Genomic DNA, 56,197 nt, shown 5'->3' on the forward strand with positions numbered 1-56,197 from the left:
TTAATGAAAATAGTTACATACAAAAATTTAAACCATTTCGTAGAAGGTGCACGACTTATTTGGTCCTTTGTAAATATGTACATACATACAAACTATTGAAAATTGAGCCCAGATGTTGACATTTTAGTTTATGACAAGTTATGGTTTATGAGATGAGCAGCATTTTGTACTTCTTATCGAATGTAGTGGTATAAACCACCCATACCGCACCAATTTTTTCAACAGTACGGCCACACCGAACTTGACCGAACACATTCCGGACCATGGTGCGGTACGGATTCTTTTCGCACCATTGTTGTACCGTACCACAAACTAGCAAGAGTGCCCAAGTTTTTGAACTAAGCTAGTACTAAACTCTGTTTCATTTCTGGCGATATCAGCGGGAAAGTCACGTGCCCATGTTAAGTAAATGTGCACATGACTTTCCCGCTGATATCACCAGAAATGAAACAGAGTTTAGTATGTGTATACTTCACTAGATAAATATTAGTTTAGTTGAAACTCAATATGTATGTCTGGATCATCAATTATTCACCAACGAAACAATGAATTCTGGCACCTGTGTCAGTTTATGTGTGTATAAATACATACATATCTATGCATACATGCAAATAATTTGAACAGATGGTTTGATTCATTTTCATATTTTGCAATTTCATATCATTTAACTTTCTTATGCATTGTAGACAAATATTGTCGCAAAAATCTCAATGTCCAAAAGGTAAAACTATCTGTAGTTAAACAACTTGTGCATATGTAACTGTACACATTCATTCACAATTAAATATTAAAAAAACATTCAAAAATTAATGGTGTGATAGTCTACAGTTCTGTGTTCATAACTGAATTATCTTATAACACGGAATTATGCATATTCCCTCTAAGAATTCGCAATACGGTGGTATTATTGCAGGGATATTAATTCTATCAAAAGTTATACACGGGGCAAGGATCATGTTCTATTTTGCGTAAGTAAATAATTTACGAAGAATATTTATATATATATATTTTGGGGGAAATTTAAAATGACCCTGTTTCAGACTAACTTCGTACTCTCATCGAATCAGTGTATGGCCCCTCGTTGAAAATTTAGCAGCAAGAAATCATTCAATCACATTCGTGTCGCCATATCGGTCAAAAACTGGTCTCCCTGCCGGAGTTGAAGACTACGTGCCAATGGCCCTGCACAATTTTATTTCAGAAATTTCAAAACTATCAAATCCTTACAAAACCAGAGTGGAGGGAACATCAACTATGCAAACGTTCAAAGTTCCGTTCATGGGCTTCGTCCTGTGCGAGTTTCTTTTGAACGATGCAGAATTTCTGGAGTACGTCAAAACGAACAAGTTTGACCTGGTGGTGGTGGATTCGTTTGGAAATGAGTGTGCTTATGGGTGGACATTTTTGCATGGTGCGAAACTCATTTTGTATTCGAGCGGGAATCCGAGAGAGTGGTGAAGAGAATTAATTACATATCGTAGAATTATTCCGACATGTCACGAATGCGAATACTGAGATTTATGTATGCAAATGAAATGACCGATTACTTTGGACAGGAAGTACATAATTTGATATTTCTCCAATAGGCACGTCGATACGGTGGGTTATCACGATGAGGGGTCTTGGATTCCGGATAAAATATTCCATCCCGACCCTCCACTAACTTTTTGGGACAGATCCATAGGATTGTTCGTACCACTTGTGTATCACTTCGTTCGGGAATACCTCCTCTTCCCTAATCTGGAAGATATCATTCGAGCCAAACTTTGCCCGAATTTCCTTTCGGGATCGGATTTTGAGAGGAATAATACCAACTTGGTTTTAGTAAATGGTCATTATGGAGAAGATTTTGGGAGACCACTTCCCCCAAATGTGGTTTCCGTGGGGGGCATGCAGTGCAATAGGAGTAGGAACGAGCGTTTGCCAAGGGTGACAAGTTTATCTGAATATCTATTACTGAATAATGAGGCATTTAAATTCATACAGTCCTTGGTACAGAACATTGTAAAATTCCGTAGTTTCACAAATTTTTAGAAATATTTTGGAGAAAAATTAGCTTACAAATTTCTGTAAACCTACTCAAGTCAAGAGCATCTTTGTATTTTGTAATTGTTTGTAAAATTACCTATTTTCCACAAGACTTGCGGATTTTACAGAGTTACCAAGGTCTATGTGGATTGCCTCACGAAGTAAAATCTAATGCATTTGTACTTTATTTAGGAGATCGCCGAGTTTTTGGAAGGAGCCAATAACGGTTTTATTTACACGAGCTTCGGAAGTTTCCTTCAAGTCGACAGTTTACCAAAGGAACGAGTTGAAATGATTATGAGAACACTGAAAAGAGTGAATAATTCAAAGATTTTGTTGAAAATGGAGAAATCTCAAGCAAGGCGCTATAACTTACCAAATAGTAACATTTATACAATGGATTGGACGCCGCAGAGAGAAATTTTGGGTATAATTATGAGATATTAATTCATTGGACATACTCATGCATGACAACCTTCTGACAAGTTTTGTAAACTGAGTATTAGGCATTATTTAATTTTGCAATGATGTTTACCAAAATATTCGCAAAATATTTTTGACGCAATGCGCATGCAATTTAATGCAATGCCGTGAGTATGCCCAATGCATATATGTAGTTAAATAATTGTGATTACCCTAATAATTCTGGAGTAACGAATCTTTCAGCTCATCCCAAAATCCGAGCGTTTATTTCACACGCTGGATTACTCGGAATCCATGAAGCCATTTGCTATGCCGTCCCTTTACTGACATTTCCCATGTTTGGAGACCAGGATTCCAATGCGGATAAGGTTGCTGGCAGGAAAATTGGGCTAAAGTTGGAAATCACTACAATTACGGGAAACCAATTTATGGCAGCTATAAAAGAAGTTTTAACGAATAAATTGTAAGAAAAATATCGCCACGGAGATTAAAGCTCAAAGGAATTAAATCTTAATTCTAAGAACCTTTATTAATGCCTCATTCCAATTTTTTGCAGATATGCAGAAAACATGGCGCGACAATCCGCAATTTTCCGAGACCGCCCTTCCCACCCTGTCGACACGGCTGTTTGGTGGACTGAATACGTCTTACGACACAGTGACACTTCACACCTTCGCCCACTCTCTGTACATCAGCCGTGGTGGATGAAGCGACACGTGGATGTTTGGTTTTGCATCTTTTCTTCAATATCAATCAGCCTAACGGTGTCCGTTTTGATTTTTAAAATAATTATGAAAGCTTTATACATTAGATACACGCGGAGGAGAGATATCAAAGAATCTCCTAAATTGAAGGAATCATAATAATAAATCCATGAACGTACTCACGCCAATCTTCGCATAATTATTTGGCATATCTCGAAAATTGAACTACTACTTGTGAAGTTTTGAGAAATTTGTGACATTTCGCAAAACTTTTGCTGGAAAGTTTTCACTAGTTTACTTAGTAAATAGGTATGTTTTTATTTCGCAAAGTTATTTCGTAACCTCTTCCTCACGATCATCAGCAAGAGAAACTATAGAACTTCATGGAAACAATCTTAAAATAGGTGTTCTAACAATTAGTAGATTTTTGAGATTTGCGAACTCATATTTTGAGAATTCCCTCACAACACAAATTTCGTGAGCTTCGCAAGTTTGCTAAATAAGTTATGATGCGAAATAAGACATTGTTGTGAGTACGATCAATATTAAATCGTGTTTATGGATACTAGGTGGCCCACTGAAACTGTAAGTGAAATGAAACCCTGTGGCTTCAACAGTTTTTATGTTACGAATTTCGAGTTAATTTTAACCGAAAGCCAGTTAATTTCTGAGTAGAAAACAATTTTTAGTTTTCGAAATTTCCTCCCCTGCCATTAATGCAGCGCTGAGGAAACCGCCTACAGTTCTCCGCTGAAGCACGCACTAATTCCTGGGCAAAGTGTTCCATTCCGTGGTCAAAAATTTTTTTCCGATCTCTACACTTCTACGAGGCTTAGAACACACATTTGCCCCTAACTTTGACCATTTTTCATAATCCGGAGATTCAAATCCAGAAAGTAGAATTACCATTTCCGAGAGGAGGAAAAGTTCGGAATTTTGTTTTTTACTCACGCTTGGGTCATTTTTTGCACTATAAGCTGATTCCTAGTCCTACTGCAAGGTCCAGTCGACTTCAATGAATTGGATCTCACTTAGGGGATGTACCGCGGACTCGAAAACGTATTTTAAGAAATTTGATCCCCCCACCTTCCCCCCATTTTCAACAAAATGTAGAGAAATTGCCCCAATTAGCTCCCACCTGCCAAAATCATCACAAAGCTTGGATAATGTGGCTTTCTGACCTTTTGTCTATATTGGGGGATGTCTCTGACAGATTTGGCGTAGATAAGGCCAACTCGCTTGTTAAAATATTTTTCCTATGTGAAAATCTCCTCATCTGTAAATAGAATCCTCGTCACTTTTTCTGAGCGTACCGCTTGAAGTCACTCCTGGGTTTCTTTAATCTGGTTTCCCTTTGGGGGATGGTCAGCATGTGGCAAGTACCACATTTCAAAGTCCTAAGTCTAAGGTTCAATTTAAGCACTCATTGAATAATCTGCTTCTACACTGGCAGCTGTGAGGTTGGTTTCCGTTGGAATTTCGTGAATTTCTTCGGATTCCATCCTTCAGCGCCTTCATGATGGGTGTGGTCCTTGTAGGATTTCAAAAATTTTTTCTTCGACTGTTCTTAGTCCACCCCGTCCCCATGAACGTCTTTATAGTCTGTTGGGCTAAATTATACGGCTCGTTCGATTCCTGCCACACTTTTAAAATTCGCCATTTCTCTCCCCATTTTTGTAATGAAAAATTTTCGCCGCCCGCTTCCATTCAACATTTTCCATGCGAATTTGCATTGCAAATAGTAAAAAACTGATTTATGGTACTTATGCAAAATCGCACGGGGAATCCAATGCAATCATCAGATTTTCATTATCTCTGTCGGTTTCGAAGAAAACAGCCACTTACAGTTACAGTGGGCCCAGTATGTATAATGTTTGATATAATGACACAGATACAGACAGATTGGTTTTTCGGTATTCAAGTTGCTACTGCCTGGTATTAAAATTACAATATGCATATAGAAATTTCCTACCGATATGGGAAAACTTTAATACCGACCTACATATTACTCTACGGTATTACTCCCACTTTGGTAGAATTACATATGGACACCGCTAACACCGCTTTGTAGTATTTTAATACTGTACTACTGAAAGATGTTTGTATTGTAAGTTTGGAATAAAAACAAACCGAAGGAATTAAATAACGGGGATTTATTCCTATTCTAGTTTATGTGGTACGAACAACCATTGGACTATTTTCTGACCGTTATGCCTCTTTCTAAATTGGTCTGCTCATAGATAATTGGACAAAGCTGCTGCATGATTTAGCTTGATTATTAGTTTCAAATGATGTAACCACAAATAAAATATTACTGTCATATTTATTAATATCGCGGCACAATTATGCAAGTGATTCCATCATAGACATACAAATTACCGAAAACAATTACACAATTAATTATTAGACCATTCATGCATTACGAGAACTGTGCGAGTTAAGGGGTTGCTGAGTGTAGTGTAATGTTAAAATTTACCAAAAGTAAATATTAAAATTTTTTAAGAAGGGTACGATTTGCACATTTATTTTATAAATTCATGCGTAAAAATGATTAAGGAATGAATAGATTAAACTCCAATAAAAGTAGGACTAGTATATAATTGATTATTCACGTTGAAATACATAAATGCGACTGCTTAACATATATCTACAAGTGCAGTTCTAAATTAATGCATTAAGTGCAAAAATAAAAAATTCTGATTTATATTTACTCTTCAAAATGGTAACATCATTTATTAGAGTGTGGCACAGAAGCCCATGGAATATGCTATGGGTTTAAGTTTTAATCATGCATGTAATAACTCCCTAATTACATGGGCGGGCATGGACATAAAAAAAGAACTATAACCAAAAATACGCCTAATTTGCAACATAACATGTGCATACGCCAATGTACGATTTGGCTGTGAATATATATAAATATAAATGATATAATGGCTGTGAATATATAAATTTGACACACCGATGTGTATATAAGTAAACAGACCAAGAGCTAATTACGTAACTCCTCACACAATTTTCTGACACCGTATATTCCACACACTGCAGCATTTTCTCCCAATTTTAACATGTTCAGTCCAAAAGTTCTCCGAATTATCCGATCCGTCATTAAATTTTTGGAGAAAACCCGTCTATTCCCGTTTGCTTGGGATGACGCTAGAAATAAAATGACCGTTATACGGTCAAAGGCTACCATTATCTACTCGACAATTTATTGTTGGCATTACCCATTCTACATTTGTTTTACGCTGGTCCAGTTATTGCATTCGATTCAGTCAAGCACCCAGAAGGGCATAACAGACACGTACTGGCTTATCATGATGACGGTTGGGTTTAGACTTATCAGCGTAACGATGTACGGACCACTGTTAAAGAGAAATTTGCAAGTGGCTTACTTCAACCAAATTGTCGGCTTGGACGAAATGATAACTAGTAAGTAAATCAATTTTAGTGGAAAATTTCGCATTTATAAAAACCTACAGTGCAGACTCCATATAGCCCGAGTCAGGGACAGAGTCAGTGACTCGATAAGTCCGATTCCTCTTCTAAATTCTTGTCCGAATCGACCAACTTACTAAAGCTGCATATAGTCCAGAAGTGGTTTTTGGTCTTCAGACCAAATTTCAGACGAAAATAACAAATTTTTAAAACGGTATGGGTCCCCCAGGGTCACTCTGGTTGCATTTGGCAAACTTTGAACTTCATATTATTTCATGAGAAGCCATTAAGTATCGTTGTGCCGGATTTCATCTTTTTAAACCAATTTCTAAAAATCGGTCACCCCATATGGTCGCTCCAGATAAAAATTTTACCAATTTCATTTCATATTCTTCCATTAAGCCCCACACACAACCCGTGTACCAAATTTCAGCTCGATATGACGATTTTTAAAAATCAGCATAGGTCACCCCATAGGGTCTCTCAAGATGAAATTTTTTTCAACTTGAATCTATTTTTATCTATTAGGAGCCATTAGCAACCTCTGTACCAAATTTCAGCTCTCTACAACAATTTTGAAATTTTGGTGCATAATACCCCACCCACTCCGATGACCCCCACCGGTCATCCACTGTACCGATTTCGCCTATTTTCGAACTCCTTTCCTAACTTTGTCCAATACTGATCTGGTAAAAATTTCAAGTCAGTCGGTTCAGCCGTTTTGGCTCTATTGTGCCGGACAGACGGACAGAAGCCCTGACTCGGTCGGGCTAAAAATTGTAGTGTGTTTATACATATTTAGCACAGGGTTCGCCACCCCGGGTTTTTGAGGGTTGGGGTTTTTGTGGGTTTTTGGGGTATCAAATCTCCGGAAAAACCCTAATGCTTAATGGGGTTTTTGCGGGTTTTTGTGGGTTTTTGTGGGTTTTTCCGGGGTTTTTGTAGGATTTTGAGGCAGATTGAAACAAAATCCCTTAAACTACAACTTAGATCAATGCTAAATAATTAAATTTTCTCATTCATCATGAAGTTTTGAGAATTTTCTTGTGCGACTTGAATTTCCAAATATTATGGCATATTTCCAGGTTTACATGTTAAACATGAATTTTCGATGTAACAGTCCAAGTCAATGATAACGGTTAAAATTGCATGCTGAATTCGTATATTAGATTAGTTTTTCTCTAATATATAATTTTACTCAATCTACCCCAAAATCTACAAAAACCCACAAAAACCCAAAAACCCACAAAAACCCCAAAAACCCCGGAAAAACTCATGGGGTTGGGTTTTTCTACAAAAACCCCGGGGTTTTCCGAACCCTGATTTAGCACACTGTTTTGTGCCACCTCTAAAAAAATGCAGGCTTAAGTTCGAATCTTGTCAGATTGCAATTATTGAAAATTTTCTGGGAATATTTTTAATTTGTAGAAATTTTCAAGTGTGTTCATGGGGCACTGTTTTGTGCTACCCCTGCAAAAATGCAGGCGTGAGTTCGAATTTTATTATATTTCATTTTTTTTACATTGATTCGATGAACAGCGCATACTTAATATCTATGATTCCTTATTTTACAGAACTTTCCATCCCAGGAAGCTCTCGGATTATGCAAAAGTCAGCAAAATGGGTGGAACTTGTCATTAAGACAAATGTTCTCGCAGCGCTGACATCTTCAATTTTCATGAATGGCATATTCCTACTCAAACCCAGCGCGCCCCAATACATTTACAGCGTCTGGCCGTACAAAACTTCAACCTGTGCTTTCCTGATATTTACTGGATTTGAATTCTACACCAAAACTATCAACCTGATTGCTACCATGTTATTTCAAGCGTGGTTCCTTTGTGCGATTATGTTCGAGTACACGGCCCTCTGCATCATAAGGTACGTACGTACACTTCATCCATGAAAATTTGAGCCATTGCTAAATCTAGCTCCATATGAAACCCCCGTTTTTAACATTGCTCAGTATTTAGCCACGGCTCAAGGTGCATGGATACCTGCATGTATACACCTTTAGAAATTCAGTGCTAAAATAATATGTATCAAGCGGTATTCATTGATGAAGATACCAAAGTGGTATTGGTACATAAGTAATACGTTGTATTCTGTAATAGTTCGGTATTAAACTTTTATCATATCGGTAGCAAATTTTCATGGATTGCCATAATTTTGATACGTACCAAGCGGTAGCAACTTTAATATACAGAGAAATCAATACATGTGTGCTACACCAAATTTTTAACAATTAATCTTTCTAATTACTAATCTAACAACTAACTACTCTACTTACTAAATATTTTTAATTTACAGGAAATCAAAAGATCCCGTGTCCACCAGGATCACATACTACAAATGCGTTAACCTCGTCAACACCTTGCATAATGAATCTTATCCGACTCACATGCTGCCAGAACGGATCGCATTTTTCGGCTTTTTGGCTGTTACCTCTGCGTTCGTCGTTGTCCGGCTGCTTCACAATTTTCAAATCGTGGAACAGGTCCTTGTCCTACAATTCCTCGCAACAATGTTGATAATTCCCTCCGTTATTCTTAGCTTATCGGGACAAATAGTGAAGTTAAGTGGAAATCTGAAAAAGGAACTTGAGCAGAGCATCGTTAACGGGAAAAATTTTAAATTACATGCAAAAATGGTGAAATCCTTAAGACCTTTCGGCGTACGAATTGCACCAATTCAAACCGTGCACAGTTACGGATTTCCAGTATATTTGGGATACGTGGTTAGTAATTTTACCACAGTATTGGTGAATTATGCACATTTGGAGTAAGATGTGTATTGCTATTTAGACGGGTTGACAAATAAATATGCAAAGACAAATATATAACCGGCAATCATGTACTTATATTGTGTTGGAATTTTTATTTTTTCCTGAGATTTTCACTGTTTGAATAAACCGTTTTGAAAATACGATTGACTAATCCGAAATATATTGACGAAATCCTATTCGTTGCATATTTATTGGTCGCTTACATATTCGTTGGGTTACACATTTGTTGGGTAGCATAGATGTAGTTTACATAAATGTCGGTTACATATTTGTCGTATCACCTTTAAATTAAATTAATATAATTAAATGTGCATGTACCATGAAATGAATAGATTACAATTTAAACCTGCTAAATTGTTATTAATCGTAATCCATATAATATTTAGAACATGACATCAAAAGCACATCAAAAGGTTTCAATTGAAAAAAAATATATTTAGTTTTGTTTTATATACCTGTCGCCGAAACGCAAATTCTTTGCAACTACATATATGTCTATTATCTCTACAGAAATGTGTACATTTAATTGCGGAGTAATATCTGAAATGGGAAAACAAATTATGAAGTTCCAATAATTTCGTATGTAAATAAGTAAATTTAACACGTTATAAGATTATTTATAAATGGAACTACCCTATCCTTCCTGCTGAAATGGCGTCCTCCCCCCAGCGCCCAGCGGTACTCCACCTCTTCCAACTCGATTTTGTCACTAGGGAGGAATGAAAAAAAATCAGGAAAACATTTTATGGCAACAAGTCCAAATTAAATTTCAGCAATGTTCAATATTCTAATGGATAAACGATTTAATTATGTATGTAGGTGGGTCTAAAATCGATCTTCATTAATCGAGAATTCAATGCTCCGAAACCGAAGGGACATCGAGTACAATGAAAGCGTAGCATTTTCTGCAGTTAGGAAATTATTAAAATTTCTCCACTTTCATGTGTTTCAATGCTGCATAATTAGGCAATTCAGGCAGTCATTGGTACCTTGTAAAGTCAGCAAGTTTTGTAAAATAACTTTACAAACTATACATTAATATCATTTAATTACACATCTCGAAATCGAGAAAAACATACACCTATCTATGTTGCTTATGTATTCATACATTCTGCTGTAATTTATATTAAACAAAATAATGAATCACTTTGTCTCCATCATATTTGAGCAATTGTTTTAACGAGGTGCTATTACACACATATTTATAACATTCATGGGTAATAAATTGATTATTCATCTGCCCTTAAATATAATTACATATGCCCCAAACAACAATTACAGATGCATATGTACATAAACCGAAAAAAACGATGCATAAGTTTTTAAATAATTGATTGGGCCAACTCTCTGAGCATGCATTATTCTAGGGAACGTTTGATGTGTACGCAGAAAATAACTATTGTTTCATTATATGTACATATCGTCGTAGATACTAATTCTAAAAGCAGCTAAGTGTAGTCGATGCTTAATTTTAGGTGCAGCTAAGTGCAGTCAATGAACATGTCGTAAAAACAGCTACATAAGCGCATGATAAAAATTCGTAAAACGACTGCAATTCTAAATTATAGAGAGTTAAACAATTTATGGAAAATCGCACTCTAAACTGAAATATGAGTATTTTGGCCGGATGAGGCTAGTCCTCGAAATTTCGAATTCACGCCCACGGTGGGTGTGGTTCTCGGTGCCCATACGCAAATCATGGCATACGAGATGTAACTTTTCTCGGCCCGCTAAGGCAATCCCCGCAAAATATTCGAAATAAAAAAAATCCTGAGGGGTATGACCTCATCCGGCCAAAATACTCATATTTCAGTTTTGAGTACAATTTTCCATATATTGTTTAACTCTCTATAATTTTAGAGTTGCAGTTAGCTCTTTTTACGAGTTTTTATCATGCACTTAGCTATTCTTAAAACGAAACATTGACTGCACTTAGCTGCATTGGCATAAAATTAAGCATCGACTGCAGTTATGTAGCTGCTTTTAGAGTTAGTACGAGAATATGCAAACTTGAATAATAATGTGCATTTGTACTATTCTAAAAACATGACAATAAATTCCCAGCATTTTGTGTGCGCACTCATGAAAATAATGTTACCGTATTGATAAGGAAATGCAGTCTCAATTCTATATTAAGTAAACTTTACTAAATCCAGAGAAACGTTAAGCCTGGTACTCAGGACGGATTTAGTGTCTGAATTTATTCCGTGTTTTCGCTAAACTTTTTTACAAATTTGCCACATGTAAGTACTAGACATAAGTTTGATAAGGAGTAAAGTTTACTGCCTAAGCTAAGTATTCACCAACAGAGTTGTAAATAAACCTATTCACCTCATGTTTTTCTCGTGAAAAGACACTTTTCGAGCGAAAAATTTCGCCCCCATTTCAACTCACGGTATTCACCTCGGAAGATATTTCGGGTGAAAACTTGGGACGGTTTTTCGCCCGACCGAAATTTAGTTGATTTTTTCGGCTGAAGTGAGCCGAAACAGTTTTCGCCTGGAAACCTGTTTCGGCTGAAAATTGAAGAGTCAAGTTCAAATTTGTACACCATTTATCTTTTGTAGATTCAGATTACGCATTTTGTAACTCTTATTTCTTTAAAAAATCTTAAACTTTAATTAAACGTTTTAATTAACCCTTTAAAAAGGGAACTTAGTAACCATAATTTGCATTAAAACGGACGACATTCGAAAGCTTTAGCGTCATGGCGCGGGGGAAAAATAATGCTTTTGTCTTTCATTGAGGGAGAAGAATTTAGTCGACTACGCCCCCAATGCGGGAAGGGTTTTTTATGATTATATGAACAAAAACGATTTTAAACCAACTCATTGATAACAAAACTGCATGTTTTTACTGAAAATTTCAATTTTAACGCTCATAATCAGACATTTTAGACCATATTACACAACTCCCAACTAGCAATACAAAAATTTTGAGCTTGCACATAATAATGAAACAAATATAACTATACAACTCAGACTAAACCCAATAACTAATCTCAAGCATGAATGGATGATTTTACGTCCTAGAAATTTTTTAGAGTGTGATAAATTCGAAAGCATGGGACAATACACAACGCAACTTTGCATATGTCACACTGATATCTTGTTTCTTTACATTTTCCGTTATTCTTTGACTTATTTTGGGAACAAACATGACATATTCTTGATCCGTGTGGTTTTCCCTTAGTTGGGGGGTTGTGGGCAGGGAAATGACGAGCGACTAATCGTTCAAGATCACGGGATGGAGCTGGAATGGTGGTTTCCTTTAATCCATACAAAGCAACTACTTGTCGAATAAAATTCAATTGAAAGTCAAGAAATTTTGCGTGGGGATGAAGAGATTTGTACATTTTGAAGGCGTTGAAGAAGCACATGTCAATGAGCTGGAAGAATAACTTCTTATACCACTTCCTTGTTTTTCTTTTCACGGAGTTGAAATGCATTTGCATATCGCTTTGGTCTATTCCTCGAGCAGAATTGTTGTAGTCCACTAAACTTTTAGGCTTCTTCACAATAGTTCCATCCCTCTTCCGAACATCTACCATTTCATGTGAGTGGGTTGTGGAAATCATCCGGACGATCTTCTTGTCTCGCCAGAATTCATTCATGACTGAATTAGACGAGAACACCTCAACATCTCCTCTTCTCATTCGACTAGGTGGAATTGCAGCATTTTTTCTTCCTTTTCTCAAAGTTCCACATAAATAGGTTTTTTGTTGTAGCAAATAAATTGCCAAATTAGGGGAAGTGAAGAAGTTGTCGCAATAGATATGATGAAAATTATTCAGATAAGGGCGTGCCAATTCTAAAACTATCGCCCCACCATAACCATATTCTTTTGTTGAATACTGAAGATCTTGATTTTTTTCCGAATAAATTATTGAATTCAGAATAAATCCCGTTTCTTCATCAACAATAGAGAAAGTCTTGATGCCAAACCGGGATCTTTTATTGGGGATAAATTGATGAAAGTATAATCTCCCTTTGTGTAGAATTAGGGACTCATCAATGCTGATTTTCTTGTGAGGATTTAAAAGGGATGAAAAGTTGGCAGTGCACGTCTCCCAAAGAGTTCGGGTCTTGAAGACCCTGTCTCCTTGAACATAGTCATTGTTGTCAGAAAAATGAAGATATTTCTGAATCTCAAAGAATCGATCCTGGGGCAAGATTTTGCTAATGATTGGGAAATGAAACATGGCATCTCTTGACCAATACTTCGTCATGTCTGGTTTCTTATTAATTCCCATCAACATTCGAATAGCTAAAAACTTCGTTAGATCTTGGTGGTTGAGATCCATCCATTTACTCCATCGCTTGGTTGTACAGTCCCCTGTCTGGTCAGCGTACTTGTTTGTTTCGGTGATGCAAATATTTCTGCAATCCTCGCTGAAGAGAAGGAGAAACATTTCAAGTTCGGTCTCTTGAGATGATAAGTGACGCGTCCATCCAGAAGTTAAGTTATTGAACGGTTCGACGGGGGCATTGTGGTTAGGAGATGAAATCCAATCCCAGTCAACGTTGGAGGAAGCCTGGGTGGGGGTGGGAGCTGGAGCGGATGCAACTATGCACATTTTCATAAAATTATATATGAATACATTCATTGAGTTATTATTTAAATAAATTGGCTCACTAAAACTGGCCAAATCAAGAGCATCATCAGGTGAGGGACCATCCTCTTCTGGTTCTGAGTCTGAGTCTGAACTAGAGTCGGTCTCAATATCGGATCCATTCAAATCATCCTAAAGTATTGCGTAATATATAATTGTATGCCCCCAATTCAGCCAACTTATGATGTAACTCACAAAATTCACTTCCTCCCCAAAGATAAACTCCTCAAAGTCTTCAGACTCCATCTCAATCCGTAGGAGAGGTTCGTGTGAAATCCGCAGGAAATTGGGTGGAATTTTAGTGCAGATAATATTTATTTACTCGAGAATTACAAATTTTGCGTGAAATAAGGTGGGACTATGCTCAGAAAAAAATAAAGCTAGGTGATGATGCGAGTGAAAATGACCCGGAGAAAAAAAAAGACTTTTGTCCTCTTCCCGGATTGTGGCAAAGGTCATTGACAAAGACAAAAGTCTTCTTCCCGAGTTATGGAAATGAAAACGACACGACAAAAGTCTTACTCCCGTGCCATGGCAAATATTTTTCGAAAGACAATAGTCGTTCTCCCGCATTATAGCTTTTTTACGAAAAGGACTATTGTCTTATTTACATTTTAAAGGGTTAATATTTTTATAATTAAAATATCTCAGTGGTTTAATTCCCAGCTGAGATCGTGTCTGCCGAAAATTTCTGACAGGTGAATACCGTGGCCTTTTCAGGCAGAAATTATTCAGGAAAATGTTTTGGTTTTCGCACAAATCTTAATTCTGTGGCCGAATTATTCCGGTTGAAATTTTCGCCTAGAATTTTTTCGGCCGAACAAAAACAAGGTGAGTACTAAGCTCTACAGGTTCGTAAGATAAGGATCGTAAAATCGATCGATCGATAGGATCGTAAAATAATTTAAAAAGAAAAAGAAACAAGGGGCAAGGCTTCGTAAAAAGCGTAAAAACGCGATGTTTGACGATAAAATCTTATGACAAAATGTCGTAACTGTCGGAACTTATTTTACGATACGAAGAATACTACAGATACGAATAAATAATGAATAACCTCTTTATGAGCTTGACACATGCAAATTTAAGAAGTGATGTTAACCATAAATAGAGCTGCACAATTCTCAAAGCATCATAATAAATAAGTGCCCCAATTTGTCTGTAGTGTAAATATCTAAATGCCCTGGGAATATACTTCATACAGTTAGCATTGGCCTTATGCGGGCTTAAATTTGAATCAGACATGGAATAACTCCCTAAATGCCCTGGGCATCGACTCTGACTACAAATACTAATTTGTAGCATAATGCATGCTTAGGCCAATACACAACTTCAAGGTAAAGATATCTAAATTTGACTCACTAATATGTATATAAAAAGACGACGAGCTAATTAACTGCTCACACAATAGTTTCACGGCTTATATTCCGCACACTGCAACATTTCCTCTCAATTTTAAGATGTTCTGTTCAAAAGTTCTCCGAATTATCCGATCCGTCATTAAATTTTTGGAAAAAACCCGTCTATTCCCGTTTTCTTGGGATGACACTAGAAATAAAATGACCGTTACAGGGTCAAAGGCTACCATTATTTACTCTACAATTTATTGTTTTCATTACCCATTATACATTTGTTTTACGCTGGTCCAGTTATTGAGTTCGATCCGGTCAAGTACCCAAAAGGGCATAACAGACACTTACTGGCTTATCATGATGACGGTTGGGTTTAGACTTATCAGCGTGACCATGTACGGACCCCTGTTAAAGAGAAATTTGCAAGTGGCTTACTTCAACCAAATTGTCGGCTTGGACGAAATGATAACTAGTAAGTAAATACATAAATTTTAGCAGGAAACTAAAAAATGCACACTTGAGTTTGAATCTTCTATATTAATTCAGACCAGAGTTAAGTCGATAATTTGACTTTCGAGAAAAAAAATATTTATCTGAATCATTCGGGCCGGAAATGTTTACATCCGAAAAATTCGGATTCGGCTCGGATAGACAAGGGAACTTAAATTGAGACTTCTATTTTCCTAATACAGATAATGAACAATAGATAATCTAATATTTCTCATTCTTTGTTATGTAGAGATTCCTATCCCAGGAAGCTCTCGGATTATCCAAATGTCAGAAAAGTGGGCGGAACTCGTCATTAAGATTAATATACTCGCGGCGCTGACTTCGTCAATCTTTATGAATGGCATGTTCCTTCTAAAACCCAGCGCGCCCCAATACATTTACAGCATCTGGCCGTACAAAACTTCAACCTGTGCTTTCCTGCTGTTTCTTGGGTTTGAATTCTACACCAAAACTATCGACCTGATTGCTTCCATGTTATTTCATGCGTGGTTCCTTTGCGCGATTATGTTCGAACATACGGCCCTCTGCATTATAAGGTACATATTTGGAAGCTCTCTGAACTTACAAAAATGCATTGAATTTATGAAATTCCATGCAAAATTTTATCAGCTTCTACTCTTTCTCATTTACAGAAAATCCAAGGATCCAGTCCGCACAAGGATGTCGTACTACAGATGTGTTAACCTCGTCAACACCTTGCATAATGAATCCTATCCGACTCACATGCTGCCAGAACGGATCGCGTTTTTTGGCTTTTTGGCCGTCACCTCTGCATTCGTCATCGTCCGGCTGCGTCACAATTTTCAAATCGTGGAACAGGTCCTTGTTCTACAATTCCTCGCAACAATGTTAATCATTCCCTCCGTTATTCTTGGCTTATCGGGACAAATAGTGAAGGGAAGTGCGAAACTGAAAAAGGAACTTGAGCTGAACATCAGTAGCAAAAAGAATTTTAAATTCAAGTTACATGCAAAAATGTTGAAATCCTTGAGACCTTTCGGCGTACGAATTGCACCAATCCAAACCGTGCACAGCTACGGATTTCCAGTATATTTGGGACACGTGGTTAGTAATTTTACCACAGTTTTGGTGAATTATTCACACTTGGAGTAAGATTATATAGGTTTGTTGGTTAAATCGTGTTTATTAAATATTCTTTGAGTAAAGTATGCAGAGGTTAACACAAATTATGGGAAATCTCGGAGAGCAAACGCTGGGAGACCACCACTGTTGATCGATAAGAAGAGTCTTACAATCCGAAGTCATACCCTTATCTAAAGACAGGACTTAATTTAACAATGTTTAAATTAACTTACTATTCTAATTACATAAAATGTAAACATATACATACGTACATATGCCATGAATTGAATAGATTATAATTTAGACCACCAAAATTGTTGTTAATGGAAATCCATAAAATATTTAGAACATACTCCTAACATCAAAAGCACATCCAAAATTTTCAGCTCAAAAACAATATTTAGTTTAGTTTTATATACCAGTCGCCGAAACACAATTTGTAGATATGTATATAGATATTGTTTTCAACTGTATATACTTTACAGAAATTAGTAATTTAATTGAGGAGCAAAATCTGAAATGGGAAAAAATCTATGAAGTTACAATAATTTCCTATGTAAATACGTAAATTTAACATGTTCGAATATGAATGACCTATGAACCTTGTCAATCCTTCCTGTTGAAATGGTGTCATTCCCCCATACTTTGTGAGATTTCCCCCAGCAGTATTTGTGAGATTTGCGGAGTCGTATTTTGCGAACCTTCTCTCGACACAAATTGTTTGGCCTTAGCAAATTTGCTAAATGAGTTATCTTTGAATCGAGATGCGAAATAAGACATATGTAGGCTTAATATTAAATCTTGCATAATATGGCGTATGTAATACTAATTTGTACAGGGTTGGAAATCAGGTATAGGTACTCAGGTATTGATTTCTCGGTACATGTATGTATTAGAGTTGCTACCGCTTGGAGTATACTGCCGAAATGGTAATACTTTAGTACCGTCCTACATGATATCTATTTCTGCACGGTCTTACTTCTCTGTCCCACTTTGATAGAGTCACATACATATTTATGAATACCGCATGCGGTATTTTAATACTGTAAATTTCAAAAAATGTTTGTTAAGAATAAAATAAATTGTAGGAATCGAATTTTACGTGGTAAATAAAGATATTTCACTCCGTCGTATTCGTATGTACCTACATATCACATATGTAGTATAAAAATACCAATGTTTCAAATGTTACATATGTTGGTTTTTGGAACAAAATTAGTCTCTCCATAATTGGTGGACAAAGCCGCTGTATGCTTTAGCTAAATTATTAGTTTCAAATAAATGATGTAACCACAAATAAAATATTACTGGCATATTTATTACGTAACATCGCGACACAAATTGAGTAATTTCATCGTATTTAGACATATGTACAAATTACTGTTAAACAATTATTGTAACATAATTATTGGGTCATTCATGCATTACTGTGTGAACAAAGTAGTTACCTATGGTTTACTGATCTTAATGTTAAAATTTAACAAAATTCAATTTTACAATTTTTAAAGAAGGATAAGGTTTACACATTTATTTTCAAATTCATGCCCAAAAATTAGCAAGTAATAAATAAATCAAACAACAAGGTAGGACTATGTAATACCTACTTAGCACGTTTATTCACATCGAAATTAATAAATTCTACCGTTCAATAAATATACATACAGCGCTTAATTAGCATATTAAGTAAGCGCAAAAATAAAAAAAACTCTGGCTTTGAATCCACCTCACAAATAGTAAATATGATTATGATTTCGTCAATCCAGTTTTGACATAATGCTTGAATGACCAAATATGTGATGTTAATTACTCATTCGAAAGAATTAGCGAAAGTCTGGGGAAGTGAAAATTGTACACCTTCGCTTCTATACAATGTCAAAGTGTTTAATTTCTCATAAATTATGCTGCTTGTAAAACACATAAATATGTACTAATCCATATGTATACTTATAGATAATTGGATCATTATTAAGTCTGTAACGGAAAGATTGTTAGTTCGACATATGTACATACATATGTACATATGTATGCAAACTTGAATAATGATGGGTACCATGAATAAATTTGTACTATTTTCAAATTGAGAATTCCCGATATTTTGTGTAACCACTCTTAAAAATAATGTGCCCATTTTAAAAAGTAAATGCAGTCTCAATTTTATAGTAAGTAAATTTTACTAAATCCAGAGGAATGTTAAGCCCAGGACGGATTCTTCACGCGAAACGGCAGGTACTTTGCTTTGTACTAAATTACTCCTTCACTGGAATTACTTGAATTTCACTACAAAGTTCATCAGATGGGGGCGTCTCTTAAAATCATTTGCAAAATATTGCTTAAGTATTTTTCCATCTTGTTGCTAAACTTTTTCAGACGAAAAATTTGCCCAAAGTACTACGTTTTAGTAAAGTTTACTGTTTACAGGTTACAGAGACGTACTTTTCAAAAGTCTAACATTAATTTTGAGTGTGGTGTAGAACCCTGGGAATATAATATCATATGGCGTAAGCTTCATGGGGTTTTAAATTTTAATCAAGCATGTAATAACCCCCTAATGCCATGGTTATTTAACCACAAAAGCTTTTAATTTGTAGCATAATGCCTGCTTAGGCCAATATCCAAATTAATTATGTCTAAATTTGACACACTGATATATATAAAAAGCCCATGAGCTAATTAACTTCTAGCACAATAGTTTCACGGCGTATATTCCACACACTGCAGCATTTATTCTCAATTTTACCATGTTCAGTCCAAAAGTTCTCCGAATTATCAGATCCGTCATTAAATTTCTGGAGAAAACCCGTCTGTTCCCGTTTGCTTGGGATGACACTAGAAATAAAATGATCGTTACACGGTCAAAAGCTACCATTATCTACTCAACAATTTATTGTTTTCAACATCCCTTCTACATTGGTTTTACGCTTCTCCAATTATTTAATTCGATCCGGTCAAGTGCCCAAAAGGGTGTAACAGATACGTACTGGCTGATCATGATGACGGTTGGGCTTCGCCTTGTCAGCGTGACTATGTGCGGACCGCTGTTAAAGAGAGATTTTCAAGTGGCTTATTTCAACCAAATTGTCGGCTTGGACGTCATGATAACTAGTAAGCAAATACATTCTAGCAGGAAATTCGAATTTATAAAAATTGTAGTGTGTTTATAGCGCACTGTTTTGTGTCAACGCTAAAAAAAAGTGCCGGCTTAAGTTCGAATCTTCACAGATTGATTTTTTTGGACGTTAATAAGACCATTTTCCCTTAATGATGAACAATGCGCATTGTAATATGTACTGTATCTTTGATTCCTTACAGAGCTTTCAATCCCATGGAGATCTCGGATTATCCAGAAGTCCGAAAAGTGGGCGGAACTTGTCATCAAGATCAATGTACTCGCGGCGCTGACGTCGTCAATCTTTATGAATGGCATATTTCTACTAAAACCCAGCGCACCCCAATACATCTACAGCGTCTGGCCCTACGAGCGTTCAACCTGCACTTTCCTGTTGTTTCTTGGGTTTGAACTCTACACCAAAACCATCGACCTGATTTCTACAATGTTGTTTCAAGCGTGGTTCCTTTGCGCGATTATGTTCGAATATACGGCTCTCTGTATTATAAGGTGCATACATTTTTACATGCATATGATCTGCACTTCCGAAAGGCGTTGAATTTATGAAATTCTACAATTAAAAATGTGAAACTAATAATTTTTCGACTATGTGCACCTATTAGATTTTTTTAAATCCTTAACAAGATAGGAAAGTGAAAGAGTCCTTCCTTGCGGGTTTGCTGCATTTCTTGAAAAGCAAGGAGCACCAGGCCCATGCAAAAAACAGAAAGAAAGTGAAACAAACATGCACGATCTAGCCGCGTGCCGTATGAACTATAGCGGCGGGAACTAGTTTCATACACCTTGCATTTCTTGCAGGCATGAAACCTTTCAGTTATGTATTCCTTGCAAGTGGTTACTTGCACCTGAAATACTGCACCGATGGTTACTGTTGATTATGTATAATGTTCAATTATCTAGCTTTCCACTATTTAACTTACAATGCGGATCTGCGCAAGTCCCGAACTAAATATTGCTTCTAAAGAGTTAGTCGGTCAAACTGAGATGGTTAAAAAATAATCTGGGTTGCACATCGTTTGTTCCCCCATTGTTAGATAATTTTTGGGCGTGAAAATTAAAATATTTATGTTTTCCTCAAAATTCCCTTCGAAATATTAGTTTCCTTGAAATTATGGAGTAATAAAACCTGACATAGTAACTACTATCAATCAGCTTTTACTCTTTCTAATTTATAGGAAATCCAAGGATCCAGTCCGCACCAGGATGACATACTACAGATGCGTTAACCTAGTCAATACCTTGCATAACGAATCCTATCCGACTCACTTGCTGCCAGAACGGATCGCATTTTTCGGGTTTTTGGCCGTCACCTCTGCATTCGTCATTGTCCGGCTGCGTCACAATTTTCAAATCGTGGAACAGGCCCTTGTCCTACAATTCCTCGCAACAATGTTAATAATTCCCTCCGTTATTCTTAGCCTATCGGGACAAATAGTGAAGGGAAGTGCGAAACTGAAAAAGGAACTTGAGCTGAGCATCAGTAACAAAAAGAGTTTCAAATTCAAATTACATGCAAAAATGTTGAAATCCTTGAGACCTTTTGGCGTTCGAATCGCACCAATTCAAACCGTGCACAGCCACGGATTTCCAGTGTATTTGGAACACGTGGTTAGTAACTTTACAACAGTTTTGGTAAATTATTCGCACCTGGGGTAGGATTGTGTTTGCTGATTAAATTCTTTTTTCAATATTCTTTGACTAAGGTAACGCAGCAAAGAGGCAAAGAGGTTGAGGTTGACACTAATCAGAGATAAATATCATTAAAACTTAGTCCACATAATTCGAAGCTTATAAAAAATAACACTTAATTTAATAGCGTATAAATAAAAATAATAAGGGTACTCATTATACCTTCGTATCCTTAGTATTTTTTGTATAGTAAAATAAACCGTTGCAAACGAAATGTAGCAAAGGGGTGAAGCAACACGGGCACGCGGTCATCTAACACAAAAACCATTGTGATTTTTGAAATCTTCACCCCAAACCACGTGTATAAAAAGTTATAATACAAAAAAATCAACATTTTCGACTTAGGCGGCGTCTATGCTGTCACGCAGTATTGGCACGTCAAAAGTATGTATGTCGATTTTTAAACCCCCGTCCAAAACTGTGTCTAAATCGGTCGAAACAAAAAATCCGACATCTTTGACCGTTTATCTCATCACCGTGGCGCATTGACCTTATGACCTACAACGTCCATCTTCGAACTCATCCGTCAAAAATTTGAAACACGTTGGCGAAAGTCGCATTTCGAAATTTGAATCTGTTATCGTGGATACAGACGGACGGATGGATAAGGCATTTCCATAAAGGGATTTCGCTTCGCTTTACCCCTTAATAAATTATGACAGTTAAGAGATTGTCTTAGATCCGTAAGATTTCTTTACTAAAATCGCGATTTTTATGGAGCTTGATCTGACATAAGCTAACCTCGTAAACTATTCGCTGCACTGAAAAAAGGATATTTTAAGGATATGAAGACAATTATGAATACCCTGATTCTAATTTTATGATACAATTTGTATCTATTTACGCCTTGAATTGAATAGATTAAGATTTAGACCTACACAATGGACATGTATGTATAAAATGTCTAAAAAAGGACATGCACAGCAAGAATTTTCAAGCTAAAATAGTTAGTTTTTTGAAATTTGTAGACTTAGGTGAGTAGTAAAATCTGAAATGGAGAAAAATATAAGCTACAATAATTTCATAAGTATGTATGCTCATACAATACAAGTAAATTTAACCGAATAATAATTAATTAAACTACCCTGTCAATCCTTCCTGCCGAAATGGTGTCATCCCCCCAGCAGTACTCCACCTCTTCCAACTCGATTTCGTCACTTGTGAGAAATAAAAAAATCAGTTACTGTTCATGTGAAAATGTGTGGCAATTTTAAAAGGTTGCCTAGGGGGATTAGTTAAATAGTTATTTTTATTATTTTATCCCTTACAGAAATTTATTTAAGTGCCAAAATTCAAAGTTGCTATGTAGTACATACATATATTCGTCAAAGTTAAAATAGCTGCCAGGTAACCTTTTAGAGAAATTTGGCTGGGCGAAAGCTACACTTGTTTCACATGGAAAATGCATAGCTAAAAACTCTATTGGGACGTCTAAATTAAATTTTAGGAACGTTATTCTAACGGCAACGTGATGTACAATGTATACATTGTACATATGTACATATATGTACATATGTACTTGTACATAAGTGGCTCTAAAATCGCTCCCACTTATTTATGTAAAGTGCCTTAGGATACTTTATTATGTATATTACTGTTCATCCAAGAAAAAAATTGGCCCTGTAAATTCTAAAAAGTTACCTGGCGGAGTTTGCTTATTTTTAAAATTATTTTATCCCCTGCAGAAATTTATTTCGATGCTAGAATTCAAAGTTGCTAAGATATTCCTTAAAATTAATTATAGCTGCCACGTAACCTTTTAGAAAAAATTGGCTCGGGAAGGCCACATTTTGTTCGGTTGAACAGTAAGGTTGACTGCAATCTAACATAATCGTTCTATAGTTTGAATAAACTTTCTCCACTTCTACGTCTTTCAACCCCACGTTATTAGGCAATTCTCGCAGTCCTTGGTAACTTGTAAAGTCTGCAAGTTTTGTAAAATAATTTTCTAAATTTTTATAAAATCCTAGGACGCACTTGATCAAAGAAAAGTTACAAAAATTTGTGTGATAATTTTGCTTAGAAATATTTCTTTCTGAAATTTTGTAAAGGTTTGCAAGGTTACGGATTTTAAAAAGGTAATGCGTGAATTGCCTGATTGTTCCCACGCAATTATCATTGGTTTACGGTGTATGCATACCTAAATTACTAGAAAAACTTACCAAACTCTATTCCGCTTCAAGAGGAAGAATAGAACGCTGAGTTGCAAAATGATAAATAGCATGCAAAATCCTATGATGATTATCATCGTGAGAATGATGCTATGATCTAATACAAAGATTTTCAACTTTTTGTCCATAATTTTTGTCACGGGAAAACAAATTCAATTAAGGCTATCTTTGTAAATTTACGTATGTATGTATATTGAGTTAACCCTTAGAAGATACAAATTTGGTTAATGGAAAATTTACGTATCTAGTTTTTGGTAGAATATGTACGTATTTTTGCCTTTGGTTTAGAGAGACCATTATTTAATAGATTGTTGAAAATTGGCAGTAATTTGCGGGGTATACAATTTTGTGTCCAGGTTTAAACTTTATAGTTTATGACTACAAATTACACTGACTTAACTGTAGGTTTTAATTAAAATGATGCAAACCTGTATCTACAATACTATGTAATTACACTTCTCGAAATCGAATAGGATGTAGATTTTGCTATGAACATTAATTGATATTTAAGCAAATTATAAGCCACTTTGTTATCATTTGATTTGAGCAATTGTTTTAACGAGGTGCTGTTAAATATTCAGTTTGGCGTACATGGATAATTGATTATTGATCAGCTTCGAAATATAATTATGTCCAAAACACCAATTATTTAAATACATAAACCGAGAAAAATATATGTTTTTTTAAATAATTGATTAAACCAACTCTCGGAGCATTGATTGTTTTGGTGACCATTTAATGAAGGGTATATATAAATAATTCACTGTACATGACTCACTAAATATTTTCTGCATGTATATAAGCTATAATTAGTAAAGATGTAAGACATTATTCATTGTAGAAAGGATATACATTTTTCAGCATATACTAAACGATGCAAAATAAGTAATAAGTGGGATAAAAACTGGCAATTTGTATTAAAGGGATGATCAGGACTACATAATTCAGGAGATTTGGTTGAAAGATATGATTAAGTATGTAATATTATGCATCTTCTTATATGATTCTCGTGTGCATGTGTAAATACATGTATATGTGCATACATACATATATACAACCTGAAATAAATATGCATTAGAGATTAAATTGTCAAACATCTTGCACTGCTGTACATTTCTGCTGATATATAGTTAAGCAATAACTCCAAAAGTCCAAATGCATTGTAAACACATAAATGCATACTTATTCACATACTTGAAGCTCTAAATTATTATTTGTTCTTCTCGCCTTCTGTGAGTCATTTAAGTAAGTGCATGAGAAATTGGTATGAATTGTGAAGCAGCGTGATTTTGCATGATTGAAATGATGAAGGACAGACCCGTGTATTTTTTATACCAACATTCAAAGTGGAACTTGATATAATCAACATTTTTTATGCTCCCATCTGCCCGAGATGTACATAGATACGTGTTGCATGCATACTTTATGAAATTCAAACCCAAGGTCGATTTAATACAGTCGGGTTGTTTCTATGCCAATTTATTGCATGTTAACAGGAGGTAAAATTAATCTTGCTTGATGTGATTTTGGGCAGTTGGTTATTGAAACAAATAAAAATTTATACATGCCGAAAGAATCAGTTCTCTGCTGGCATGGATTGTGCAAAGTTAGTCATTTTGTTGGTGGTGTGTTGCCTTTGTGGCGTCTGGGCGAATGAAGATGGCGACGTGGTAGTTCACATTTCGACCGGGGAGGTTCACGGGGCGACGGGGCGAACAGGAAGGGATCACAAAATCTACTATTTCTTTAAAGGAATTCCTTTTGGCAAGGTGGAGAAACGATTTGAGGTAAGAAAGTTGTATGAACATTGAACTTTCAAACATTTCATGATAATGCATCCTCTTTGAAATCCGGTATAAAAATAATACAATGCGGTATTGCTACGTAATACCGTGCAGTAATAGCTCGAAATTAAAGCCTTAGGATATTTGTAACAAATTCTTTTACGGACCGGTATAATTCATCTGTGCATAATATCAAGCCTTATCAAATTTAATACCGAGAAATGAAATCATGTCACTATCCCAGATTTCTATCAATGTATTAATTAATGAATGTACTATCCTCGTATTTAGGCTTGTCACCTTATTTGCATAAATCTTACTATGCCCATTTTCGGAATACGGGATTTCTATGTCGGATAAACTTTATGCCTATTAATCGCGATTCGCAAATGCGTCAATATATGCAAATGAGGTGACCGGCTATAAAAGTTCGACAGTATGATACACAAAATTGAGCAAACGGAAGATGAGAAATCGTCTTCATTCACCCGCGAACTGGTCGTCCACAAACAAACACAACTTTGCTATTTTGCTAGATAAAAACTAGTGGCAGTTGGCTCCGTCAACTATTTACCATTTTGTAATCGCATAAAAATTATTGCGATTCCGTCGTCTTCTTGTCGCTACAAAGACATATTCAATTATTATAACCGTCGCATCCAATATATAAGGTTTGTAATTATTATTATGTACAAGTCATATTTTGAAAATATTTTGCAAGAATATTTCAACTAAACTTTCATTTTCAAAATGTAGTAGTTTCCCCTGTGACCTGCCCTGACAAATATGGAGGAGGAAGATCCACAAAGTCAAGCTCTACGAAATCCGATTGTATGACATCATGCCCTATTTTGAAATATACTTTTTCATCATAAAACAGACTGAACTACATTACATTATCTATTATAATAAATTACTGCTGTATTTCAACTTTTCAACAGATTCTTCAACAAATATTACAAAACGTCCCTCGCTCCGGAAAAACAGCACGGCTCGTTTCTCACTTCTGGAATACAATCGTACTTTCCCTTCCTTCCCCAAAGGTTGGCATCAACTCGGAGTATGGGATTGATTGCTGCAACGCCACCCCGTTTCAAATATTTTGTATCAAAATGGAGCCCCGACTTGCCCGAAGTATAACTACGCATCCAATTTCCGGTTGTTGCGACCACTCACATGCTCAAATCCTTTCGTCCGCTGAATCGAAACTGCTCCACTTTTCCTGCCAATTCGGTCACTTTATACAAGACTTCACCGTAATCTGTAACAATTCCGAGCTTATCCCAACATTGCACGAAATACTGCGAAACTGCTGCCCTAATTTGAAAAGACTCGAAATTTCTTTCGTGGGACAGATAGGATTCGAAAATTCTGATGAACCAGAATCTCATAATGGTACAGCCTCCCTCCCATGCAACTTGCGTAAGTTGGTCTCCTTCAAAATTGGAGATATCACGGGGTACCAGGGTTCCTTCAGGATGACGCAGGGGCTCCTTAATTCTGCCCCAAACCTCACCCATTTCTTCCTCAATGGCAACCACCTTCCAGATTTAAGCTCGAATAGGTCCGTCAAACTGCTTGAATTGACCATCAGTTTGATGGATATATCAGATCTCCTGAGTGCCAACTTTATCGGCAAAGTGAACAAGATCTTGGAACAGGTGAAGGATCACGTGGAATTTTTGTACTTGGGGGCTAAAAGCCTGAATGGTGACCTTACTACGGGCCCAATTGATGTACAGATTCCAAAAGTAAAGAAGCTCAAGGAATTTGGAAACTCCGCGCTGGATTTGTTTACCTGTGGGGATAAATTGCAAAATATTTGCACAGCAAGGATCCCAACTTTGCAACGTTTACGGCTTTCTCAATCTTATAAAACCGAGGAAGGTTTGGATCATATATTACGAAATATTATCGAGGAGGAGGGTTTATTCAGCGGGATAAAATATCTGCGCGTGGAGAATCTACATGCCCTCGAAGTAATTGCTGGATTAAAGACACCGTTTCCAAATTTGGAAAATTTGTCGATTTATCAGTCGGATAAGATATCGTGTCCGTTTATCGGGCTGGAACCGTATCTAAAAGCGTATTCTTCACTTGGATTGAAATTTTTGGAGATGGAATTGGCAAATGTTCATGGCGAAAACTTTTCCCACTTTATTCAAGGATTTTCAAATTGCGGGGAATTGTTGTCAGGTTTGTACAAGCAGAATTATTCCTACGCGTACAGAGTGGTTTAAATGTCACGCTGCAACGTAAAATTTTTCAATGAGAAAAATTCATAAATTTCCATTAGTTAGTTAGAAATTTTGTCATTATTGATCGATCAGTTTCGATAATAATTAATAAAAATCTTAATCCCAAATCTTATAACTGATGGCAATTTAGGGGCTTTTCCCACTTAAAAATTCTCCATTGTAGCGTAAACCACCCTGTATATGAATGTATGTGCCTATATATGTATGACTCTCTATTGATCTTTAAAAACGACACTACCTGGTATATAGGTCTCAAAGGCTTGAAAATACAGTTCAAAAATTACCTTGGCCGCGAAGGATCCGATGACTTGGATCTCGTGTCGTCGTCTCCTGTTGTGTATGTCGAAGATGGAATGGTGCGGATGAAGCACTTGAAGCAGTGGTTCTTGCAAATGAAGGGATTGGAGGACGTGCATATTTCAGGAATTGAAGTGAGTCTTGTTGAAAGTGTTCTTTTCTTTAGATATTTAAAATTTGTATGTTTCTGGCAACTATTTAAATTGTTTTTTTTGTAGTTTAAGAAAGAAACATGGAAATGGATGGACCCCTTCATTCAAGAGAACAAGATTCCAATTGTGTTCAAAAAAGATTGAATCGTTTTCCAGCACCATTTCTCCAAGAAATTTCATACTTTATGGGGTAGTGACTTCACGAATTGCAGCCAAGTTGAAGACAATAATTAATACTATTGTTTTATTTTATTTTGCTGTGCGAATTAAATTCCATTCCGGTTTCTTTAATAATTATCAAAAATGTCTAAAATAAATTTGAATACATATGTAAATATCTAAAACTTATAAAGGCCAAAAATCATGGCAAGGTAATTCGGGTCCCATTTAACTGATCATAATTAAATACTACTTCCGACCATAATTAAAACTTTTTGACCGAATACTCCCTCCTTTGAAAGATTAAGAGATGAGATAAATTTGTAGGATTCCAAACCTGCCGACAAATGGGATACTCCGTTAAAAGCTGTGAACCCGAGTCCTGGCTGTGTCACGTCGGGCATGATTGGAGGTGTGCAAGGTGTCGAGGACTGTCTCACGCTGGATGTCTACATGCCAAAAGTAAGTAACTGAAAAACTGTAAATACATTTTGTCAGAAAAATATGTAGCCAATTATTTTTTTACAATTCGCATAATTTATTTTTTATTTACTTTCAAATTTTTGCAATTTTCTTGAAATTCGTGTTTATAGCTAATATGTTTTAACCCGGATTTAAAATGGAATTTAATTTAACATGCAAATTTCTAATTTCCCAGTTGCCCACCAAGAATGGAGACCTTCTCCCCGTGATGGTCTGGATTTACGGGGGTGCCTTTATCGAGGGGAGTTCTAATCAGTACGGCGGCTCCTACTTTATGGAGAGCGACACTCCTGTGGTTCTCGTCGCCCTAAATTACAGGCTCGGCGTGCTTGGCTTTCTAAACACGGGGACCGCATCCGCACCAGGAAACCAAGGTAGGTCTTGGTTAGTTAGAACTGCTAATTATTACATAGTCACGACTTATTACTCTAAATAAATTTGCTCAAAATTTACGCAAGGGTGAGTAAAATTTTTTACGACAGAACTGGTTGTGAAAAATTGACTCTAAGATCTTCATAATTTATCCAACGTTATAAAATTTTCGCTCAACCTTGAGGAAATTTTGTCTTCGTCGGGTAAATCTTCACAAATTCTACTCAACTTTATTTAGAGTGTCGTTGTTGAAAGATAAGGAAAGGACGCGTTTATTTATATGGACAGATTCATGAACGAAATAAAATACCCATTAAATTTATGATTTAAATAATTTTAGGAAATTTTTCCTCCTAACAAAGTACCCATTACACAAATACGTAAAATATTCTACGTTAAAAAAATAATCGAATTGGCAACTTATTTGACATGAAAATTTGAGTATCCATAGAGTCAGAAATTTATATACTTAAAATGTTTTTAAAAAATTAGGAAAGATGTTTAATTTTGTGTGAATTAAAATCTTAATTTTTTTATTTTTCAATCAATTAAAAAATTCCCTTAAACATTTTTTTAGGATTAAAAGACCAGGTCCTCGGCCTTCGTTGGGTGCAGGAAAATATCGCTGCGTTTGGCGGGGATAAAAATAGCGTGACGATATTTGGCGAGAGCGCGGGTTCCATTAGTGCGTCCATGATGACGTTGTCTCCACTCGCACAGGGACTTTTTCATCGCGCCATCATGCAAAGCGGAAACGCGATCTTGCCCTTCTTCTACAAGAGTTCGAACGGTCCCGCGCTGGCGAAAATGGTCGGTCGGGAACTGGACTGCCCGACAAGCAACATGGAATATTTGGTGAAATGCTTGGAACGGATTGATCACAAATTGTTCGCACCGCTGATGAAATTCTTTGATGAAATTGTGAGAAAACATGAAATATTTTAATAATACATAAAGCCAGTTGTGAATTTTTATTGGGGATTAATTTACTAAATCGTAAGTTATGATTCGTAACGTCTTATGGTGAATTTTAACAATTTATCTAAGGGAAAATTTAGTTGGGTTTTAAAATGTTTCTCATGTTCATGAAATTTTCGCCGTGAATTTTACAAAATGAATTTTGAAATTTGTCTGTTATTTTTTAATTACAAAATCTAGCTTATCTTTTGCCATCCTGTGTTTACTGACCTATATTTTAAAATCAAGAGACATAATTTTTAAAGGTTTTCTGAAGTTTATAAAATTTTAAACTCGGTATTAGGGATGGGACGGATCTGGAATGTTTATGGGGCCATCTATCGAAACTTATAAAGGTGACGGGCATTCCGTTTTCCTGGATCAAGACCCATATCAGCTCGCCTTGGCCGGGAAGTTTTCTAAAGTGTCAATTATTATGGGAGTTATTGGTTGGGAGTGTTATGCCATGGCCATCGCGGGTGAGTATAAATTTGTTGTAATTTTTTTCATCAATTATTTCGAATTTCTAGGAAAGCTGCCGTAATGTTGCGTTTAGGTTTCATGATAATTTTGTGACAAACAGTAAATAAGTGCAATAAATTGCGCATTTGTCAGTTTAGATTTTTTAACTGCTTAAATATTTACTGATGAAGTTACATTTACAGTCATTTTGTTAAATTTTAATGAATGACATCGCGTCTAATTGACACTTTAATTAGTACACTCTTAGAAATCTGGTAGTAAAATTTGACTAGGTGGTATTCATATATTACTGTATGAAAGTAAGTGGTATGGACACCGAGGTAAAAATACCGTGTCGTAGAAATTGCTCGGTATTAAAGTTTTAAAAATCGATAGCAATTTTTTACGGACCGGTATAATTATAATACCAAGCAGTAGCAGCTTTAATTCCGAGAAATTAATAGCTGCATGTCTACAGATATGCAAAATTTCTAACTTATATTTCTCCTTTCAGTCACAAATTCGCAATCCGCGAGTCGAAAGCTAAACGCGCAATGGGGTCGGCTCGGAACGAACCTGCTCTTTTTAGCCGACACCGCTGAAGATCCCGCCCATGTTATTAACGCAATCAGGGATCACTTCATACCGGAAAAAGTTATTAATTCCACGACACAAATGAAATTGGAAGAAATGGAATCCGAACGACACTGGATTTACCCGTTTAGAACGATGGCAGCCCTGTACGCGAAACACGTTCCGGTTTATTTGTACAATTTTACGCAACAAGTCCCCGTTTTGAGCAGAGAAGATCCCGAGTTGAAACAGTTTAAGCCAAAATTAGAAGGTATTAAATTGTAAAAAGCCTTTTCACGTCGATGTTTGTAAACCGTAAACTTCGAAAATTCCTATAAACTTGCAAGTTTCTTTAGCGTATTCAAATAATTTGAGGAATTTCAACCTTTCATTTTTCAAAATTATTGAAAGTTTCAGAAATTTTATATCACTAAATTATTCCAAATAATCCACCACCTTTACACTAGCGTAGAAAGATTACGAAAGAAAATTAGGTTGAAAACTGCATATCATAAATTTGTAATGTGTATCACTGGTATTTTTGTATTCTTATGCAAATATTTTCGAGGCAATTTTACAAAATTTTCGCAGTCCGTTGCGTTACAAACATGTTTATATTTAATTGGGTTATACATATGTAATTCTAATTTACTTAGAAATTATTTTTAGCCGGACAGACCCGTCGAATCCCATCGCACGGGGACGAACTGCCCTACTTGTTTGAAATTACGGGAGTAATGGAACGGTTTTACGAGCCAATCTCAAAAGGTTCCGATGATGTTACTTTTGCGAAAGGAATTATTTCAACGTGGACAGCCTTTGCAAAAACCGGGTAAAATTAGAAGTATTTGCATAATGGATAATCTTGAATATTTTTACACATAAATATTTATAGGAAACCGACTGGACCGTGGGGACACTGGCCGACATTGGGGGATAACGACGACAAGAAAATCATGCATCTTGAAGACCCTCCGAGGTTAATGGCGAAACCTGACAATTGGGCAAAGAATGACAAGTTTTGGCAGAGTTTGAGAATCAAACAGTACGGGAAGGAGTGGCAAAATTATGAAGAGGAGGCAAAGGAAAATTGTATTTGATTGCACAACTTGAAGTTGTCAAGGCGTACTGGCGTATCGTATTTGGTTTACAATGATACTTCCTGTAAAACTAAAGAAAACCAACTTTAGCCTTGACCGAGAATTAATAAACTTGTTCCTTTTGACTTACTTAAATACCTAGCCAGATTTTGATTCATTTCCTTCATAAATTTCAATTAAAAGTATTTAATGGCAACTCTAGCAAAGTTTTACAGTAATTTGCAATTTATGAACAGTCTTGTCAGTATCTAGTTCAAATTAATACCAGTATATAAATATGTTGGGGATATCTTACAATGTACGTTGGATTAGTTTCGTATCGCCATATGTATGCTTGGTAATTTGCATAGGTACATGTTTAGAAGCAGTAGGCTCGCCAATTTGAGTTAATAGCACAGAGACACATTGCAAATTTCCATATTTATGTGTCATGTCATTCAAGACTTAATCATCAACCATTCTCAATTTGGATCAATTATCCCTTATGCACGTATAAGAATCAATGATTAATTGTGTTATACAAGAAGATAAAATTATCAATTTTGCAAATTATTTTCGCGTTAATTGAACAGCATCGTCGTGTGCTGTGTAAGCTTTCATTGAGAGTCGGTCAACCCTAACTGGTTTAGCTAGCTTAAATTTCTTACCAAATACATCTGATTTCAACTAGCGCCTGACCATGCTTACCCCTAAAGCGATCCACCATTACCATAAAATGTTGAAATTGGGGTGTGCCCTTTGCCTAATTCCTTACTCGTGGAATCCTAAAATGTGTCGTCTTTATTCTGGGACTAGGACGACGTTGAAAGTCATAAAATTTCACAGTTTTATGCTCTTCTTCGTACTGACGTTTTCCACGATCCGACTCTACCAGTCCATTCGGAAAGATCCCGCAGAATTTCCATTGTTCGTCAAGGTGCTCAACTTCGTCTGGATTTTCGCAGCGGCGTTGACGAATGTAATCTTTTATCAGTTTCATACATTGAAGTAAGTTGATTCATGTGGAAATAATATTGAAAATATTTGCGAAACAATTGGAGAATGCATTACGAGTTCTCATGTTCGCGTCGCAACATAAGTTGATGCACATTTTTGCAAATGACATGCACAATTTTTGGCGAACTTGTCCTTTTTGCTAGCGCTGCTAATTATTCGAACTCTTAATGAATACCCCCAGTGTTCCAAAAGATATTAAAATATATTTATTACGGTGAAATGCAAGCAAAATATGTATTAATCTAAGGTTTTTCATATCGCAACGATTTCATAATTTTGGCAAAGTTAAGTATGCAAGTTTTACGAAGTTGGAAACTATGGGGTCAAGAATGTGTGAACATTATCAAGGAAAGATATTTTGTAATTGTAGAAATGTCTTCCAATTTTTACAGGGATGATATCATGTCATTCATAAATTCCATCCTGCATCGGGTCGAATTGCCCCCACAAAAGGGGTCCGACTTGTCCCCCATCACCAGCCTGGTCTCGACCCACCTCTTCATTTCGCTCTTCCTGATGTACTCCAACCCCGCCCCGCACGCGCTAATTATCGCTGAAACGCCGTGTGCCCCACAGTTTATTTCTTCTCTGATTTTGGGGTGTGACACTCCGGGAACAAAGGTCCCTTATCTGCATACCGTACCATTCTTCTTCTTGGAGAACTATGTCGTCACGTTGGTCCTCTTTGAGTTGTCGTTCAGTTGGGGCGTGGTCTTCCTAGGATTGGGCTGGGCATATGGAGAACTTATCCAGATTCGGTAAGTGAGAAATCGATGGTATTGATTAGTGATTGATTATTTAATTAAGAGTTATATATGGATGCAAAAGAAAGCAATTACTTAATTGTCGAAAGGGCATACATATTTATTGTTGGAAATTAATCAAATTGCAATTGACCGGGGTTAATTAAAAACCAATTAATGGTTGACAATATTAGTTGACAGAACAATGGGGGTGAGGTACTTGATTTACAGATTATGTTTTGTAGCTCTGTAAATTATATATTTATGAGGATAAGCGAATAAACATAAATGTAAATTCTTAGCAAAGTGGTGAAGTCTTATATACACTCCGTGATGGTATTGATTTGGTGATAATTTCTCCCCGGGTTGGTAATAGTTTGATTGAATGTTTAGTTTAATCTGAAAGGTTGATTATGCAGACGCAGAAAAATTTACTTTTTCGAAAGAGTTTTTAAATAATTGCTTGAATTTACCTACTTAATGCATCCATTGATTTGATTTAATTTATCAGTCGCATCATAAATTGTACAATGCTAACCATTTTTGGTGCTAATTTGTTAACTAAGAGTTAAAAAATTGTGAGCTTGTTGTTGATGTATTTATGCATTTATAAGACGCAAGCGTTCAATGGGCATATTTCGGCTAATTATTTTCTGACTAATAATCCTCCGTTTACAGCAGTAACATCCATGCACCCAACATTTCGGGTAAATACCGTCACGTGGAACGGATCGTGTCCAGCCTAAATTCCGCCATGCGTCACTACTTGGCAACCTTTGGATCCTTAATGTTCACCATTCTAGCGCTCCTGCTTTTCGGCTGCATCCGTCTCCTCCACCTCGACATCCGATCTAATCTCATGTTCCCCTCGTGCGGGCTAAGGTGCGGCTTCGAAACGGTCACCCCACTCGCCATGGCGGGAAAGGTGCATCGAGAGAGTGAAAACTTGCTGAAGGAATGGAAAGGTCACAAAAGGTCGGGGCCATTAGAAGAGCGGGAAAGGATGAGTTTCAAATCGGTAAAGGCGACTGCGGGATCGATGTACACGTTCGAGGAATCTATCGTACTCGTCAGTCTGAACAATTTAATTCAGCTAACGCTCAATATGCTGGTAGCGTTTAAATTGAAGGATGAAACTTACTGGGAATTCAAGTTGTAAATGATGATAAGAAAATCTGAAGTATGCCACGTTTTCATCATTTGTAGGAAAACTTTTAAAATTGTAGAATCTGAAACCATTTACCAGACAAGTGTTACCTAAATAGTTTATAATTTGCTTACTTAAAAAATACCATTTATTTACATATGTATAAGTAGTCTTTATCTCAAACTTGTGATAAATAGTTGACTTGGAATTTCCGTGAGTAGTTTTACTTGGGTACGCGCATGTAAATACTACAAAAAAAATTTACGTGATATTTTGCTCAGAAATTTGTAGGGTTCAGTTCAGGTTTTTAAATTTATTAGATAATTGCTTATACCTTAGGAACTATACATAATTCAGATTCTAACGTTAAAACAGTAAAAAATGTTAGCTTCATTAACATTTGTAAATACAACGAAAAGGTTTTTATTCTGTAAAAATTATTTGTCTTTTAGCATTAAAGGAACACCCTTTTGAGCAAAATTTGTACCTTATGGGATATCTAGTTGCCTTTAAAAAGTGCAAACAATTCTGAGCCTACTATGTTTCAGATTTTGGATGCATGCATATCCACCTTGACTATGATTACTTTCAAATTTGACAATTTTAAATCTTACGAATTCAATGCTTGGCAGTGTGACGTGATTTGTTAGCATCGATCTTACATACGTATGAAATTCTAAATCGAAACGGACGTTATGAATTTCCTGGGTTTGGGTACGTACAACATGTATTCATGACATGAGTAATGTAAATATGTATTTAGATACAGACCGCCTAGATAGTGCGTTTAAAAATTACTAATCATTAATAAATTTATTCTGAAGTTAAAAAATATGACAAAATCTGGCACGATGTAAAAATTTGCACATATAAATATGAAATTTTATGTCTAATTTTTCCTAACACATTCGGCCTATATTTGGTCACATTTTGTCACATTTTTAAATTTAAAAAATAATCTTTAGCTTGTTTTGATATGTATGCTTTCTCATGAAACTTTCTGAAAGTTGAGCTCAAATATGCATGTTGCACTTGACGTACCCGGTGCGAAGGTTCTTAATACCTGTTCTAAGCTTAGCTTTGAAATCACCACAATTATGATTATTCCTACAATAGATTTTCGAAACAGTAGGGAACGCATCTATCAAAGTTTGCACACCTGATGTATCGTTACGCCCAAAAAAGACACAAATAAATTCTATGGATGTAATGTTTAGTAGTGAGACATGTTTCGAGATATCGTAGTACAATTTGCTGCAGTTGGAAAAATCTTGAAAATAAAGGCGCGTCATTGAGTCTCCCCTTATTCCAGTCGAGATTTCGCTATCATTTGCTTGACATACATCTTGTCCCGTAAATGATAGTACTTCCACATTAGTCAATGTTTTGACAAGGTATTTGACTATATTCCAGTCAGTCGGACCCGTAATGTTGATGCCTGACACGTTTTCCGAACAGTTTATTGTAGGGGCTTGCGTAATTTGTGGAAATTGAAGATAGAGATTGAAGTCTTTGGTTTTGTTACAGAAGGAGATTGATTCGTCTGGCAAGGCTGTTGTAATTTCCGTGCTGGTCGGTACTGTCGTCTCATAATTGATCTGGTGAGTACTTTCGCTAGATGAGGGAACAGATTGTGGCCTTGTCGGCGAGATGTTATACAGAGTTGTCGTGTTAAGTAGATCTGCGGGGTTCTTTGTATTAAAAAAAATTGTGAAAATGCTTACTACTAGGATCAGAATGAAGATGCAAATGACGTTCGGATTTTGCAAACAAGACCTATTCTTAACTACCGGTGTAGGACGTGAGTACCTAATTGTGCGAGTATTTGTTTCTTGACCTGGATTTTCTTTCATCTCAATTTCTTCCTTGGAACTCGATTTGTTTTCGTTGGAACCTGATTCGATAAGCGGTTTATTAGCTTCTGAAGCTCCGTCAGGTGAGTCGTCGTCAGTAAGACGAAGAGATGGCGCTAAAGGTACACATAAGCATTAAATTGTTAATGGAACTGATTGTAAATAACTTTTTAAATTAAACGGGTCTCAACACAATGTCGCGTTCATATAGGAAGTTCTGTCTTACTTTCCTGGATCTGTTGATTTTGTCCATTTTTCTGACCCGACTTTAATAGAGTTGGAGTATTTTCAAGTATGGGACGAGTTGCCTTTTCTGATGACGATGACGGATTTGACAGATCAGTTCTTGAAGCTGGTAGTTCACCACTTTTCTCTGTGCTTGAAGCAGCTTGACCAGCATGGTTATTGCTATTAAAGGTTGTCGCGAATGAAAATTCTCGGGGCAATGCACTTAATTCTGATAGGGTGCCAGATGTATTGTCACAAAAGGTTGGAATAGTATGATTGTTGTTGTTGAAATTAAGAATCTGGACATTGTTAATTTGAGTCGCACCGGCTGCAGTAAAAGTGTCTAGATAAGAAATTATTTCTGATTAGTTGTGAAGTCAAAATAATAACTGGGAACGACAGTCAGAAATATCGTATATTTTAATGATTATGTACATACTCCCGTCTGTCCTAAAACCTCCAGTTTTCTCACTCATGTGGGCCGAAGTGGGTGTGGCTGATAACACGGGGTTCAACATCGTGTGCGTACTGCGCGTACTTACTCTACTGCGCGGCGTGGGCATGGTCGAGGTGGTGGAGGCAGTAGTATTAATTGAGGAGGGCGAGGAGGCAGACATGTCGGCCGGGGTGGATTTGGCAGGGTCTACCGCGTCGAGGTTTTCTAAGAGATCTTTAATAAATAAAAACGAAAATGTAGCAATGGAAATTTGAGTTGTTCCTTAAGTTATCGCCTACAATGAAGTTTTCAAATACGAATTTGATTAGAAAGCGAATTATTTTACGTAAAATGTGAAGATTTGTATTTTTAGTTCTATTTACGTACATACCAGAAGCGCTCTTGAATTCTCCGTCTTCTAAGATGCCACGCAGTGCATCCACGGTTGCGTCGTTGCCTTTACGCCCTACCCAATTTTGCAGCAAGTTTGTGTAATAATCGGTGGAAGTGCTTGTTTCCAAAATATGCTTTTTGTATATCTTGTTCCTCGTGACTGCATCAATGCCAAGTAATCTTGCAAATTCTTCACTGCCATGAGAAAGTGGTACGTCTTGAATAAGGACTTTTACCACACTAGCAGTTGGAAAGGGTGTGGTCGACATGGATTAAAATTGCACAACTTTTGCTACAGTTTTTGTCCAGGTGGAAAATTACTCATTGAATTTAATGCAGATTGACCGGGTCAGCAATTAATTATGGGTCATGGTATCTAAATTGTTGAACTGGTGGCTCATGTCTCGGTCGACGTCCAAATTCCTTGCAAAGAGTATCCTCTAGATGAGAAAGCCGCCGTCGTTAATAACACTAACTTTCACCACGTGTCAGACATTTGGAAAGTTGTGGAGAAAAAAGTCAAATCCAATTAAACTAATTTTAATTAAAATTATTACTTGATGTTGAATAATATATGTTACAACAGATGTGAATTTATTGAGATTCTTTATTCTTTCGTGGCCAATCTGTACTCTGAAATGAGATGCGAACAGGTAGGAATCATCCTTATCATCCAATTGTATAGTTCACTTTTATTTAAGTTATAAAACCATCATGATTTGGTTATCGACCAACTCGAATTAAGGTATGTAGCCTTGCATAAAACATATGCAAATATGTTGCTGGAGTTTCGATACATATGTATGTAAGTATAAGTGTGTATGTATTATTAATCAAATCACGGATTTGATTAATTTATTACATTATAAGTATATTTATCAATATATCATATATGTATGTATATGTTCTACGCGTACTTCGTGGCTTGTTAACCTATTGTTTAATTATTTAGTTACCAACTACTAAACTTACAATTAGTATAGTGCTTAGCATTTTTATACGGCATTATGTACATATGTATAATGCCATATAAAGTTCACTTCTCGGAATGACAAGTAAGTTGAACAATTATGTAATACATACATAATTATAATTCAATTATTGAATATCCCTTAATAAATAATTTAATATCTAGTAATTTAACAATCATATAAATACACTTAACAAGAATATACAGGTTAGGTACCATAAATAAATGCATTATGTATTTGTACATATTTTATTTGTATTTTTACATAATTGTATCTACGGTACTTTAAAATTATATATGTTGTTAGATTTTGTAAGAACAATTCCCTTAATCTGTGATAATTCACTAATTACTTACATATGTTACAATATATACATTATGTTACATAATTCATTACTTCTGTAACATATCACCCCATTAGTAGATACTTCCTATAATGCCTCACTAACTCTATTAATTACCTAGAACTATTCATTTCTATCGTACTATTTACATGAGTAAAATATTTATCATCTCAAAAAAACTTTTCTGAGTTTAAAAATTTTCTCTTTGAGAAGCCCAGATTATTATTTGTACTTTCTGCGATAGAAACATTATGAATTTGTGATCAAACTTTGTAAACTTCATTTCATTCTGGCTTAAAAATTAATATCTTCTAAAGTCAATGATTTCGTGTACTGTTCCGTTACGAATTTGGTTAGATTGATATATTTCTAAAGTTCAAGTTAAAAATTATGGAAATTATTTTTTAGGAAAATGTTACTAAAGTTTTATAATCCGGGTTGACCAGAAGCTCAAATTCATAGTATGGAAAATGAAACAAATGAGGAGAAAATATGAAGGTACAAATATCTATATCCTTTCTGAAGTTGAGTCATTTTACTAATTTGAAGGGAACTAATTACGAAGAATAAAATAAATAAACAAAAATAATGAAGATTGATGAACGGAAACTATTTGCTCATTTTTGACCCGTGGAACATACTTTAGTTACGGTTTTGTACAAATGTATTAATGGCGTGAGCCTTGAGACTATGTGAATGTGATTTAGTAACTCGGTATTTTTTTCGAAGGATGAGGCATATTATTTGACGAACTATGTATGTAGGTACATAGGTATAAAATAGATAAATACTTAAATACTTACTATGGTGGTGGGCCTATTTTTAGGTCCCCTGAGATTCTGGACTATTAATATGCTTGTTGGTATAATATCAGTCTTCATAAGTATAGATCCATCGTCGATGGGAAATTTCATAGTTCCAAAAGGGAAATTTCATATGTCCAACAGTGACGGAAAATTTCATAGTTCCAAAGTTTGTGGGAAATTTCATAGGTCCAAAACTTTCGGGAAATTTCATAAACCCAAAACTTATGGGAAATTTCATAAACCCAAAACTTATGGGAAATTTCATAGTTCCAAAGTTTATGGGAAATTTCATAGTTCCAAAATTGATGAGAAATCTCATAGCTTCTCTGATATTCGGAACCATAATTATGTATGTATATGGTTTATTAGCTTTAGTCTTGTTGGATAATTGCGAACCTATTTATGCACATACGTACACAAATAGATCAAACGTGCATTGTCCTTAGTTTCGTATATCTAATATTGATTGATTAGGATTTGAGTCACCCTTTATGCGTAATTGAATATGTCGATCCATTACTTATGGATTATTAAGCAGGTTCAGGTCACATGTTTTCTTTGAGATTATGTATGTAGTGTAACGCTAACCACATATTTACATAAGTTCAGTTTTCATAGGTAATTACATAACTCCAACGTTTTGTGGGTAATTCCGTAGATTCATTAGTAATAATTAATTAGATTGATCCAACTTACGCAATTAATTACGCGAATTAGAAGGCACAAAGTTTGCCTGAGATTCGATAGTATAAATGCTTACATTTGTACATATATGGAAATTGCATGAATATATCGGCAATTAGCTTCTCTATTAAAGAACAATTTTGTCAGATTTTTTTCTAAGTTTGAAGGAAACTAATTAACATGTCAATTAAAAAGAAACCACCTTCACGAAAGTTATTAGATATGAACAGGGCTAACTAACTAATAATTGGTTATGAAGCCGCAATTTTGATTTCTGTGTTTGCAAATATTTGATTGGCATCACTTTTTATCAGAAATGCTCTGTCGCAGTAAATCTTCTCCCATCCTGGCATTCTCTAGCTGCTTTCCGTTACGTCGAACGGAGACTTTGCTACCCAAATGTCCACTGGTATGGACCAAATTAACACTATTACTGGTCAAAGTTAAATATGTAACTTAGCAATTACAAAAAAACATTCGCACATTTTGTCCTTTTGCGCAAAAGCTGATTAGCGGCCCTTATACTACTATGTATTTCTAAGTGCAAGTGAAATGCAAGATCCTTAGCATTTCGCGTACCTGCTTTTCAGCTTCGTATGCTTGGGAAGTTTAGCCTTGAAACCGAGGCAATTATTATTGTTGGTACAATCAATCGTCGAAGCATTGGGGAACACGCCAATCAGATTTTGCAAGCTACTTGTGTCGCTATCCCCAAATTTAACACAACCAAAGGCCATTGACCTAACATTTCGTGCAGAAATGTGTTCGGCGATATTGTTGTACAATGTTCCACATCCGGTAAAATCATGAAAATGCAGGTGTGTCAGTGAATCTGCAGGGATGACACTTATGTCGCCCAAATTGCCTGCTTGACAAACTTCTTGCCCATAGAAAGATAATTTTCTTACTTTGCATAACTTCCTTAAAAGTGTTTGGACAAGGTCCCATCTGCTTTTGCCCGTGATCTCGATAGCTATGACATTCTCGGGGCATTTAAAGACTGGCGGGATCCTAAAACTAGGGATACTATCCATTTTCACGATTAACTGAATATCCTCGAATGAACAAAAGTTGATTGTATCTTCAAACCAGTTAGGACTAAGGATATCCTTGGGGTTTACATCGGTATATCTTTGCTCATGGATTTCTGGGGTACACTGATACTCTATAGGTTGTTGCGTAATAGTAAGCTCTGTAGTGGGATGTTCTATGGGAATTAATGGAACTGTGGTTAAACTATTAAACGTTGAGTCACTGCTCAGAAAATGTGATGAGGATGACACATGGGAAGGTGGATCTGATGAATGAAATCCGACCAAATATCCGGTCGGGAATGCAGCCACAATTCCGATGATTAGTGCCGCTATAATACCGATAATGGGTAGCCAAGGATAGTTCAAAACGTAATATTTATATTTCGATGTAAGGTCACTTGCTTTCCCGGCTTTGAAAACGCTTCGGCATTCTATACAAGCTTTGCAAAAGCCTGAGTGCAAACCTCGCCAACAGCTTGGGACTTCTGGCTCAATAAGTTTACAATTTTCTGTAGGAACATCTTTACGATTTAGTGCTTCCCTCGATGAATTCTTTACACATTCTGAAACACAAAATCAAACCAAGGAAAATTACAAATTTAACACATGACGAGTTACTTGGCAAGTTGTGACAAATAATTGTCATTCTTGTGATAAAGTAATTTATATTTATAACGTGTCGCAAATTTTATGCATTTGCTTGATTTGGAGGGGGACCAATAAGGACTCGCAAGATATGAATGAATTTTGTAATACCATCCAAAACCGTATCAAATACATACACATATGTACGGTATCAAGCAAGGAAAATTATTTTGTTTCGTGAACTGCCATGCAAATTTAGGACTAATTTACTTACCGGCAATAGAGGAAAATCCGTTCTGAACCAAAAAATCTGATAGTTCGGTGGGTGTTTTTCCATAATCGTTGCTTATGGCCCAGTCATACATAGCGTTCTACAGAAAATATAAATATTTAAAAATTTTCAGTTTTTGGAAATAATTTTGCACAAAGTGAAGCGGAGTTCTTGTAATCATTTGTTCGTTTTGTTTGTCCGTTTGTGCGTAAGAAGTATCTCTAGATCCCCTTAACATAGTCAAACGGCGTTCTCGCCATATTGTGATTATAAATTCTGACACACAGGCCACCTCGAAAATGGAGTCACTGCGGTCAAGATGGCTTTGACATGACATTAGGACAAACTGGATCCCCGTCAATATTTTTATCCTCGTCCAATCCATTACCGTTAAGACGAGGTCAAAGGTAAAAAAAACTACAGAATTGTCATATATGGAGTCATTTTAAAGAAAATTTCACCACAAACTTAATCTTTTAATTTCTGTTACCTCCCATCAACCCGTGACCATGACACAATGTCCTGGGAGACTGAAAATCCCGCCGAAATTATTTTAAGGTCCAAGATCCTTCCATGGGTGTCGGAGAACATAAAAATATGGTTCATTTTGATTTTCGAAAGTGGGTGTGGTCAGGAGGGGGGTTTTTATGGGATTTTCAAAAAGTCGCAAATCGCCCCTAAAACCACACCCACTTTGTTCAGAATTTAACGCTGATTAAAATGAGGTATCATACATGCCCCTAGCTCTTACCATTGTCTCGCAAAAAAATAAAATGTAGCGGAAGATCGGTGTTTTTGTCAAAAATCGTCAAAATGGCCAAGTTTGAAGGGCTCTCAAATCCTTGAAACTGAATTTGCGCAGGAAATCATTTCGGAATTTTGAAGTACACCCATAGGACTAACTTAGGTCACCGCCTCGGTCGGATCTGAGACGACGGAGGTTTTTTGTAAATTGAGCTCAAAGTTGACGAAAAAAACATCGCGAAAAATGTGGATGGGAAGGGACTTTTGAAGGGCTACTAAATCCTTAAGGATAAACATTATCACCAACTGACCTATGCATCCTAAGCTACGGTCATACTACTATGTCAAAAACAGGTTTTTGGGGCAAGTTGAGATTTGTCTCACTTTGCCCGAAAAATCTCAACTTGCCCCAAAAACCTGTTTTTCGTGACCTAGAGGTCATGATTCGTGCAAATCAACAATAAAAAAGTTTTCCCAAAAAAATCACAAAAAACGGGAAAAATCCCGACGATGTCGCGTCGACGCTATTTTCGTCAACTTTGACCTCAATTTGTTAAAAACCTCCGTCTCTGATCTGACCAAGGTCATGACCTAAGTTAGTCCTATGATAGTACTTCAAAATGCAGAAATAATTTCCTGCGCAAATTCAGTTTCAAGGATTTGGGAGCCCTTTAAAGTTGGCCAATTTCAGGAATTTTTGCAGCCCTCAGGAAAGCCAAGTTTGACCCGCGTTTATAGGAACACAGTTGCTTATAATGGAGCAAAGGTTACGCTGTTACATAGTAGTATGACCGTAGCTTAGGATGCATAGGTCAGTTGGTGATAATGTTTATCCTTAAGGATTTAGTAGCCCTTCAAAAGTCCCTTCCCATCCACATTTTTCGCGATGTTTTTTTCGTCAACTTTGAGCTCAATTTACAAAAAACCTCCGTCTCAGATCCGACCGAGGCGGTGACCTAAGTTAGTCCTATGGGTGTACTTCAAAATTCCGAAATGATTTCCTGCTCAAATTCAGTTTCAAGGATTTGAGAGCCCTTCAAACTTGGCCATTTTGACGATTTTTGACAAAAACACCGATCTTCCGCTACATTTTATTTTTTTGCGAGACAATGGTAAGAGCTAGGGGCATGTATGATACCTCATTTTAATCAGCGTTAAATTCTGAACAAAGTGGGTGTGGTTTTAGGGGCGATTTGCGACTTTTTGAAAATCCCATAAAAACCCCTCTCCTGACCACACCCACTTTCGAAAATCAAAATGAACCATATTTTTATGTTTTCCGACACCCATGGGAGGATTTTGGACCTTAAAATAATTTCGGCGGGATTTTCAGTCTCCCAGGACCTCATGCATGAGGTTAAAGAAGTACGGAAATGTCATATATGTATGACAATTCTTAATATGACACCGTATATAGGGTGTAATTTTCATAATTAGAGATTCAACCCCGTCAACATTTTTGATCTCCGAATAGCCTATTACGGTGAGGCTTAGGTCAGAGGTCAGAAAAGTATATAATCCTCCTGTAAGTTGTCATTTTGAGGGAGGCTTCGCCACTAATTCAACACTGTCCTCGAAGAACCCGTGACCATGAGGACGAGTAGAAAAGTTTAACATTCCGAATTTTTAGTTTTGGTAGTTGTAAGAGTAGTAAGTGGCAGGAATTTCAGAAATCATCATCATGTCGACCTACTTCGCCCTAATTACGAGGTCAAATGTCATCTATCACACGTCAATTCAAATTGTATTAGTAGTTGATACGTCTGTAGTACTCATCTCAGTGCGCTCCGTCTATTAAGGGGTGAAAGCCCTTTATAAGATCGTTATGTCCGTCTGTCCGTCTGTCTGTCCGTAGCTCCGATAACTTTTGAACGGAAAGACATAGAGACTTGAAATTTTGAACGTAAACTCCTAACGTCAAGGGACAGGACGAGTTGGAAGATGGACACTGTGACATCGTCACCTGTGACGACGTCGTCACAGTGACGAAAAGTGACGAAAAAGTATCACATTTCAGTTTTGACATGTGACACATTTTTTTTACTATTTACAATGAGGAATTTGAAAATGCATGTCATTTTGCGCTTGAACGTCCCCTGTAACGATGATGTCGTCACAGTGACGGAGAGTGACGAAAAAGTGTCACATTTCAGTTTTGACATGTGACACATCATTTTTTACTATTTTTCAACGTCGAATTCAAGGGTGACCTCCATTTTGACCTCAGAGCTTCTGTAATGGTCATAGGCCATATATACGTTAATTTAACCGGAAATTTGACGCTGATTTCAATGGTGACCTCCATTTTGACCTCAACGGTCATAAAACGGTTAAAAAATATTTAGTGAAAATTTTGACCTGTTACACTTCAGTGACCGTTTTAAAAATTTTGAACGGGCAAAAACAATATGATATTCATTTTAACGTATGAAACACTCCTTTCACCCCTTGGTTGCATTCGTTGTAACGGTTTATTATATTGTTACTAACAATGGAGGCGCAAACCATGTTCAACCCAGATTATTTTTTGACCATGTTATTTTGGAAGAGCAAGTCTCTAGAAACAACATTTGGATCACCACTTGCGCAGATGCGCAAAATTCAGCACGTTATGAGCGCCACAAGTTCGCAAAAACGCATGATTTTTGATGCAAGGTCCAGCGCGAGCTTACTCTCGACCACTTTTTGTGAAATTGTGGCGCCCATAACCTGCTGAATTTTGCGCATCTGCGCAAGTGGTGAACCAAATGTTGTTTCTAGAGACTTGCTCTTTCAAACTAACATGGTCAAAAAATAATCTGGGCTGAACATGGTTTGCGCCTCCATTGTAAGTATATGCTATATAAGTATGAAATATTTACATCGATCGTTTTAGAGATATCCTTCACAATCTGTGGCATGCTAAGGGGTTCCTTTGATGGATGCTTGTTGAAATAATAGATTCATTCAATAATGATTTGATAAGTGATTATTAATAATCGGTCAAGATATTTCAAATCTACCGGTTCGTCGCTGTTTATTGTCCCTTTTGCTTCTGTGAGGGTCGTGGTAGTACCTCGATCCTTACCCGCGGATATTTGTCCTTTGGTGTATTTGGTCTCAAGATTCTGAATATTCTTCTGAGTTAAAATGATTTCAAACAAGGCGCCCGCCGCAGGACTGTCCCTGCTTGCTAGCTGAAGAAGGTCCAAAACTTTGAGGTGGTCATCGGACTCGGCTATTGTTGACGCAATAGCCATGATTTTCAAACACTTTGTGAATGTATTCTTTAATAGATGGCCAGAATAAGCTTTTTACATTAAAATTGGGCGTAGTTTGTTCAAACGACCTGGCATTAACTGAGTTCGAGATAACTTCTCATTTCAATTATCAATTGTGACAGGAATTATACATACATATTTACGTGCATATTCACAATGAAGAGATAAGTGTGTTGAGGATAAAAAGTCAAACAAGGATAAACATGTTGCAGTATCTACTTAAAATCGCGAGATATGTAATATTTTTATAAGTATCAGTACATGAGCAGCAGAACATTGACATTGGTGAGTATTTTGCTCTATCTGTGAGATGAATATACATACCTATGTTTGTCAAACTCTGGGTTTCGCAACAGTTTAATATCAGTTAAACTGCATACATCCTCGTAATGTATATACAAATAATTGAATGATTTAAGTAATACGCATTATTGACATGGGATTTGATAGAAATATAGTGGAGTGCCCCTGGAGTGCCTAATGTATTTGATGTCCACGGATTTAAAACTACATATAATGTATGAGATCTTTGTACGTATCAAGTACGTAACTCCTTAAAACACCATATTTTATTTAAACCGGAATAATGCATATAAGCATGACCACGTCAAACTATAAAAAGAGTTGTTAGTACATCAAGGAATCTTTGTGGTTGTTGACTACTATTCATGAAAATCATTGGAATGGAATTTGATTCACCTTGTTTATTAAAATAAGAATGACAGAATTGAGCAAACATGGGTCGAGTGGAATTCATGAAATTTCGGCAAGAACAATATACATAATTTCCTATAATTAAAATATTTATCATAAAGTGTGCACACGTAGTCATATTTATATGTACTCGAAAAATGATAAGCACAACTCTCATAATTATTTTGTTATTTCTAAAAATCTTCAATCTTGGTCGAAATCGATTTCGGCATCAATTTTCGAACTACGAATTATATTAATTGCAGGTTCGCGATAATGTGGATTGTCATCTACCACATGTATTCTTACCCGCTTGATGGCCGGGATCCAAAAATCCTTTAGCCAGTTAGAAATAAAGCATTGGTCAAAATTTCGGATTTCGAGCATAGTCATTGATGGAAAGGGCAGGTTATCCTTGTCAACTGTTGAATCATTTTGGCATCCTTGCGAAATCTTTCCATCAATCGCTAGCTTGTGAACGGCTGGGCTGAGCCACTGCAAGACTCTGCGAAGATTAGTAAAGTCGGACGCGTTTGTAAAATTATGTCCGACTTGGACCATGATCACGCCATGAGGTTGCTTATAAACTTGAAACACGTCTGGGTCTGCTTCAGTGGAATTGGTTGACCTTATCACGACCTTGGTTGTCTTGTCAGTTATTAACGCCATGTCTTCCAAATGATTCATTTCAACGTGTTGACCGGGAATTGGGGGGAAATGCTTGGTGGGAGGTGAAGTTGGATGCCTGAAAACTGATGTGGATGACGGTTCCGAGTCAGTGGATTGCGTAAGTCCCAAAGGAGCAGGGGTGGGGATGGGGGTATTTATGATAATGACGTCAGACAACCAGAGGGTGAGTAATATGCCGACCAAGATGGCGAAAACCGCTAAGACGATCCAGACGTACAAGCAAGGTATATGTATTTTCTTATTTGCTTTCGTTATGGAGGATATTCTGAAAATTTGACGAGATATAAGGAGGACACAATAAGCCAGATTTGGGAGATTAGGGATTATGAAAATTTTCTTAAATTGGATGATCCGAAAATCAGAGATTTATAGAAAATCGTAATAAATGTAATAAATGTAGCCAACTTTTACGAAATATGTTTTGAATTGCCTAGTTGTAAAATGGTGCACAAATTGTGCTTAATTTTTTTATACCTTATCCCGTCGTCAATGGGACACACTTTCAGGTCATCTTTGGGAACATTAATTTTGGTATTTTCTCCATCACATTTATTCACGGTTACGGTAGCGTCCCCACTATTTGCCAGGGTGGTATTCCCATCACCATGATTATTGATTGTCACATTGTTAACGACTGGTTTAGCGGGGAAGGAAGTAAAATCTCCATTTTCACTCCAAACGGTCGAAGTCTTTGAAACGAAATTTCCTGTCGTTGAAGAACTAAAGGATTGTCGGGTTTCACTTTCTGTTCGAAACATGTTTCCGACAATTAAGATAATTGGGAACTGATAATAGTTCCGCCAGTATAGAGATTTTGTGCATGTAAATTAGTAACGAGGCAATAATGCCAATAATGGGTATCCTAACAACGATACGCACACATCCGCAGAATATGTAGAGTGATAGGATATATATCACAGTATATGTATGCATATCAAGGACGAGTTATAAGCCAAATTGCAGCTCGTGCTCAGATAAGAGCACAATTTAAGCGGGTCCTTGTGCTTGATTCCCGGTAAACATGTATGTAGCACAGAATTATGTGTCGGCCCTGTACCTGGTGGTTTAGAGCCGCTGCATCCACTGCTCGAGCAGTTGTAGTTCCCACCAAAATTGGTAATGGGGGTGGTTTGGTTACAAATAGCTGTTCCATCGTAGGCAGGCCTTTATTTATTGCTAAGTATTTTGTACCTTCTCTGTTTGTTGGGACAACTTGTTCACGTACTCAAACACAACGCGTAAATACTTAAATGTCAATGTATTAGTGGACGCTATGAAAATAAAGTTGAATAATCTGGGCACAATCAAGAACAATTGTTTATCCTTATGAACGCGCATTTTATTTTCGTGCATACGTAAAACGATATATCATTTTATCATTAGTGTAAACTTGTATATGTAAGTTTATACTATAGTTATCTTAAAACTAATTAAACGATAACATGCGAAATGATTGGCATTGGCGTCGTGCTGACTAGAAATGTTTGCATAACCCTGAGTGTTCGCTGGTTTTGGAGGTGTTTGATCTACAATGCAAGAGAAATTTATATATTTTTTGCACTACTGACGATTTGAAAGAAATAAATTGAGCTTGAAATTAATAACAGATTTTCTTTGAATTTTCTTTGAAAGAAAGCAATTTAGTAATTTTGTTGTAAATTCTCTCTTAATTTTTTTGTGCAGAACAATGCAACGTGTAGCGGGTTTTAGCCCGCATAACGAAGGTTTTAGGGTGATTTTATACAAATAAATAAAATTAAACTACAGTCATGAAATTTTATATGTACGTACATATATATGTACCTATTGGTTTGTTTGTAAATATATGCGAATAAACAATTAGATTTTGTCGTTTTAGAGGCATTTCATTAAAAAGTGTGTTTAGAATGTGATCCGTCAATTAATATCTCTATTACATACATTCATATATGTATATGTATACATATACATATACATGTGTATAATATTATACACGTAAAATTTATGCACATACACATTTATTTCCACATGTTGGTATTTATGAATAACCTCGAGCGGTCAATGGTTTTGGTGTGGTTTGAATTTAATGCTATTAAAATTGTATACAAATTACCAAAGGTAAAATTGTCTTCGTTAATCTGTGTGTAGCACATTATTGTCTTCAATGGGTGCATAACTTATGCATAACATGCAGGTTTATTTATATACCACACATGTATACAATTTATTTATATACCAGGTACACGTATATGTACATACATAAATATGTATGCACATACTAAATTTGTACATTCTTATTCATTCATTTGTACATTCTTGTTCATTCATTTGTATATTCTTTACTCATTGGTTTGTTTGAATGTGCATGTAAATTCCTAAATTCTATCAAGTTTTGAGCTATTGTTAAGCTTAGGCGAGTTAAAAAAATTTGAGATATGTGAATGCATACATAAATACATTTATAAATATTATGACATAAAAAATAAATTAACTTAACAATAATTTAAAAATAATTAAGGTACATCAATCTGTTTCCCCGTAAAATAAAAATTATTTCAGCTGGGATTAATCAACATCTATAATACTTACTACTCAGCTTGACTTTCTTTGGGATCTTAGCTTTAAAACTTGCACAATGCTTATTATTGGAACATATAATGGTGAACAAAGAAGTAGATACGTTAATAAAATTTTGTAAACTTTGCATTTCGTTACTTTCAAAACGAACACACTTAAACGTCATTTCTTTAACGCTTGTCAAATGAACATGTTCAATTAAATCTTCGAATAACTCGCTGCATCTACTAAAATTTCGAAAATGTAGGCTCTCAATCGAATTAATCCGTAATTCGCTAGGTGACTCTTCAATTTCGGATTGACACACAGTTTCCCCGATGAAGGTGAGCATCCTTACCTGAGACATGAGTGCTACCACTTTCTGCATAAAACTCCATACAATTTTACCAGTAATTTCAATAGACGTCACATTATCTGGGCAACAAATCACAGGAATATTGGTGGCGTTGATTTCTTCAAAGTCGATGTGTAGAGTGGCGTCGGAGTAGTTGCAAAATGAGATTATTCCGTCTGCCCAATTCGGATAGTATGTTTTATCGTCATTATTATTAGATTTCTCTGGGGAAATTGAGACATGCATCTTTTCTATCGAAAATACTGCATCACAGTGAAGATTAGTTGGTAAAATTGTGCCTTCCAATTGTCGCTTCCTTCCGTAAGTTTTGGAAAATAGAAAAATGAAAAAGGCAAGGTACAGGACTAGAACGGCAAAGGCAATTGCGGGTTTACAGTTGGACTCTGTAAGGTGTTTGTTATTCCCGGTGCCCGACATAACTTGACCGGTATTGCTATTATTAGTATTTAATTTAGTATTACTAGTGGATGTCACGAGTGACTTTTCTTCTCGGGAGAATGTTCGTATTTCTGATCGTGTACATGATATACAGTCCCAAATTGATGGAGCATTTTGGTTATTGTGGTCGATATGATAAATTGTAAGGTTCCCAGCATGGACATTGTTAATTTGGATCGCACCGGTTGAAGTAATAGTGTCTAAATTTAAAAATAATGTCTTGGTATTTTTGAAACCACAAAATAATTTGTAAAATCGAAATTGTAAAAAACAAATTTTTTATTTAGCCCAAATACTGCACAATTTGGTCTGAACCCCTCCCCAGTTATGCATTGGTTAAGGAGCTGTGGTCAGGGACCATCCATAAATTACGTAACGCAAAAATCACCGTTTTCTAGACCCCCTCCACCCCTTCAACATGAGTAACATAGGCACGATATCATTGGATCCTTAGACCCACCTCCCACCCTTGCGTTGCATAATTTATGGACGGCCGCGCATGGAACTGTGCGCTTCCTGACATCGTACATTGTTAAAAATCTGAACGTCGGGAAGTCAGGCTGGTGGTCATGAATGAATAGGATAGCATAAATCCTCCGATACCAAAGCACTGCAGACATGGTTGCTGCCAGAGGTCAACGCCGCCGGTAACATTTTACGCTCCACCGACGCAGATAAATCTAATTTCCTATTCCTATAACATTGGAGCGCCGCAGCGTGCTGCCGACGCGTCGAAAAATCATCTAAAATTGGCCCCACAAGTAAATTGGTCGGCATTGACCTATGGTTTCTATTTACAATTTACCAAAGGCTTTGTAAATTTTCACTAACCAAATCGAACTGGTAATTGGGGCGCAGTTCCAGCTAAGGAGGACAACCCTTCACCGACAGAATCACCGATCTTAACGTCCTTTGGATATGTTGTAGTCCTAGGTGAGTCTAGCAAAAGTGAAGAAGGATTTCATTCAATGGCCGCATTTGCGCCCGCCACACCCATTCAAAGGTGCGAAAAACACGAAAAATACCCTGTTTTCGTTCATTCAAAAAATCACCAAAAATCCAATTTTGATCGGATTTTCATAATTTAAGCATTTTTGTGATCCTAGATAGTTGCTTTATCATATCCAATAGCTAACTCAATTTTTTTTAAATTTTTTGAGTATTTTCGAAACTTTCCTGACCAGGGGTATGCCTTCGAAAAAATCAAAATTTCAAAAAAATTGAGTTAGCTATTGGATATGATAAAGCAACTATCTAGGATCACAAAAATGCTTAAATTATGAAAATCCGATCAAAATTGGATTTTTGGTGATTTTTTGAATGAACGAAAACAGGGTATTTTTCGTGTTTTTCGCACCTTTGAGTGGGTGTGGCGGGCGCAAATGCGGCCATTGAATGAAATCCTTCTTCACTTTTGCTAGACTCGCCTAGGACTACAACATATCCAAAGGACGTTAAGATCGGTGATTCTGTCGGTGAAGGGTTGTCCTCCTAAGACCGATCATGTCATTTCGACCCGATTTATTTACTTTAGATACTCACATCAACCCAGCATTTACATATCCCCAAAAATAAATTTGGAATACCTGTAACGCCATCCTCATCGTTCGACCTGATGATTGTTTCTTTATTGAGTATTAGTGAATCTATTAAATAGAATTGGATTTACATAAATACATACATAGTTAATTTACATACATAGTTAATTTTATTTAATATTTGTTTAAATCTAACCTGACACAAATATAAAGTCGTTTTTATCAAGGATTTCTTTCAGGTTTCCAATAGTAGCGTTGACGGTCTCCCGTTCAGCCCAATTATTAATAACTTGAGTAAAGTACGTTTCATAATTGAATAAGTTCGTGCTTAAATGAAGGTTCCATTGTGTAGTTAGGCAGGCTGGAACTCCCAAAGCGTCAGCTAACCTCTCCTTGTTACTTAACAGAGCAACGTCCTTCAAGAATATGTCGACAACGGTCCGGACAGAAACTGCTGTTGTCATAACGCACGATTTTGATTGTTACCATGGCTACATCGTGGATAATTATAAATGATGTTTTCGTGATATGTGGATCTGGTCCAGCTGAGTTTTGGAATTGGGAGAGGTTAACAATATTGATAAGCTGACTACCGACTTAATAGGAATGAGTAGCTGGATATCGTACAATGTATGTATATGTACGTATGCATTACTCATCCTGTTAAACGTTTGTGCTCATCATGCCAGTGGAGTTTATCAGATTTTGTAAGATAACAACTTCAACATATTTCGTTTCATGGTTAAGGGAGGAGTATCTGCATAAATGTAGAAATATGTACATAATCATGGGCAAAGTTTTGTAAAAATGTAATTCTTGTACTCGACTGAACTTATCTAATTTAAAATAGTTCTTATTCTACCATTTGTAACTTATAAACAATGGAGTATCGTAAACCCACCCCAAAAGATTGTGAAAAATGGGCCAATATCTATTGGCCCATTTTTCAAAGAACCACCCTGTACTTAAGTAAATATGCTGTAAAATGCGAAAAAATTCATTAAATTACATGAAATCCGTCGTACGCTATGAAAATAATGAGTTTTAAAATCAATTTTCGGGTCCGGCGCCATGATTTCAAAAGGTAAAAAAAATCATGAAATAAATAAGACTAGTTATATTTGTCAAGTCAAAGAACAGTTTATTCTTTGAAAAAAGTGCATGCATGAAAAGCTTGAGGAGACAAAGCGTCTCACGCGTTATACCGCGAACTGATCACTTTTTACCGGCATATGTTAGTTCCCGCGACGAACCCAGCTGGCTTTTTTTATTTGGAGTGAGCCAGAAAGGGTTCGTGGAAAGTCCATAAGGAAAAACGCCACGATAGAGGTACGATTTCTGACCCCCTATTGGTAGTATTAACGCAGCGCGTGTGGCTGCTGCACGCCCAAGCAGTGTGTGCTTCGCCCCACGATGGTGGTGCACCACGGCTCATATCCACAAAAAATTACGTTGGAAGCACCTAGGTGGCGTCGGCACCGCCATTTAGAGCATCAAATTTGGGGAGAGGGACTCCGAAATTGGCGAAATTGGAGAGAATATGTCCAAATAGGGGTGCGGACGCCACCTATGTGCTGCAAACGTAATTTTTTGATGCCAGGATATATGGACATGAGCGGTGGTGACGGTGAGAGTTGCAGCCACCACGTTTGGCAGAAAATGCACGAAATCGTGTGTGCTCCCAAAATCTCACTTTTTTTCTGTTTTGCGGTGGCTGTTTTTCAAATACACTTTCTAGGAACTCTAACTGTGTTCAGTTAGAGTCCTCGTAGGAACTAGCTGCTTGCTGCCAGTACACAGTATGTACTTTTAGTTAGAGTCCTCGCAGGAACTAGGCATATGTAACAAAAGAAAGCAACACAATTTCTTCAATTTACAATTTGTTCTGTAATTAGTCTCGTAATTTTTGTGTTTATTTGCATTATATAGAATACATTTAACTGTTGGGACTCTTGTGTTCTTGCCGGTACAAGGGGTGGATAATTTAAGGTCAATTTTGTCCATTCAAGCTTGAAGCTCAAGGTTTGTAATTATAATTTTTGTAAAGTACATTTAATTGATCGTTATTTAATTAGTTTACATTACAAAATTTCTTAGACACATTTAATAGAAAAAATGGAAGAACTACCAAATTGCCCGATGCGACAGGCTCTACAAAATCCGTTCGTAAGTTCTCATCTCTAGCATTAATTTTTCACCAAATTATTGTACTTTAATAATATTTTACTAAACCATTCCCTTTAATTTTTGTTTAAGATTCTTCAAAAAATATTTCAAAGAGATTCTGTTTCTGGAAAAACATCACGACTCGTTTGCCACTTATGGAATGAAATCACACTGTCCCTTCCTCAGCCAAAGTTAACCCTTCTGCTTATTCTTGCCCAGAATTACAAATCATGGGGTTTCTGCTCTGACGAAGACCTTGATGATTGCTGCAGTGCTACCCCATTTCAATTATTTTGTATGAACATGTCACCCAGATTGGCCAGAAGCATAATGGAGACAGGATGTATATCAACAAATAAACATCCTAGTACGCAAAGATCTAGCGCCGCTGCATCTAAATTGCTTCACATTTCCGGCCAGTATAGTGAATTCCTTGAAGATTTGAAAATAACCTTCGTCGACAGAGACCTGATCCCAATATTGTACGCAATACTGAAAAACTGCTGCCCAAATCTGAAAAGATTAGAACTTCGATGTGAAGTGACAGAATTCTCTGATGTTAACGACGAAATTGTTGCACCCCTTCCTGTTCAGCGGAGGTTGACCTTTGTCAAAATATGGGATTATAGTAAACACTCCGGCTTCCTCAGGATGACACAATTAGTTCTTAACTCTGCCCCCAACTTGACACTCTTCATCTACAGTGGAACAAAGTATCCAGATTTAAGTCGGAATGTGGCAATTACATCGA

The 56,197-nt window shown here is 36.4% G+C and overlaps 7 protein-coding genes across 10 annotated transcripts; 3 read left to right on the top strand and 4 right to left on the bottom strand.

Annotated features, from left to right (window-relative positions):
• The first annotated feature begins 699 nt into the window (after positions 1 to 699).
• Positions 700 to 3,334, top strand: LOC110850300 (UDP-glucuronosyltransferase 1-10). 2 transcript variants are annotated; one of them, XM_035852472.1, is made up of 6 exons: positions 700 to 968; positions 1,041 to 1,454; positions 1,587 to 1,929; positions 2,221 to 2,455; positions 2,695 to 2,914; positions 3,008 to 3,334. In XM_035852472.1, exons 1-6 carry the CDS (start codon positions 868 to 870, stop codon positions 3,312 to 3,314), a joined length of 1,620 nt encoding a protein of 539 aa, XP_035708365.1. In that variant the 5' UTR covers positions 700 to 867; the 3' UTR covers positions 3,315 to 3,334. The 2 variants fall into 2 exon arrangements, with proteins under 2 accessions (XP_035708365.1, XP_035708366.1); XM_035852473.1 differs by lacking the exon at positions 700 to 968 and having other exon boundaries at positions 1,319 to 1,522.
• A 9,072-nt stretch (positions 3,335 to 12,406) lies between these two features.
• Positions 12,407 to 14,236, bottom strand: LOC110850301 (piggyBac transposable element-derived protein 4). Its single transcript, XM_022097737.1, has 3 exons — positions 14,186 to 14,236; positions 14,014 to 14,122; positions 12,407 to 13,944 (listed from the first exon to the last, which is right to left on the bottom strand). Exons 1-3 carry the CDS (start codon positions 14,234 to 14,236, stop codon positions 12,407 to 12,409), a joined length of 1,698 nt encoding a protein of 565 aa, XP_021953429.1.
• An 11,189-nt stretch (positions 14,237 to 25,425) lies between these two features.
• On the top strand, positions 25,426 to 32,651 carry LOC110849638 (venom carboxylesterase-6). The gene is made up of 8 exons (XM_022097066.2): positions 25,426 to 25,706; positions 28,897 to 29,031; positions 29,228 to 29,426; positions 30,002 to 30,345; positions 30,686 to 30,860; positions 31,358 to 31,687; positions 32,086 to 32,248; positions 32,312 to 32,651. Exons 1-8 carry the CDS (start codon positions 25,512 to 25,514, stop codon positions 32,514 to 32,516), a joined length of 1,746 nt encoding a protein of 581 aa, XP_021952758.1. The 5' UTR covers positions 25,426 to 25,511; the 3' UTR covers positions 32,517 to 32,651.
• Positions 25,717 to 28,745, top strand: LOC118435624. The gene is made up of 5 exons (XM_035851938.1): positions 25,717 to 26,374; positions 26,460 to 26,534; positions 26,645 to 27,899; positions 28,211 to 28,392; positions 28,477 to 28,745. The coding sequence occupies exons 2-5, from the start codon at positions 26,490 to 26,492 to the stop codon at positions 28,552 to 28,554; spliced, it is 1,560 nt and encodes a 519-aa protein (XP_035707831.1). The 5' UTR covers positions 25,717 to 26,374; positions 26,460 to 26,489; the 3' UTR covers positions 28,555 to 28,745.
• Positions 32,652 to 35,378: 2,727 nt separating the features above from the next.
• On the bottom strand, positions 35,379 to 47,098 carry LOC118435821. 3 transcript variants are annotated; one of them, XM_035852263.1, is made up of 8 exons: positions 46,753 to 47,098; positions 46,612 to 46,674; positions 43,010 to 43,106; positions 38,311 to 42,713; positions 37,923 to 38,153; positions 37,482 to 37,826; positions 37,212 to 37,371; positions 37,006 to 37,083 (listed from the first exon to the last, which is right to left on the bottom strand). In XM_035852263.1, exons 4-8 carry the CDS (start codon positions 38,579 to 38,581, stop codon positions 37,074 to 37,076), a joined length of 1,017 nt encoding a protein of 338 aa, XP_035708156.1. In that variant the 5' UTR covers positions 38,582 to 42,713; positions 43,010 to 43,106; positions 46,612 to 46,674; positions 46,753 to 47,098; the 3' UTR covers positions 37,006 to 37,073. The 3 variants fall into 3 exon arrangements, with proteins under 3 accessions (XP_035708154.1, XP_035708156.1, XP_035708155.1); XM_035852261.1 differs by having other exon boundaries at positions 35,379 to 37,371; XM_035852262.1 differs by lacking the exons at positions 37,006 to 37,083; positions 37,212 to 37,371; positions 37,482 to 37,826; positions 37,923 to 38,153 and having other exon boundaries at positions 38,902 to 42,713.
• Positions 47,099 to 47,694: 596 nt separating this feature from the next.
• Positions 47,695 to 49,638, bottom strand: LOC110850050. The gene is made up of 2 exons (XM_022097534.2): positions 48,868 to 49,638; positions 47,695 to 48,658 (listed from the first exon to the last, which is right to left on the bottom strand). The coding sequence occupies exons 1-2, from the start codon at positions 49,149 to 49,151 to the stop codon at positions 47,908 to 47,910; spliced, it is 1,035 nt and encodes a 344-aa protein (XP_021953226.1). The 5' UTR covers positions 49,152 to 49,638; the 3' UTR covers positions 47,695 to 47,907.
• A 703-nt stretch (positions 49,639 to 50,341) lies between these two features.
• LOC118435525 lies at positions 50,342 to 53,824 on the bottom strand. The gene is made up of 3 exons (XM_035851693.1): positions 53,477 to 53,824; positions 53,329 to 53,388; positions 50,342 to 51,942 (listed from the first exon to the last, which is right to left on the bottom strand). The coding sequence occupies exons 1-3, from the start codon at positions 53,742 to 53,744 to the stop codon at positions 50,942 to 50,944; spliced, it is 1,329 nt and encodes a 442-aa protein (XP_035707586.1). The 5' UTR covers positions 53,745 to 53,824; the 3' UTR covers positions 50,342 to 50,941.
• Between the last annotated feature and the right edge of the window lie 2,373 nt (positions 53,825 to 56,197).

This window comes from Folsomia candida, unplaced genomic scaffold (genome assembly GCF_002217175.1).
Source record: "Folsomia candida strain VU population unplaced genomic scaffold, ASM221717v1 Fcan01_Sc005, whole genome shotgun sequence".
Lineage (NCBI taxonomy): Eukaryota > Metazoa > Arthropoda > Collembola > Entomobryomorpha > Isotomidae > Folsomia > Folsomia candida.

Coding starts and splice junctions, on each gene's coding strand:
- LOC118435525 (XM_035851693.1), bottom strand. CDS start 53,744: ATGACAACAGCAGTTTCTGTCCGGACCGTTGTCGACATATTCTTGAAG. Junction 53,389..53,476: donor CGACTTTATATTTGTGTCAG/GTTAGATTTAAA, acceptor TCTATTTAATAG/ATTCACTAATACTCAATAAA. Junction 51,943..53,328: donor CGATGAGGATGGCGTTACAG/GTATTCCAAATT, acceptor TTTTAAATTTAG/ACACTATTACTTCAACCGGT.
- LOC110850301 (XM_022097737.1), bottom strand. CDS start 14,236: ATGGAGTCTGAAGACTTTGAGGAGTTTATCTTTGGGGAGGAAGTGAAT. Junction 14,123..14,185: donor TTGGGGAGGAAGTGAATTTT/GTGAGTTACATC, acceptor GCAATACTTTAG/GATGATTTGAATGGATCCGA. Junction 13,945..14,013: donor TCTTGATTTGGCCAGTTTTA/GTGAGCCAATTT, acceptor AAATGTGCATAG/TTGCATCCGCTCCAGCTCCC.
- LOC118435624 (XM_035851938.1), top strand. CDS start 26,490: ATGGAGGAGGAAGATCCACAAAGTCAAGCTCTACGAAATCCGATT. Junction 26,535..26,644: donor AAGCTCTACGAAATCCGATT/GTATGACATCAT, acceptor ACTTTTCAACAG/ATTCTTCAACAAATATTACA. Junction 28,393..28,476: donor TGCATATTTCAGGAATTGAA/GTGAGTCTTGTT, acceptor TTTTTTTTGTAG/TTTAAGAAAGAAACATGGAA.
- LOC110850300 (XM_035852472.1), top strand. CDS start 868: ATGCATATTCCCTCTAAGAATTCGCAATACGGTGGTATTATTGCAGGG. Junction 1,455..1,586: donor AGCGGGAATCCGAGAGAGTG/GTGAAGAGAATT, acceptor TTTCTCCAATAG/GCACGTCGATACGGTGGGTT. Junction 1,930..2,220: donor GGAACGAGCGTTTGCCAAGG/GTGACAAGTTTA, acceptor TACTTTATTTAG/GAGATCGCCGAGTTTTTGGA.
- LOC110850050 (XM_022097534.2), bottom strand. CDS start 49,151: ATGTTTCGAACAGAAAGTGAAACCCGACAATCCTTTAGTTCTTCAACG. Junction 48,659..48,867: donor CCCATTGACGACGGGATAAG/GTATAAAAAAAT, acceptor TCAAATTTTCAG/AATATCCTCCATAACGAAAG.
- LOC110849638 (XM_022097066.2), top strand. CDS start 25,512: ATGGATTGTGCAAAGTTAGTCATTTTGTTGGTGGTGTGTTGCCTTTGT. Junction 29,032..29,227: donor TGGATGTCTACATGCCAAAA/GTAAGTAACTGA, acceptor CTAATTTCCCAG/TTGCCCACCAAGAATGGAGA. Junction 30,861..31,357: donor TTATGCCATGGCCATCGCGG/GTGAGTATAAAT, acceptor TTCTCCTTTCAG/TCACAAATTCGCAATCCGCG.
- LOC118435821 (XM_035852261.1), bottom strand. CDS start 38,581: ATGTCGACCACACCCTTTCCAACTGCTAGTGTGGTAAAAGTCCTTATT. Junction 37,827..37,922: donor AGGTTTTAGGACAGACGGGA/GTATGTACATAA, acceptor TTTCTTATCTAG/ACACTTTTACTGCAGCCGGT. Junction 37,372..37,481: donor AAATCAACAGATCCAGGAAA/GTAAGACAGAAC, acceptor GTGTACCTTTAG/CGCCATCTCTTCGTCTTACT.